We start from the raw sequence: 72,089 nt of genomic DNA on the forward strand, positions 1-72,089 counted from the left end.
TCTGTCATGGGACTAGAGGAGACTAAGAGGAATAAAGTGTTGCAACAAGATCAAGATCTATTAGGTAGGTTTAACCACATCAGGGATCTTTTTTGGTTATGTGATTCCTTAAGCACAAATCTCTCAAAGAGAAGGAAATAATTCATTGAGGTGTTGCAGAAGAAGTATTAGAGGAGTTGTTTAGACCGCTTTTGATGTTGCTGCTTTACACATAAATGGGTAGGTAATAGGCAGTAGGAATGTTTAGATATGTTTTTACTTATATCTAGGTAGAAATAATACAAGGTAATTGTAATATGTTTTGCAGCACTTTGTCTTTGCTTAAATGGTGTACTTTTGGTTTGTAAGACTTATAGCATATGATACTTTTGTAACAACGTAAATAAAATTAGAGAAGCCCCCCCACCCCTCACCCCCCACGATTTTTCTATCTTTCTTCCTTCTCTCTCCATCTCTCCAACCCTCTCCCTTCTCTCTTCATTTCTCACTCCATACATAATCTTTTTTAGAATTTGATCGAACCACGTTGTAGCTGAGGAGTTAAGGAATATTTCAACCTGATCAGATTTTCAAACAGAGTAAGTTCATTTTTTTTTCTAAAAATTCTTTATTCTCTGTTTTTCCTTAGAATTTAGTCATCAATTTTGGTGGGGTCAATTGAGAAGAGTAATCCTCTCAACTTATTGTACTATTTACTGAATTTTTGTTTTGCTTGGATAACTTACATTAGGCTCTTATATCTTGAAGTTTATCTAGAGTGAGGGGATAAAATTCTAGAGGTTGCTTGTAAAGCAAGCAATTAAGGTAAGGGAAGCTAACTTTAATTTCTATAGCACCCTAGGCTAGAAGATCTAGATGTGAAGGGAACGTGGTTGTTGTGTGCAAGGAGGGTGGGTAGGCTTTGTGGGATTCAAAGTTGTTGATCAAGAGTGATCAAGGGCTTTGAAGAATCCAAATCCAAGTGTTTGATGCAAGGCTGGAGTTACTGTTGTGTTTGGGGTGGGATCTGGGTAGTTTAAAAGTGTAATCCACTCTTTGTTGAATCTAAAGCTAATGTGTTTTAAAACCTTTTTGAATTTAAGTGTTTTTCAAACTAAGTGAAAAACAACCTGTTGTTTTGTCGAAACAACCGATTGTTTTACTCTTAGGTGTTTTTGAAAAGGTTGAAAATTGTTTTGGTTGGTTGACTTGCTGTCAAACCAAAACAATCGATTCTTTCGTGGTTTCAATCGATTTTTTCTTTGAAAATCCTAACAAAATTCTGTTTTGGTGATTGAATGTGCTTTAAATGATTTCCAACTGAATACGCTCCTTCATTAAATGCTTTGACCAATCTTTGAAAAGTATAAAAGGTTTGTTTATGTTTTAAAACAAATAAGTGAAATAGATTTGAGTTTTTTCAGTTGTGAGAAAGATTGCTTTCAAGTTTTGAACATTCACATCAAGCTTTGGGTTTTCTCAAGAAAGAGTGGAATAGGATTGCATCTGTATTGATTTCAGATTGTTCTGTAAACAAGTGTAATTCTTTCTGAATCTTCTGTAATTCTGGTGTTATTGCCAAGGAGTGTTGTGTGTTCTTGAGGTGATCAAGATTAATACTTTTGGTGTGTGTTGTGCCAAAGTGAGTGTGTTTCTTGAAGGGTTCAAGGTCACTACTTTGGTGGTTTGTGTGTAATCTGTTTTGATTGCTTAGTGGATTACCCAGTGGCTTCTGGGGACTGGATGTAGCTCTTGGTTTAAGAGTGAACCAGTATAAATTGTTGGTGTATCTCTTTCTTCCCTTAAACTCATTTAAATTCAGTTGTTATTGCTTTACTGGTATAAACAACCGATTGTTTTTTTGGTGCTTTGCTGTTTTGTGCTTAAATGCTTAAATTCTTGGCTAACTGAAATTCTGATCTGGATTCACACAAAGGATTTTGTTCAAGCTGAAAAAGTTTCCAAAAACCCCTCTTAAACAATTCACCCCCCCCCCCCCCCTCTCGTTTAAGGCCATATATTCTAACAGAAGTCACCACTTTGTGTGTGGTGTTTGTGTAATCTGTGATTGATTGCATAGTGAAAACTCAGTGGTTTGACTGAGGACTGGATGTAGCTCTATGATTGAGCGAACCAGTATAATCTCTGTGTGTAATTCTCTCTATCTCATCTCTTATTAAACTATTTGTAATTTCTGCTGTCATAAATAATCGGTTAAATCACAACTTTAACCGATTGAATTTCTGATTCCAGTTTCTGTTTGACTATTGAATTGGTTTTTTGAACTGCTTTTCTGTGTTGTTTGTTAAAGCTTCATTCTAAGCAAAGTATTTGTGAAAATAGTTCAAAAACAATTTCCCCCCCCCCCCCCTTGTTGTAGCCATCAAACCTAACAATTGGCATCAAGAGTAAGGTTCTTGAAAGTTATTCAAGTTTTTTATTTCTGGTTTTTTGAAAATATTTTGATGGCTGATAAAATGCCCTTTGGGGAAGGAGCCTCAATAAACAGGCCACCTTTGTTTTATGTAGTCAATTACCAATTTCAGAATGTTAGAATGAATATTTTTATACATTCAACCGACAAAGGCATTTGGGAATCAATTGAAAATGGTCCTTTTGTACCTCCAGTTAAGAAAGATGATGTTTTAGTTGATAAACCTTCATCTGAATGGATAGAGGCAGAATCTAAGAAAGCTAAATTTTATTGGATAGTTAAGAACATTATAACATATGCTTTAAGTAGTGATGAATTTTTCAGGGTTTCGCAATGTAGCTCGACCAAAGAAATGTGAGACATCTTGGAGGTCACACATGAAGGCACAAATGATGTAAAGAGAGCTAGGAAGCATGCTCTGATCCAGGAGTATGAACTCTTCAGAATGCAGAAGGGAGAATCAATATGTGATGTGCAAAAGAGGTTCTCTCACATTGTGAATCACCTTATAAGCCTTGGTAAGAAGTTTGATGAAGAGGAACTCAACATCAAGGTTAATACACTCCCCTGCAAGTTTTATATAATTAGTTAAATAATAAAAAATGTAATTCTCCAACTGTTGACTAGATTTAAGGATGTTCATAGGTTCACTTCAATTACAGAATGAATTCATACAGATTTATAGTATAATAACAATTCATTTTTTAATCAAACTAAAATCAATCTATTTTGATAATTATATAAATTTATTATTTAAAAAATTTAATAAACTTGAACTAATTAATTTATTATTTATTAAAGTAAATTATACTAATCAGTTGTGAAGTTTTGGAAATTATAATTTATTTCTATACATACTCTAATTTTTTTTTAAAATACTATACTAGTTCTACATTACATCAACTCCCCAAGTGTTTGTAAAACATTACACTATTTACACTTTTAAAAGAGGAAATGTTTTTGTAATTTTATTAAGGGTAAACTGTTACAAATTTTAGATAATTTTCTCAATGATTTGATGATATTTTTTTATTAGTAATACCTTCAATTAGTAATTTGAATTTGAAATCTAGTACAACAAAAAACAATTGAAACTAATCCCATAGAATGCTAGCCTTCGTCCGCGTTTCTATTATTTTTTGAAACCTAAATAAAGAAATACTGAGGAAATAAATGAATTAAAATAAATTTATTTTTTTGTGGGTTTGAGTCCGTAGGATATTTTTCAAATCTTAAAAAAGGATTTTACCAAATAGTTTATGAAAGATAAAATCAGTTATAAAAAATTTTATTCAATAAAAAAATTAAAAAATTATTTATCATTAAATTTAATATCACATTGTCTTTTAATTGAAGAAATATATTAAAACCATAAATGTTTTGAGGTTGATAAGGTTAAGTTTAAAACTTCTTCCTTAGTCAATGAAGGAAAAAACTCTTGTTATATTATTGCTGGCATATGGCAGTTGAGGTTGTGTTGCAGGATACCAGGATCATTGGAGGAGGTTTTAGAGGAAAGGGATGTTGTTTGAGCTCTGATTTCAGTAAACCAGGTTTGAATCACACTGAGCGGAAGATTTCTGTCATGGGACTACAGGAGACTAAGAGAAATAAAGTGTTACAGCAAGGTGAAGATCTATTAGGTAGGTTTAACAACATCAGAGATCTTTTTTGGTTATGTGGTTCCTTAAGCACAAATCTCTCAAAGAGAAGGAAATAATTCATTAAGGTGCAACAGAAGAAGTATTAAAAGAGTTGTTTAGACCGCTTTTGATGTTGCTACTTTACACATAAATGGCTAGGTAATAGGCAGTAGGAATGTTTAGATATGTTTTTACTTATATCTAGGTAGAGATAATACAAGATAATTGTAATATGTTTTGCAGCACTTTGTCTTTGCTTAAATGGTGTACTTTTGGTTTGTAAGAATTATAGCATATGATACATTTGTAACAACGTAAATAAAAATAGAGAAGCCCCCCCACCCCCCACGATTTTTCTTTCTTTCTTCCTTCTCTCTCAATCTCTCCAACCCTCTCCCTTCTCTCTTCATTTCTCACTCCATACATCATCTTTTTAGAATCTGATCGAACCACGTTGTAGTTGAGGAGTTAAGGAATGTTTCTACCTGATCAGATTTTCAAATAGAGTAAGTTCATTTTTTTTTTCGAAACATCCTTTATTCTTTGTTTTTCCTTAGAATTTAGTCATCAATTTTGGTGGGGTCAGTTGAGAAGAGTAATCCTCTCAACTTATTGTACTATTTACTAAATTTATGTTTTGCTTGGATAACTTGCATTAGGCTCTTATATCTTGAAGTGTATCTAGAGTGAGGGGATAAAATTCTAGAGGTTGCTTGTAAATCAAGCAATTAAGGTAAGGGAAGCTAACTTTAATTTCTATAGCACCCTAGGCTAGAAGATCTAGATGTGAAGGGGGCGTGGTCCCAATATTCAATTTCTTTTCCACGGATGTTGTGTGTTTATATCTTGTGTTGTTTGTTTATATATTATTTAAACTTGTAGAAATATTAGATTTTGATGGTTTAGTATTTAAGTGTTGTTTTTTTAATGTTAAATAGATTTCTGAATGTTGTCGATCTCATTTTAAATGATAGTGTATGATGAAAATGGTATGGAATTTAATTCATACATTTGGGATAATACATGGACTAATGTTTGTTTGTGTATTAAGTATTTATGCCTATGTGGTAACAGAGATCTCTGAGTTTCATTGATGATCTAAGTCACATAGACTAAGATATCAGGTGGTGAGAAGCTGATGGGGGAGTTCATGCACACCGTGACATATGAGATGCACGACTTGAGTTGTATTGAACTTACCCTGATCCTTTCTCTTGGATTCGATGATAATCTTTGGATCAGGTGTTAGACTCTGGTAGGACTTACTTAATACGGGTCTTCCAGAAGGCGTTAATTGTTATTATGTTTGTTGAATATCCTGGATGTGTAGATCCATGTGAGATCTATGTGATTTTTTTTTATGTTGAGATTTGAAGAAGATTCAATAATTGAGAAATTGATCCATGTAATTAGGTTTTCTCTTTTGATTTAATTGTGTATATTATAAAATTTTATTTTCACTAGCTTACCCTTGTTTTTCTTGCTATGTTGTGAACTGTGATAATTGTACTATGTACACGAGCATATGATCATATGATCATATAGGTGTCAAATGGTCTGTAAGGCTTTAGGATGTTGTTTTGAAACTTAGATTGTAAATATTTGTATTTCTATAAGATCTAATCATGTATTGGGAATGTTTTGAAAAACTTTAAGCTTGTATAGAAATATGTAGAACTTGTATTGTAATAGTTAGATGTATTTTTGTGGTATTACATTTAATGGTATCAGAGTTGTTCATCCTTAGGATAACCTAAGGGTAGTGGGTTTATTTTGTTTCTCCAATGTGGAGAATCCATAATCGCGCCAACATGTGCAGAGATTTGTAGTTGATAAAGTCCGTGAGACTCACATCTGGTGCCAATCATCCGTCCCGAACTTTGGTTTTGTAAAGAAACTGAATCTTTGGTAAAAGAAATAACACAACCAAGGGAACGAGTGAGGCGACTAATGGATAATAAGTTAAATGGAGACCTAGGGACATAAAGAACATTGTCAATAGATAAAGAGGGAAAAAGATTAATAGTACCAACACCATGTGATGGTACCCTATATCCATTGGCCATGGTAATTGAAGGTAAATAACTCGTAGTAGATAGGGAAGAGAAAAAAAATTGATTACCAGTAATGTGATCTGTGGCACCTGAATCTAGAACCCAAGGGCCAAGGGAAGTGGAGTGAGTGAGGCCAACAAAAGATGTACCTGAATGTGCAACAAAAGTTGTCGAACTAGGGTTCTGACGATCCTCATACCATTTAAGAAATTCATTGAAAATAACAAGCTGGCCTGAGGTATCAATTGAAGTATGGTCAGGAGCAGTTTGAGCAACCGCAACAGATTTAGGAGGACAACCATGTAAAGCATAACATCTGTCAATTTTGTGGCCAAGTTTGCCACAATGGTCACACTTGTGACACCCTTTGTCCGACTTGTGAGGGTGATTACGATCATTATGTTGAGAGACTAAAGCAGAAGAGTCATTAACATGAGACGTTATATCAGTGGTGTGATTACCTGGCACACGCACAAGGGTAGAACAAGTGGAAGTAAAATTGGGCACGATAGGAGATCCCAAAATTTGATCACGAACATGAGAATAATCATTAGGAAGGACATATAAACCCAATAACATGAAGAACTTGGATCTTTGTTCTAGTTCTTGAGAAGGAGTGGGGGCAGGAGGTAATAACTCATTAAAATCATGAAGAAGAGCATGAAGTTCACCCAGATATTCCGCCATTGTACCATCCAGATGCTTGGGAGCAACAACTGTGAGGAGATTTTGACACACACCATAAAGACGTTGAGTATCATTGTTGTATAATAATTTTTCTTGTTCCCAAACTTATGAACATGTCTCATAGGTACGAAAAAATTGTTTTAAAAATGAGAAAAATGATAGATTTGATAACAATGCATAATTGAGCATCAATTTTCAACCAACAGGAAACCTCATTTTCAACAACATTAGGACAGGTAAGATAATCAACATAACCTTGACCCTTAAGCCATAATTTAATATATGAGGCCCAAGTGTCATAATTGGTTCAATCCAATTTGTCAATGGAAAGATGAACATTGACATAATTAGTATAAATAGACGAATCTGGCATAATGGCAGCGAAAGAAGCCATAGTGGTAGTGGCAACGGAAGAAGCCAGAGTGACAGAGGAAGCGAAAGAGGCCATAGAGGATAAGGACAAATCCAGTCACTAGTTAATTGGCGGCAGCAGCAAAGTTGAAGTCTTCGGCATCGTCTCCAGCGATGATTTCGGCAACGTCTCAAGCGACGGTTTCAACAAGATTCCGGCGACGGTTTCGACAAGAGACTGGCGGCAGCTCCGACGAGGGTCCGACGAGGCGGTGGGGCAATGGCTAGAAAATTCCAGTGAATAGTGGGTTCGCCAATAAAAATTGAACCCTGACTCTATGCTCTAGATACCATATTAAAGGAAAAGAAAGAATATGGTAAATTTGTATATTGAACACATAAGGTTATGTTTATATAGGAAAAGAAACATATGGGCTAAGCCCATTACATAAATATGAAATATCTAACAATATCTATAATATCTCATAATATCTAATAATATCTAATCATATCTAACAGGATGCAAAGATTAGAAGAGACTTAAGAGAGACAAGATAAAGAAAGGAGATGGAAGCCTAGAAGAGCTACTGGACATCATATGCACTATGGGATTCAAGAAGAAGAAGAAGATTGGAGAGTGCACAATTTTGAAGAATGGCACCATCAACACCAACCACCAAAGACTTCTTTTCCTTTTGTTAAATTACCTAGTTTTAGTGGGGAAGTGAACCCAATTTGTATTTAGTATGGGAAGCTATGATAGAACAAATCTTTATTGTGTATGAGGTCGAAGAGGACCAAAATGTTAAGTTAGCTTCCCTAGAATTTTTAGACTATGCCATGCAATGGTGGCATCAAACTGTGATGGACATTGGGCTAAACAAGAGGTCAACCATGATCTATTGGAGTGATTTAAAGTTATGCATTCGCGCGCAGTTTGTTCCTCCTCATTATAGGAAGGAACTCTTGTTGAAGCTCCAACGGCTTCATCAAGGACCTAGGATGGTAGATGAATACTTTAAGCACTTAGAAACCACTTTGACTAAAATTAATATGCGTTATAGTGAAGCGTCAAAGATAGTTAGGTTTGTGAGTGGTTTAAGGAGAGAAATTCAAGATATTGTAGAGTTATATGAGTACTCTTCTTTAGAGCAATTGGTTCACCTAGCCATCAAGGTGGAATCACAACTTTTGAAGAAAAAAAATAAAAAATACTCATAATGATGCCTTTTACAAATCCCCATGGAAGGATAAAAATAAATTCTACAAAAACTTTTCCTTCCAATTTTTCAAAAGAAACCACTTCTCACCATATAGTTTCTAAAGACAAACCTTCCACCTCTACCCCCAAGTCACCCACCAAAACCTCAAGTATATAATGTTTTAAATGTTTAGGTTTTGGGCACATAACTGCCAATTGTCCAACCAAAAGAACAATGATGGTAAAAGGGGGAGTTGTAGTGAGTGAACATAGTTCCCAATCCTCAAGATCTGACTCCCCTACCTCTTCAAGAAGCCTAAATGAGGAAGATTATGAGTTACTATGTGAGTTGATTTTTGATTGGCACATTTTATAGGCTACTATTTTGTTTAGGCTTTTTGAATTTAACAAATATGGTGAGAAACCCAAAGAAGATTCCCACTGGACACAACCTTAACCAAGTGGTTAAGTAAGTGTGCAGGTTCACTTCTAGAGGGCAAAGAGAAAAAACACAAATATGGTGACAATGATAAAGATAACTTGCGGAATTAAATGAACACAAAGATGAAGATAACAAGATAATAACCGAAATTAAAAGGACATGAGATTATAATGGAGAAAAGAAAAGTGGCGCAAAAGAAGAACATAAAAGAGAAAAGATGAAAAGGATGAAGAAAGCTTATGGAGAATGGGTAATGAAGCATGCCACTTGGAGGATGGGTTACTCCAAGATAAGTGGTGAAGAACCGCCACTTGAAGTGTACACACACTCAAGATAAGACCCTTTAGGAGAGAACACTCAAGCCTCGCTAAACACTCATGCAAAGTTTCTTTAGTATTTCCAAATTCAATGTGTCAAATACATGAGGCAAGGCACTCTATTTATAGGAGAGAGTGTCTTGGAGAGCAATATAGAGGGGTAAGAGTGTCATTTGTGAGAAACCTTTTAGAAGGTAGGTCAAAGTGGAGTGCCTCCCAAGCTAGCCTACATCTTCGAAGGTTAAGGGGCAGTTTTGGAAAAGGGTTTCTAGAAGCTAGGTTTTTGGTGGGTTTGACACAAGCCCAATATTATACTAAGTACACCCTATTTTATATTTATTCTTCTAATTGCACCCCTAAAGTGAGCCTAATTTATTTACATACACTTGTCTTGTGAAAAGAATAGAAGGAAAAACATCTGATATTCTGGTTTGTGTCTGGTTGTTCTTTTGTTGAGGCTCTCTTGAGGTTTGGTGGGGCTTGGTCTTGTATGCTGAGATGATTGTCCTAATTGTGAAGTGTTTGTTGTGTCCTTGGTCATTTACTTGTCCATATGGTTTGTATCATACCTTGTGAAGGTGATTGGTTAGTAGTAAGGCTCATGCTTAGCCAAACTCAAAAACCTTTTGATGAAAGTCAAAGGCAAAATATTTTTCATACAAGATACCTTATTAATAACAAATTATGTTCATTAATTATAAATGGGGGTAGTTTCACAAATGTGACAAAAGGCAAAATATTTTTCATACAAGATGCCTTATTAATAACAAATTATGTTCATTAATTATAAATGGGGGTAGTTTCACAAATGTGGCAAGTACAAGAGTGGTGGATAAACTTGGATTAACCACCATCTCTCATACAAAGCCCTACAAATTACAATGGCTTAGTGAAGAGGGAGAAATAATTGTCAATAAACAAGTCCTCGGAGTTTTCTCCATTGGAAAATATAAAGATGAGGTATTGTTTGATGTTGTGTGAATGGAAGCAACTCACATTCTATTAGGAAGGCCATGGCAATTTGATAGAAAAAATTTACATGATGGTCTTACTAATAAAATATCTTTAAACTTCCAAGGGCATAAAGTCATATTAAAATCTCTCTCTCCAAAAGAGGTGAATGAAGACCAAGTTAAAATGAAAGAGAAGGGAGAAAATGAAAACAAAAAAAAAGTGTTAAGAAAAGCCTTCTCATCTCCTCCTAAGAGGTCAAAAAGGTAATGCTAGCTCGCAAGGCTATCTTCATAGCCTATCCTAAGAAAAACCTAAAGATAGAGTCGGCAGTAGATAGTTCTAAAGGCTTTGACCCTTTGCTAATGGAATTTCAGGATGTGTTCCAAGAGCCACCTAAAGGATTTTATTCCTCGAGCTTCTTTACCAAATAGACCTGCATATAGAATTGTTCTTGCTGGTTGACATGGTCATCGGTTAACTCTGGGAGTAGGTCATTACTCTGTCTGCCCCTGCTGGATTTTGCTATTTCCCTAGGATGTTGGAATGCGGCTCCGTTTGAAACAGAGGGGGTCTTACCTGTTGATTGCACTTTGACGATCAAGTCAATACTGGGCTAAGAAACAATGAGTAAGTAAATAGTTTCAGTCTTAGAAACGGTGTACCTTTACCAGGGATCACGAATCCCCTTTTATAGAATATTTCAGGCTACCTCATTGTAACAACCCCCCTCTCACGAGAACCTTATCTCGAGTGAAAGTAGGTCTGATGGGAAGACATTCTGTTACATTGCCATACAATCTTAGTGTAACAACCGCACAAAATCTTCCTCCTTGGAGTGCATAATCTTAACAGCATGGCCGGCAGGGTACCAACTCATGTACCAGCATTACGGGGCCCATCTGAGCTGACCTGCTCCACGCAGGTGCCGGTGTCCGATCACCTGAGCACCGAGCCCAGTACTCTGGTCCAGAACAAGAATCAATCCAACTGAGGCCAAAGAAATTCAGCAACAAGTTGAGGAGTTATTAGCCAAGGGGTGGGTCCAAGATAGCATGAGTCCTTGTGTTATGCCTGTCATTCTTGTCCCTAAAAAGGATGGGAGATGGAGGATGTGTACGAATTGTCGTGCCATAAATAACATAACCATCAAGTATAGGCATCCTATCCCTAGATTAGATGACTTGTTAGATGAGTTACATGGGTCTCAAGTCTTCACCAAAATTGATCTTAAAAGTGGATATAATCAAATCTGAATTAAACTAGGAGATGAATGGAAAACTGATTTTAAGACCGAGTTTGGGTTGTATGAGTGATTAGTCATGCCCTTTGGCTTAACCAATGCTTTGAGCACCTTCCTGCGACTAATGCATCATGTTTTAAGACCTTTTATAGGCAAGTTTGTAGTAGTCTACTTTGATGACATTCTTATCTACTGCTTGAACATAGAAGACCATAAAGTGCATGTTAGGCAAGTTCTAGAAACCCTTAGGAAAGATGAGTTGTATGTCAATCCGGAAAAATGTGTATTTGACATAGACCATATAGAATTTCTAGGGTTTGTAGTGAGTTCCAAAGAGGTGCATGTTGATGAGCAAAAGGTGGCAGCAGTTAGAAATTGGCCTACACCTACCAATATTTGTGAAGTACAAAGCTTTCATGGATTAGCTCGTTTCCATAGAAGATTTGTGAAAAACTTTAGTAGTTTTGTTGCACCTCTCAATGAGATAGTAAAGAAAGATGTAGTGCTCAAATGGGGCCAAGAACAAACAAATGCTTTGAAACCTTGAAAGACAAATTAACCATGGCACCCATTTTAACACTCCCCAACTTTGCTAAAACATTTGAGATTGAGTGTGATGCCTCTTACATAGGCATTGGAGCTATCCTCCTTCAAAAGGGCCACCCCATAGCTTATTTAAGTGAGAAACTTAAAAGTAGTCATCTCCATTACTCCACCTATGACAAAGAGCATGTTTTTGCTAGGGCTTTGCAAAATTGGCAACATTATCTTTTTTCGAAAGAGTTTGTGATACATAATGATCATGAATCTCTTAAATATTTGAAAATCCAAAGTAAGCTTAACAAGAGACATGCTAAATGGGTAGAGTTTATTGAGCAATTTATCTATGTGATCAAACATAAGCAAGGTAAGTCTAATATGGTGGCGAATGCTCTTTCTATAGGACATACCTTGCTTAATGTCTTGGACACTCAATACTTGGGGTTTGATCACATTAAGAAAATTTACAAAGATGACCTTGACTTTGCTTTCATCTTTCAAGAGTACTCAAAGGGAGGACACAAATACTTTTTAATACATGATGGCTTTCTCTTTAAAGGGAAAAGACATTGTGTGCCCCAAGGGTCTGTGAGACAATCTCTTGTCAATGAGGCACGTGAGGGTGGTTTAATGGGACACTTTGGGGTAGCAAAAACCTTAGATACATTGCATGAAACATTTCTTTTGGCCTCACATGCACAATTTTGTACACAGCTTCTATGATAAGTGCATAGCATGTAGGAAGGCTATGTCTAAGGTGCAACCCCATGGTTTATATACCCCTCTTCCCATACCGGACATGCCTTGCGTAGACATTTCTATGGACTTCATTTTAGGTCTTCCCAAGACATCTAAGGGTATGGATTCTATCTTTGTGGTAATGGATCATTTTTTCAAAATGGCCCACTTTATTCCATGCCACAAAGTAGATGATGTTTGTCATATTGCAAATCTCTTCTTTAAAGAAGTTATTCGATTGCATGGGCTTCCTAGAAGTATGGTATCTAACAGAGACTTTAAGTTCTTGAGTCACTTCTAGAAGACATTATGGGGAAAACTTAACACTAAACTTTTCTTTTCTACTACTTGTCATCCCCAAACTAGCGATCAAACAAAAGTGATAAATAGAACTTTGGCCCAAATGTTAAGATGCCTTATTTTCGGGAACCCTAGGGTGTGGGAAGAATTACTTCCTCATATTGAGTTTGCTTATAATCGAGTAGTTAACTCTACTACTTCTCAAACCTCTTTTAAGGTTGTGTATGGGTTTAATCCCCTCACACCCCTTGACCTACTTCCTATTCTTGTACTTGATGAGGTTTTGTGAAAGGATGGTTTTGAAAAAGCATCTATTATTAAAAACTTGCACTAACATATCAATAGCCAAATCAAAAGGAAGGTAGGCAAGTATGCGCAACATGCCAATAAGGGGGTGCAAAGCATTAATCTTTGAACCTGGGGACTGGGTTTGACTTCACTTGAGGAAGGATCACTTCCTTACTCAAAGGAAATCCAAACTCTTGCCTCGTGGTGATAGTCCCTTTTAGAGAGTAATTCTTTTAATGTTAGTAATCTAACTCCTTTCTCTACAGGTGTTGCAAATTCTTGGACGAATTCTCTCCCACCCGAAGAGCATGATAAAGACCTGACATATAGAGCATTCCCTGACCAATCCCAACCTTCCAGGAGGATGACCCAAAGTATGACACAGGATCTAGGGCTAGGTCAGGACCAACCACTAGTCAATGCCTCAGAGCATATCATTCCTCAGAGGATAACCAGGAGTAGAGCCCATGTGATGGGAGTTGAGCACCAACTAGTCTCTTTGTTTTTAATTTCAGTAGAATTGGTTTTATATAGCATAAATAGAAGTGTACTTAGCAACTTGGGCTCATGCCAAGCCCATAGGTTAGGAAGGTAACCTAAGCTTCTAGAAATTAGGTCTAGATGGAGGTATTAACCTTGGTCAAACCCTAAGGTCGCCTCTCTCCTCTCCCATTTCTACCCCTCTCTCATCTTGCTCTCCAAGTCACTCCTTCCTATATAAAGCGTGCCTCCCTCCATGTATTTTCACATTGAATTTGAATATAGTAAAGAAATTATGCAAGAGTGTTTTTGTGAAACTTGAGAGTTCTCATAGTGGGTCTTATCTTGAGTGTGTGAGCACTTCAAGTGGCGGCTCTTTCACCACTCATCTTGGAGTACCTCCTTCTCCAAGTGGCGTGACATCCCTTCTTCTTCTATAAGCTTTCTTCATCCCTTCCTCTTTTTATCTTCTTTTTGCACCATCCATTCCATTCCTCTTTATGATATCATGTTTGTCTTTTAGTTTTGGTTATCACTTGTCATTCTTCATCTTATATTCTTTCCATTTTCGCAAGTTACCTTCATCATCATAATCACCATATTGTGTTTTCCTCTTTGCCCTCTAAAAGTGAACTTTCACACTTACTTAACCATTTGGTTAAATTTGTGTCTAGTGGGAATCTTCTTTGGGTTCTCACCTTAAATTGTTAATCTCAAAATCATAATCAAAAGAGTAAACTCTAAAATGTGCCAATCTAAAATCAACTCACATCACTAGGCTAGAAGATTTGGATGTGGAGGGGACGTTGTCCCAATATTGAATTTCTCTTTCAGGGATGTTGTGTCTTTATATATTGTGTTGTTTGTTTGTATTTTATTTAAAATTGTAGAAATATTAGATTTTGATGGTTTAGTATTTAAGTGTTGTTTTTCATGTTAAATAGACTTTTGAATGTTGTGGATCACATTTTGAATGATATTTTATGATGAAAATGGTATGGAATTTAATTCATACATTTGGGATAATGTATGGACTAATGTTTGTTTGTGTATTAAGTATTGATGCATATGTGGTAACAGAGATCTCCAAGTTTCACTGATGATCTAAGTCACATAAACTAAAATATCAGGTGGTGAGAAGCTGATAGGGTAGTTCATGCACACAATGACATATGAGATGCATGAACTTACCTTCATCCTTTCTCTTGGATTCATTGGTAATCTTTGGATCAGGTGTTAGTCTCTGATAGGGCTTACTTAATAGGGTCTTCCGGAAGGCATTAGTTGTTATTATGTTTGTTGAATATCATGGATGTGTAGATCCATGTGATTGGTTTATGTTGAGATTTGAAGAAGATTGAATAATTGAGAAATTGATCCATGTAATCAAGTTTTCTCTTTTGATTTAATTGTGCATATTATAAAATTTTATTTTCACTAGCTTACCCTTACTTTTCTTTTTGTGTTGTGAACTGCAATGATTGTACTATGTACACGAGCAGATGATCATACAGGTGTCGGAGGATCTTGAAGACTTTAGGATGTTGTTTTGAAACTGATATTGTAAATATTTGTATTTTGATAAGCTTTAATGATGTATTAGAAATGTTTTGAAAAACTCTAAGCTGGTATAAAAATGATGTAGAACTTATATTGTAATACTTACCTATATTTTTTGGGTGTTACAATTTTTTTTATAAGGATTTGATTTGAGCATGCCTGAAATGCCCAATTTTAATTAATTTTATTCTTTATTAATAAAAAAAAATATAAATAGATCTAAATTTGATCGATCTAGATTCGTTAAATTTTAGGTAATGTACTAAAAAGATTTTGTACTATATAAAGAAAAGTTGTAAAAACAAATCATGAAAAAAAGAACATGTTAAAATTTCATATCACTTTAACTATTCACATGATGGTTATTGGTCCACCAATTGGAATCTATTAAAACTTATACCAAAATAAATTTATTATATGACAACTAATTAATATTTTGTTATTATATTAAAATATGAAAATATCATAACCTTTTTTTTTATATAAAAGAACGTATTTTACCCTTTCATTAAACCAAGTGAGCTTTTTTTATAGTAATTAGTCTAGTTTACTTATTTCCGTTTCTTCACGAAAGTAATTATGATTTTGGGTAAAAAAATTCTTTTATAAAAATAAGTAAGCTATTATGTGAACAACTTTAAAATAAAAGTGTATACACATATAACTTTAGTACAAAATAATATAATTAAAGTTATATAAAATTATATTATTTTACATTAAAGTCATCACATAATATATGACTTATCCATTTTTATAAAGAAATTATCTAAAATTATAATTTTAAAAAAATTACTTTACTTTCGTGAAAAAAAACTTATTTCACTATTATAAACAATTTTTTTTATTTGTTTATGCAAATATTTTTATAAAAAATCACACAATATATATATATATATATATATATATTAAAAGATAACAATAGTGTTGTCAATTTTTCAATAAAAAATGTTATTTGTGCCTTTTAATTGAAATTTTAAGATAAATTCATTTTTACTTTTCTAAAAAATAACGGTGTAGATTTGTATAGATTAATTTAAACCCAACCACTACCTTGTTATTGAGATTATTTTATTTCAATAGTAGTACTTTTTAAATCTTGGATTAATTTGAACCTAACTAATACGTTATTGTTGAGTTTATTTAACTCAAATTGCTTTTTTTAAAATCTAACTAATCCAACCTAGTTCCAAATTCATTTTCTGTGCGATAACACAAGCTACCTAAAATAACGGTCCAAGGCTTCCTAAAATTAATTTTTCTTATAAGAGGGCAATAAATAGAAATTTTTCACATTACATACACCTAAAATTGAATAAGAAATTAGGGTTCTTCTTTGCTTAATAACTTTTTACCCTTGAAAAAGAAAAGGAAAAGAAGTGTTTTGTGGTGATTTATCCAATCATATCAACGTCCATCTGTGAGTAAAAACGAAGATTACGTGTGTATTGTAAAGCTGACAACATAATAGTGCAATCCAGTTGTTACATAAATTGGCCTCAGATATGGTCTGTTTTCCTAAAAGACTAAAATAAAGTTGTATGATGACTAAGATTTGGCTTTAGTTCACTTGGATTTTAAAGTACCAAGATATTCCACATGCAAATGGATAAGATAAAGCCTGAGTTCTTTCTTCTTTCTTCTTGTTATGTTATTTTTTTTTCTCATTTCTTTTCCCAAAGTAGCTATATAGCTAGGCTTCAGACATAGATCAATATATGAAGCTTTTCATCATGTCACTTTCCACTGAATTATCTCATCTAAATATCTAATTTTTTCTCATCCTTTAGAAGATGTTAAAGGTTTATGCATTGTATGGAAGAAAAGTAACGTTTTTACATCCATACAGGATAAAATATTTGACATATATTATGTACTACAATTTCACTCAAATTTTCTTTTTCATATTAATTTCACCACCATGTGTATAAACTAATAGATTTTTTTTATTATTTATATAGGAATTTGCTGCTACATCTGGATATCTTAAAGGGATTTGTATCTGATTTGGATTTGTAATTACTGTATAATCTGTGCTCTATCTCTTAGAATACTAGTATTGCGCAAAAATTGTTTTTTCAGGAACTTGATCTGATAGGCGGAGAAAAATATTTATCTTGTTATATAATTTTCATATAATGTGTATCATAGTTATTTGGAAGTGATCTTTTGGTGAAAAGGGGTTTGGAGATGTTGCAGGTAAAAGCATATAACTTTGTTTTCTTATGCTAGTTTTACATTATTTTTTTAATATATTTTCTACATATTGTGTGAGGTTTTGTCATTTTGTGTTTTGTTATGGTGATCTATGTTTAAAATTTTTTTTATATGAATTGGATCATATTTTTATTTTTATTCATTCTTTGTCGACAAAAATAATATGAATGTGATGATCATTTAGGTTACTAATATACATGTTAATTCCACGACGAGTAGCACATATTGTCACATATATCAAAATATTGAAATTTTACTAAAATTGTGCTATTTTGCACTAAATTTATCAAAATGAACATTTGAATAGAAAAACATTTGAATAAAAAATTGTAGATAGATAAGTTGTGCTTGGGTAGCACAACTTCATTATTAAGAAGTCATCCTTTCCAAACACGACTTCAATTGAGTGCAAAATAATTTTTACAAAAGTTGTTAGGACACAATCCAACTATGGTTCAATGAAGAAGACTAAAGAAGTTGTTTGTTTAATCAGTATTGTTAAGTTTTTTTAAAAAGGTGAAATCATTAAGAACACAACTTCAGTTCAATTTGAATAATATCCAACCCCACCAACAAAATTGTCTTATCTATAATGTTGCACGAACAAAATAGATAGACTAGTATAAACAAAACAATATACATGGTTTGTCAATAGAATAGATATGGTCTACTAAGAACACAAATACTAGACAATATGATATTTAGACAATTTATAAGAGCAAAAACACTAGACGATCATTGTCTTCTCCTATCTTTATATAGCCTTGTATCTTTCTTCTATAGTTATGTTATCAAATTATATGATTTTTCGAAAGTAATCATAATATGGGTTAGTAAGAAAAAAGATAACTTAAACTATTAATCTTCTTGTCCTAGATTTTTCGCGACACTAAAACAAGACATCAAAGATTTTCAGTTGTTCAAAATATTTTCGTTTAGAAAATATACAAATATGTGTACGAACTTGATAAAAGATAATTGCAAATACTAATTTGATCAAATATGTTTAAAAAAAGATAAACCTTAGAGATATCCTAGAAAGAAAGATTAACAAAGTGATTTTTAATTTCAAACTTTAACTTTGTTTGTGCAAAATCTCTTTGATTGAAAACATAAATTGTATATGTGTATATTAAACAGAATTTGTTCAACTTTTTAATAAAAAAAATGATACACATTCAATTTGTTCATCCGATCGTCTAATGAATATATGCTACAAATTTACAAATTGTCTAATAGATTGTATAGCATACTATAGATTTTGTGTTTCTACATCTCAAGTGAGCATTTGTAGTAATCCAACGGAAAAGGAACCAAGAAAATCCAAGTTAGGGAGTCATCACTCAAAGATAATAACCAGATAGTGTTGTATACTTTTGTTGTGACTATTGTAAAATATACTCTCTTTGTTAGAATTCTTATTTTTTTTTGTATTATTTTACGTACTCAAGTTAGTGTTTGATTGTCTAATGAAGATTTCGGGGTGAGAAAGTTGCATGTTGGAAAAAATGGGAGATTTCCTTCATGTGAAAGTGTCTTATTTGAGCAATTTTTCTAAAGCAAAACATTTTTGCCAAACAAAATTTCTCATGGTGTCATTTTTGCTCAAGTAAAAGGTTCTAACTCAAGCAAAATATTGACGGTGTAATATGACTTATAACGACGAGCTTTTCGCTCAAATGAAGAGTTTTCACTTAAGCAAAAAGTTCTCACTCACGCAAAATTGCAAGTAGTGTTGATATGACCTAAGGTGGTGAATATTTCATCCAAACAACAAAGTTCTCACTCACGCAAAATTGCAAGCAGTGCTGATATGACCTAAGGTGGTGAATATTTCATCCAAACAACAAAGTTCTCACTCTAGCGAAAGTTCTAGCCATGGAAATTTTCGCCCTAACAAAAATAAACTAGAAAATCAACCTACTATTAGGTTTATTTTCGCTTAAGCACAAATTTCTTGAACAGGTGAAAATCAATTTGATTGATTGGGTGATAACTCTTTTACAACAAGTGTACCGAGTCAAAAATAATAGTTTGTCTCTAAGGACGGATATTGAATCCACAAGAAACAATTATTTAAAATCTAATAGTAGCATTCACTAAGTATAAGAATATTACAATATTTTGATTTGATTTGATATTGACAATAGTTTGCATGAAAATTAAATAAAAGCAAAGTAAGCGAGTAAAAGATTTTAATTTAGAAAATTGGGAATGACGTTAATCCTTCTCACTCGTATGTAGTTTTAAACATATAACATTCCATATCTTGATTGACATTGATGCACATATAAAAATCATTCATATTGATTCCTCACATACAAAATTATTAAGAGTCTCCTAAATATCGATTCCTCGCATATTTATAAAAAATCATTATCATTACGAACAAATGTTATAAAAAATTTAACATTCCAAATACATTTCTAGCATTCAAATATGTTAAACATTATCATTTAGGTCAAATGCTTAAATGTATGTTCCAGTCAAATCTAAGCATCAAAATCATGAATAGTTTCAAGCTTTGAGAATAAAATGATAATATCAGTCATCAATCAAGAACTGAATATTATAGATAAATATCACCTCAATACATAAGAGTTTTCCAAAGAAATGAATTAACCACTCATGGTGACTATAACAAACATGGACAACAAGCAAAGATGATCATGAGTGTTTCTCCTTGACAATTGCCTCCTTTAGGGATTCCTTCATTTGGTTACTCCCAATGATGTCTAAGGTTATTCCTTACACCTTTTATTTAACCTAATTGAGCTTAGACTAAGTGACATCTCGCTTAAGCGAGATATTACTTGCTTAAGCGAGTTTTACGACACTTTGTCTTTTCTTGACTTCAATTTGTCCATTCTTCTATAGTCCTTTGTCTCTATCTTTCCTTAAATTCCTGAAATTAGCTGAAAATAACACAAAAATGGAAATAAATCATTCTTATTCATCTCATGATCCAAAAAATTGTAAAAAGGTTCAAATTCCTAAATTAAAGATTGAATTATAACTCTATTAACAATTAAAGTCCATAAGTGTCTAACTTTTTGCATGAGATATTACTAAATTATGACACTTGTCAGTTACTATTAAAATCCATTTATATATCATAATAAGTGTGTTTAATGTCTTTTTAACGGTTTGAATCCAAGAAGACCTATAGATAACTGATAACTCTTAGGAAGTACACACTCAACTCAACTTTTTATGCTCTCTTTTCTCTTATAATCACAAATATCATATATTCTTACTGACTACTGACTTAAGCATCATATAGTCTTTTGCAGGTGGACCTCCCTTCTCTCATTGTGATCCATCAACACCATGAAGTTATGTCCACATAGAAGTCTTTTCTTCTCCACCTCAAAACTCTCCTAATTCATATCCGAAAAAAAATATTTGGCATCTACCGTGGGACTCAGGTAAAACTTTTCCTAGACCACAAGATTTATGATTTTTACGATAAGCCAATTCATCACATCATTCTCGGCAGCAAACCAAGAAATGAATCAATGAGAAATAATACTCTGATAGCACTAATGATTAATAAACCTAATTACAAACAATTACAAGAAAAATATTCAAAGAAAAAACTTTTATCATTTGGAAGGTTTTATACCAATAGTCACACATTAATAGATGTGTTAGATGATAACATATGTCAGACAATTTAGCTAGACTTAACACTACTAAATCTTTTCCTAAGTAGACTATATTTTGTGCTCTTCATCATACATATAATTCAAAAGTTAATCACCACAATACATTTTTACTTATATTTAATTAAATAGATATATGAAATCCTATTTATTTTATATAGATTTATTATGCCATATTACTTTTAAAGTATTTTTTTTCTTGATTTTATTTAAATACAAAAATATGATATAAACATATTTTTTTATATTTTTTATTTACATCTTCATTTAAAGATAATTTTAACAAAATAATAAAAAAATTTATTATTATTCAAGAGATTATTTAAAATTTAAAATTCTCTCATACTACATGATATTGGAAAAGTGCTTATAAAATATGAGTCTTAAGATTAATATAATAATTATAATAAATGAATTAGAAAAAGAGATTTTAAAATATATAATGAGAAATAATAAATAAATAAATAAATATAAACATATTCTTCTTATAATTGTTTCAAGCAAATTGTTGATATAACAATAAACATTGCTGTAAAAAATTGAGTTTTCTTTTAAACAAAACTTCTAAATATACAAAATATAACTTATTTATGTGTTTTATAAATAATAATAAATAAAAAAATAATTAAGAAGAAACAAGATCACAAATCATATATAAATGACAAATAAACAAAATCATGAAAAGAATAAAAAATAGAAGATCTTAAAATAAATAAAACCCATAATATATATAGAACGTCTTAATTAACATTTGAACTACTAAATTTAGATTAATAATTTTAATGAAATAATTGAATTATTTTTCTCAAAAAAATTAATTAATTTAAATTAATATATATATATATAATATATAATTCATTTTAAATAAAAATGGTTTAAAGTTCTTTAGAAACAAATTATTCAGGTAAAATTAGTATGAGTTTTTTTTTATACAAAATTTATCTTTATGAAAACATAAATGAAACTTCATCCATCTTCTGTTTCCAAGAGAATTAGATAAGAGTTACTTAGCATGACATGACATATATAAAAAAATCACATTTGACATTTTTGCATGGAAGAAGCAATTTATTATGTGAGTGGCGATCATTGGACTGCAGATAAATAAGCCTATCAAGTTTCTGCTACTATTCTGTGTTGTGTAGGGCTAACTCCAATTACGTGCTTGAAACATGCTGCTGCAATAAGAGAACCGTGTCCACCATAATTTAACAGTTCAAGGCAAAAGTGGTGATGATACAGAGAAAGAGTTAAATGGTGTCACTTCCCCCGATACTCTTAAGAAAACCATCACCACTGTCATCGCATCGCTGACACAACATTATGGTCTGCTTTCCGAGGAAGTAGGTTGTTACCTAAGATGACTAACTTAAATTCGAGGTATATGTTTTCAAGATGGGATCTCTCATTTCATACATATCTGCTTAATATTCAATGCTTCACTTTCAATTTATATGATCTACATTCAAACCAACAAAATATTTTCTTTCTGTTAATGATCATGCTTTAGTAGTATAAACTTGCACACCATGTTCATTCTAAACTTTCCTTGTTGAATAACAATCATAATACAGTGTTCAAACCAAAAGCTCACACACATAAATAATAAAAGTAAAAGTTGCTTGTCCCACACAAATTCTTAAGGTTATTATAATTATTGTCCCTTCTCCATCTCTAATTCTAACTCTAATTTTGACACAAATAATATACAGGATAAAAGGCATTTTTAAATAATGATTTTAGTAATTTATGATTTAATCTCAATTAATTCTTGATTCACAATTCTCATATCTTTAATTATTTTTCAGATTTTAAAATATCCAAATTTTGGTTCAACATTAGACATTTATTTCTATAATTTAATTAATTAAATTTGTTATGAAACCTTAGCATGAAGATATACATTTTAACAAAATAACATATTAGATATGAATTTTAAAATTTTGAAATTGTAAGACTAAATTTATAAAAATTAAAGATTATAAATTAAAGGTACACTAGTTAATTGTAATTTATCTTGATAGTTATATCTTTTAGTAATGGTATTTCTTTAACCTTTTTCAAAGTTTTTCTAATCCATTGAGTGTAATGGAAGAATTACAACAACAAAAGTATATTTTTTTATTGCCAGCAAAGAATCGTTCTATAGGTTTTTGATGTATCTAAACCAAACATTTAATGTTTATTTTCTTCAAAAGTATGTCATTATCATACTTTCTGCAATATAAGTATGTACATATATTATTTAAAAAAAAAAACTGGTGCAAACTTGTACATGTTATGCTCTATTATTACATTAATTAACATTATTAAATTATTTGTTTTCAGCTAATATTTAAAAACTGGTGCAAACTTGTACATGTTATGCTACATTAATTTTTTTTGTCTTTTTTTAATTTTTTAGTAAGAATCCTAGAATTGTATAACATTTTCAAAACAATAAAACAATCACTTAAAAATACTTAAGGTAGATATTTAAGATTTTGAAAAATTTGCTTTAGATGAAAATTTATGAATAATTTTAACAAATTAAATCATTAATTTCTCTTTACGGAATAACATTTTGTTACTAACAAAAGTTTGTATTGGGACTAAATACTTTCAATAATCATGCATCAACATCAAGTATATGTTGGGGGTGACGTAGTTTTATTGGTAAAAAAATTGTTAAAGGAAAACATCTACTAAAAAGATTCTATTATTTGATGACTTCTTATCAAACTCATTAAATATTTTTTTTAAAGAATGATCAAAGTTACAATACAAACAAAATATATCCTAGGTTGTTTGAAATATGTCATCTATCTATCTTACCTAATTGTGTTTTGCATAATCTTGTTTTAAATAATACATTATGGATTAACAAATGACTTTTCTAACTTATTAAGACCTATAAGATATTTATTATATTAAAATATGGAAGGAAAAACTAATATTTTACTTATACATCCTTCTTGATGCTAACAGTAGTTGACAAAATCTCATATGTTTTTCGAATAGACAGATTATATCTTTCTCGTCTTTTATTATTATTATTATTATTTAATAATTAATAATATAATAGATGGCTTTTGGACTTACCCAGTATTTAGTTTAAAAATATTTTTATTCTGTGGAATGTGGCTATCTTTCTTTGTCTTTTAATTTTTTTTTTATCTTTTTAATCCATTAATTTTTTGTGAAATATTTTTTTAAAATTTAGATTGAGGATCAATCACGTTATAAAAATTTGTAACTTACTCCATATTTATCACATAAATTTGATTAACTGGCATATTCTTTTTAAAAATTATTAAAAATTTAAATATATTTTTAATATTTTAAATTGTGAAAACATTTTTATTTTAATTATATAAATATTTTTTTTCAATTTTTTGGTATATTGTTTTTAATAATTGAATTTTAGAAGACACTAATGTATAATTTAAAATATAATATAATACATTTTTATTTTGAAACTTACTTATAAAAAGGTAAGAAAAACTGTAAAGATTCAATAATAAAATATGCTATTAAACCTTATTTTTAATTTTATTTTAAAAGGTTGATCATGTATTTGTTTATATATATTTCTAATATCTTACAAATTATTTTAGTTTGAATGTATATTTTACCACTTGAATATTAATTTTTTTTAAATGTTATCATCTATAATTTTTTACACAATTTATTATCATATTTTTTTATTTTTACTCATTTTATCAAAAAATTAATTGAATAAAAAAGTGCTAACACCTCCTTATAAAGACTAGTAGTTGTATCATTAAATATTGCAAAACTATGATATGCAAGCACTGAAAACTTTTTGGTAAGTTGTGGTGAAAATAAAGACAATTGAGTGATAAAATGTCCTGTTCAACCAACTATGTCACCATACATTTGACTCTCTTCTTTTACTATTTAAAGAAATTTGTTGTAAATCACTTTAATATATATATAGAGAGAGAGAGATAGAGAGATTTTAGATGAAGATATAGTTGAATAGTAATTCATATAGGTGGGGAGAATTAGAAGATGACATAGAGAAACATGACATGATTTAGTTAATGGGAGTTTAATGATGATGACCTTAATTTCTTGGTTGTTAATAAATGGTCAGAACAGAGACACAGTGGATACAAATGTCTTCCTTATCAACTAGGGTGTACTTTGGAGATATTTTTTTCATAAACAACTCTTCAGTACTGTCCAAACTTGTAAGGAAATAATATCCAAAGATCAAAATGTATGGTCTAAAAGCAACCAACACAATAACAAGACCCAGTTCTATTCATCACTAACACTTCATGAATCATGACACGTTTTTCTCTTTTTTTTCATTTCTTTCTCACCTGAAAATTAGTTAAACAAAATCCAAAAAATTCTTGCCTGCATATATGGCTACCATTTACATATGTTGTTGAGGTTGAAAAGTGACATGAAAGAAAATGTAAAAAAAGGAAAAAAAAAAAGAAGCTTTGAAGGTACTAGTTCTCCACCTTGAAATGGAGACCCTTTTGATTTTCTTTTGACATGGCCAATAATAGAGAGGGCCTAGCAATTAAAGGCTTTCAATGAATCTGCAAAAGTTAGCAGGTTTCAGGTACTCTGAATTCTTCTCCCAAAAGGAAAACCAGTGCATTCAATTTAGACTAATGTAAGGTTCAACCCTATCGCCATAGTATAGTCAAACTCTCTTTCACATCTATCCCTTATCCAGTTAAAATCATATAGGTAAAACCAACTCATTTTATAGTCATAAAAAATAATACTTAAATTTATTTTTATTCTTTATTTCCATATATAATTAGAAGATATTCACTTAAATTAAGAAATTAAATTTATTTACTTGTATCTAAGTACATTAAAATATTTTTTTCAAAACAAGTGCTTGTAGTGTAAGTCCAATGTGTCAACATAATTAAACCTTTCCGTCTGGAATTTGGATTCTATATTAAAATATAATTTCTCCATCACTTCAGGAGTTACAAATGTCATGCAGAAAGCTACTTCATGTACCATGCATTACATCAGAAAACATGTAATAAGAAGAGGATGCACATGCATGAAAAACCTTTGAATCTGTGTTTTCTGCATCTCATTGAAGAAACAACATAGGAGCTATAGCTAGCCACAAAATATATATATATATATATATAGATAGATATAGGTGGAAGGTTAATTATGTCACATAAGTAGATTTAGTGACTGCTATAATACAGTGAACTTGAAGCTTCATGCTTCTTCTATTCACAAGTTTATGGAAAGAGACACTTAAATAAGATTATAACAAAACAAGTAGAACACGCATTAAGCAAAGTTTTTATAAAAAGCTACTACTATTTATAAACTTACAAAACTAAATTAACCCTTTCGACAAGCCTAATAAACATTATTAGTATATCTACTCTCTTGCTCTTGCTGCTTAAGGATGCTTTTGTTTCTTGTTTCCTTTCTTTAACACATTACATCCTTCAGAAGCTTGTACCTTCGTGTGGAGGGTCTTGGTGAAGGGGTGGGACTCTTCCCCTTCTCCAAGTTCGAACCACTCTCTTCATGGTGCTTGATCTTCTCCCCAGAATATTCCGATCGAGTGATGGTTCCGGAGTGAGTTCCAGCCACTGATTTCTTTGAACTCGACCCGATAGTAACACTATGTCTTCTGTAGTTTCTTCCCTCACTTTGACACCAATCACACACTGCTATTTCAACCAGTTCCCCATAGTAGTTGCTACAATACCTAGACGATGATGAATCAAGTTAAAATAAACCTCGTTTAAAAAATCGGCAAAGAAAAAAAATATGCTGTGTGCATGTATATGTTTATATGTTTTGAAGTTGATGTAATATAAAGGTATAAGAAGTGATGGGCATGTGTATGTGCTGAAGACTATGCAGATGTGCATATGCATGATGGGGTATGATGAGAATCAAAGAAAGAAGAGATGTAGTTACATGTAACTATCAAATTAAAGGTATGCTGGTATCACATGATAAAGAAAGAAAGATGCATGTGTATGTATGGTATGAGATGATTGAGGAGGTGTGGTGAGGAGATGAGAACATACGAGTGTTGGAATCGGTGACGACATTTGTTGCAGCGGAAAAGCTTGTCAGGGAAACCAACGTCACCACACATGCAGCAAACGGTTTGAAGGTCCACCATGGTTGATGATAGATCACTGAGTGAGAGAAAGAGGCAAAATTTGGAAGAAGAGAGAGAGAGAGAGGGGAAAAGTGGAGCAGAAGACAGAGAGAAAGAAAGAGTGTTTATATAGAGAAAGAAGAGAAGTGAGATTGTTTGATGAAGGAGTCGGTGTATATATGTCATGTAATAATAATATTATTTATTAATAATAATAATATTGTGAGTTATATATAAAAATTAGAAAAAGGATATATACAGAAGGAGACCACAGGTTGCTTGCAGTCGTTTTCAGTTGAGGCAGGGAACCAAGAGAGAGAACCTTAAAAAAGAAAGAGAGAGGAAAAGACATAGTGTCCTGTCCTGTGGCTGAGGTTGCTTGATTATTGTTTCTTACCTATATATACATATTCTCTTCTTTTTTTATCTTTTAATTTTCTTTTCTGTGATGATTTTTTTTCCTTTTAAAAGGGATGGTAAAAAAATTAACAGTAGTCCTGATAACAAATGATATAACAGGTTTAATAAATTCTTGTTATAATATATATTTAAATAATTTTGATATTTTATTAATAACTCAACCTTATAAATTTACAATATACATGTATGATTAAATGATAGTGTAATTTTGTTTGATGTTGTTTATTTGGTGAGTAGGTGTCAGTGTCAGTGTGTTTGTTTTTGTGTTTCAAGAGTTGTTGTCCCTGTGGTGGGTTTTGGAATTTGCATATAAAATAGAGAAGTTGGGGGTAAGAAAGGTGGTAGCCACGAGAGCCACGCTCTTGACACTGAGAAACAAGCATCATCAGGAATCAAAGATTCGTGAAGTCTATGGTGACAAAACGTGTATAATAATAAGGCAAAACCCTCCAATCTATACAATATTCTGAGTCCAGTGTTTTGTACAAAAGGACATGCCTTAAAGAGTTTTGTTTTGCTAAATAAGCTTAATTATAGGCACGCGAAGCATAATAAAATCACTTTCAACACTTTAATAACAAATAATGAAATCATGCTCTTTTCAAACCCTTCTCATCAACCCTTTTCTTATCTTAAATTAATTCACATCATAAACTACGTTTTCGTGTCTAAGATATTCTGGATTTTAAACTTTGATTTTTTTTTTCTTTTTCCTTCTAAATCAAGTCTTGGTGTATTAAATGAAGAAAGTGTTTATATAATAAGGATTTGAGGTTGACACAAATTTGATTACAATAATTTGCTCTAGGGAGCTTTAAAGTTTTTTTTTTAATCATACAAAATTTATAAATAAAAGTTGACAAATTCTTAACATATATTGTTGTTGTGCTGTGTGTTTGACAAAGGTGATTGATGAGATAATAGTTTCATATCACTAGATGATCGATGACCCTTTGTTTAGACACTAAGTGGAAATTCAACTAATCACCTATTAAGTCATTTTAATTGCTACTATTTAATCAACTAAAATTTAACCAATAGAGTAACTCTATTGCAATAATCATTCTATAGTTGATATTATTTAATTATCATTTTTACCAATAAATACTTTGGTAATACAATTTATTTCATTAATTTTTTCTGATAAAAAAAACCAAGAAATACTTTGATTTGGATTAATACTATAGGAGATAAAAAATGAAAATATTTTCTTCCTTTTCTAAAGACATTTGGAGTGTTTAAATTTGATATTTATGACTCTAATTAAGGCAAGTATAATAAAGAAGAAATCGGTGAAACTTTGCAATTTCAGTAACATTTCAAACCAGAAATACTTCTAATTCAACTAAGGTTAATATATATATATATATATATATAATTAAATATTTCTTCTCTTCTTTACAAAGATAAATTTAGAAAAGATTCGTCATTTTATTATCGAATCTCATATTTGGAGGATTATTTTTTTTTTCTTTCTCTTAACTAGCCATACAAGGTTATTCTACAGTTAGGAGGAAAGTGGGAAAAAAAGGAATGAATATTTACTTATTAAAAAATCTTTCTATGGATTCTTGTATTTATGTTCCCACTTTTTTTCTATAACTTTATTTTGTTCATAATACTTTACAGATAATATTTCATATTTTTCATTTCTTACAAATTTAGTGTATATGTATATATAAGTTCCTTCTAATTATTACAAAATAATATAATTATAGTTTTTTTATTGGATTTAGGATTATATCATGGTAAATCTAAGATTCATTTAATAAATTATAAAATTCTACCTTATGTAAGTCTTACGAGAATATCAATATATGTCAGATCACCTATCATCGTTTGATATTTTTATAGAGAATATTAAATTTACGTCTTAATTTTAGATGTTCTGTATATGCATGGTAGTTATATATATAAAAAAATACAATAATTAAATGAGATTTGATCCTTTTTTTAATATTATCACGATGAATTCAGAATTATTTGATAAAAAATTTTATATATTTAAAAATATTAATTATTTAGTAAATTTTATTATTAATAATTAATTATCAGGTTGAATGCCATTATCATTTTATTTCCAAAAAAATGTAATTAACAAGTGTTCTTAAATGAATATCCCACGTCTATTTGTTTTGTTGTCGTTGTAAGTGATACTGAGTAAAAAAATTCTAGTTTTAATTATCAAAAGAATGTTAATATCTCGACATTTTAAAAATTAATTAAAATAATATGTTGAATATGATAAATAAATAAATAAAAGTTGATGTTAACTGGTTGATAGTATTAAATTTACATCACATATGCAATTTTGAAGATCAAGTTTATATAGTGTTAATTTAACTTATATTAATTTTAAATACTATCGTTGAGTAAGTCGACTTTAATTAGTATGACTAAACTGACTCTATATTTCATTATTAAATTTTAATTTGATTTGTAATTTATAAGACCATTAATATGTCCCTGTATAATCTCATCTAATAGATTAAATATATAATAAATTTCGATATCTAAAATAATTAATGGTAACAAATCTAAGTATAACCTACTTAAATTTGAAACTATAAGTTAAAATAAAATAATATATTGAATAATTGTTAAGTTTTCTTTAAGTGTTCTGAATATATTTTAAATTATCTTATATCTTATATTTCATACTAAATATAATATATGTACCGTGTACCGCCCAGGTGGTCGGAAGTGATGACGTGGCAGCAAAATATTATATAGGCGTGTTGAACGGGGCACCTGGCTGGCAGAAGGGAAGGAAGTCGGGGGGCTCGTGTAGTCGCAAGTTATTAAGTTGGCGTGCTCCGATCTCTAGCATACCTAAACCGGCGGTCACCAGGTTTGAGATGAAGTCGCCGGATGCGAACCCAGACGACCAAGTGATTGGAGATCGCCGAAAGAAGGACATCGCCGAAGGATCAGGGAAGCTTGTTCCAGGCTTTCGAAGCAGAGGATGAAGTCGTCAGATAGTCATTCCCTAGCTAGCCAGAGGTTGAGGTCGAGGAACAGCTTACCCGAGCATGCACGATGAAGCCAGTGAAGTAGATCATGATGGCGGCCGGCGAGACCACAGGGAAGGTGTGTATGAAGACACCCTTACTCGCCACGCAGAAGAGATCACGCTCCAAGGCAGTTATGCGCTGAGTTGCTTCCTGCATAAGTAACTTAGCCGAAAACCTGAAGAGTAAGAGGTGACGCCCAAGTCAAGGATGCTCCAGATGATGACACGTGTACAGCTGGATGCGAGCCACGTGTCCAGATGTGTAACTGTCAGGAGAGAGAAAGTGCACAGGTACATAAGAGATTCTAACGAACTTCTGAGGTATGCGCGTTTTTAGAATACTTCTTTACGCTTGCGAGAACTTGAGTACGCTGAGAGAGAATTTTGCACGGTTCCTGAAGTTCTTAGTTTTCTCTTAGTATTTTGGTGGTTCAGTCGCTGACTTGGACGTCGGAGCGTGATCGGCCGCAGCGGCGCCGTTCTGTCTTTTGCAGGTTCTTGAGGTGAATCAAGGCGAAGGACGGAAGCTAACACGGCGCAAAGTCGATCCAGATTTGACGAGGCAAGGCTCGTCCTAGTCAACAGGCAGGATCAATATATTTTATCTGTAATAAATAATTAAATAAATATGACTATAATATAGTGGAAGAAGAAGGTTGAAATGAATAGAGAATGATTCTTGGGGAGAGAAATGACTTATTTTTTAATAAAAGAAACTTCCATTTAGTGAAGAAAAGAAAAAAGTGTGATGAAAGACATTTGAGTGTAAAGCTCTTTAGAGGAAAAAAAAAGTGGGAGAAATAAATTCTGACTCATTGATACAAATTAGAATTGCATGAATCATAAGATTATCATGTTTAAAATATATAAATACTTGGATCAAGAATTTTTTTTATCTTTTTTTATGTTAAATTCACAATGAAATTTTTCAATGATATGGATTTACAAGGATAACATTATACACTACTATTGTATGCGTCCAACTAGTTTTAAACATTTTTAATTCTAATAAACTCTTAATTACATACTACATGTTTCATCATATAATATAATCAAACCTGTATAATTAATATATATATATATATATATATATTTGTTTACACAAAAATAGTAAAAGTCAAGTACAGAAAGGTAAAATTTTTGACGGATAATAAAATATAAAATAAGGAAAAATGAAAAATGAAAATAATGAAAAAAATAAGAAAAAAGAGAAATGAAAATACTCTATACATATATAATTAAATATTATTAATATTTGGGGACCTCTTTGAAGTAATATTTATCCCAGCAAATCAAAATCACTGAAGATACTGCAAAATACAAAAGACAAAATCAATAAATGATTGTCAGAATAATGACAATTTTCTTGAAGGATGGAGTTGATGTGCAGAGTAACACAACATGTAAATTAAATAATGCCATTTGGATTGAAACATATTTTTACTTCTTCTTAATCTGAAAAGAAATAAAAAAAAATCAAATTTCAAAATAATTGATAATATTTCCCTTTCTACTTGAGGGAAAAGAAGATTATGAATAAAAAAATATTTAATTTTAAATAATTACCATGTCAATTATTTGAATTCGTGAATAAAAAACTGTGGAAAAGCAAATTTCGGGTAGAATTTAACATCTTGAAGAATTAATTTGTGATGTTCAGGTGAGAGATAGTTCAAATTAAAAAAAAACATCCAGATTTTAATTAAAAAATATGTTTATGCATTTTTCCTATTATATGCCAATGGAAATTTAGTGTTTTCAAATCTATGTGAGACTCGATGAATTTTCTCTCAGTTATATGTTAATTCAATGTTGGTATTTCTTGTATCTTCAATATAGGTTAAATAAATTTCACATGGTATCGTCATGATGTATAGAATTTTCAAGTCTGAATATATAAAATTTCAACACCACTGCTCAACTTGCTTAAGAAGAAAAACAAACCATTTATAAAAATTAAAACTATAAGCTAGAAGATCCGTAATCACCGTATTGTCCAACTGAACTCGACCCATCATGCTAAGAGATTTACCTTTCCAAGAAACAAGCTTTAATTTGACTTTATCAGCCAAAGGTCGAAGAAAACGACCCCTTGGAGCACCAAAAAAGATAGACACTCCTAAATAAGTGAAAGGCAAACAACCATGACTACAAGAAAGAATACGCTGAATTTTGGTGACAAATCTTGCAGAATTATCCATGGTGAAAAAACTACTTTTAAGAAATTTAGTATTTTCAATCTCTTTGAGACTCTATGTATTTTCTCTCAATCATATGTTAATTCAATGTTTGGTATTTTTTTTGGAAATCATTGTATCTTTAATATAGGTTAAAAAAATAGTACTTAAGGGATGTCTCAACCTTATTATAAAAAGGAAAAGTTATAGTTCCTAAACGTCACAATCCGAAAAGCCTATAGACATCTTACAATTATTTTACATGGACACCAAAAAGTTGGTGGAATTAGAATGATTAAACAAGAATTGCATCTTAGCATGATCAACCAAACATTTAGTAGAGATCTTTTCTACCCTCCCAAGAGAGATGAACCAAACAAATTTACACCTTCCAAAAACTTACATGTAAAATAAAGCTAGCAAAAAGTAATTAGGACAGATGCATCTACAACCATGAGATAGGTTTGCCACCATTTTTAGCCAAGTTGCAAACCAGTGTGATGGTGATGCCAAAACCAAGGAAGATCAACCTGCAAAAATAGAAAAACTTTAAGGAGAGATAAGACTAGCATCATACTTGGCCACATTACCTCAAAGAAAATATGGTTAATTTTTTCACACTCCCTTGAATACATAGGACAAAGAAAATTTGTAATGCCTATACCTTTACGCCTAAGTTATCATAATGTTGGATGTAAAAACACTCTTCCATTCATTGGAAATAAAAAATGTTTCTGCAATAAAAGATAGAAACCAAAAACAAATAGAATAATCAACTCAACACTTCCTTTAATTTTGTTTTACAAAATTGGTCAAATTCAATTGATAATAAGAAATCTCAATTTCTTCCCCTTTATTGGTTTAGTTAAACCATTGATAATTTAATCATTAGTAAAAAACTAAATCAGCTTCAATCTTCAATTTGATCTCTCATATAGTAAAACATAGTCTTGATGTGCTTGTTTTTTCCATTTGTCATTGGATTCTTCAACAAGATAATAATAGATTTTCACTTCTTCAATCTTTTTACCCTCAACTCTTTCGTAAGTTTTTCCAACCATATTTTCTAGAAAGCACACATCACAACAATTATGTGCTCAACTTCATAAAATGATTATTTTTTTACTCCACGGTATTAAAGTTCCTTCAATGAACAACACAAACTTGTTGTTCTTTGTATATGAAATAAAATTCCCAACTCAATTGTCCTCTTAATCAAAATTTTGTTAGTGGTGAGAAGATGAGATGCCCTAGGTTTCAGCATGTATCTCAATATAAAACCAACAACAAACTTGATATTAGACCTTGTGTGATAAAAACATCATAATAAATTAGTAATGAGTTTATTTTATATTTTGCTGGCATGTTCATTACTTTCTTCTCGAGAACCAAACTCAAATTTAATGGAGTGACGGTTGAATTACAATTCACCATATTGAACCTCTTCAATATTTTTGTTACATATCAATTGATGCTTTATTAATCGTACAGTCACTAGTAAATTTGAAACCCAAGAAATAAGTAAAGACTCTCAAGCTGATCATCTCAAGTGCACACAAAAACTTAAAATAAATGCTAAAATTACTTGTTTATATTATTTTTTAGAACACTTATTTTATGTTAATATAGAAAAAATACATAAAACTATTAGTAAAAAGCTCATTACAAATATTTTGATTTTTGAATATTTGATAGATTAATTTATGAGAAATTTATGCAAATAAAGGAGGATTTAAGAAAGGAACAAACTTGATCCAAAGCCCTAAGCGAACTTTTAGTTCTCTTAGTAAGTAAAGAAGAATATGGAATGCGCTACTGCTAGAAATCCATTAAGCATTAGTGAGTTATGAACTATCTATGTAAGAGAGTATGATAACACATTCAAAAAAAAAATTTCAAAACTTAGTGTTTGTGAGACGTTTTCTTATATGTCACTTAACTTTCTTATTTTTACTTAATATGAGACTTTCAACTCATAGTTGAATTTGTAGGAACCAATTGAAGGAAATACGAGAATGCAAAAGGTTGTAGAAACTGATTGAAGGTAATTGCACGAAATTACAAAACTGCTGAACTGATATCATACATTTTGATTTACTCAATAATACATATAATAAAATTACAATTAATAACGGTAAAATAGTTTAAGGGTAATAAAATCAGAATTAATAATAATAAAATCAGAATTAATAATAATAAAACCAGAATTAATAACCAACAGAATTCTTAATTGTCTCTTCTTCAAGTGTGACTTTGGATTTAACCATAAATTTTACCACAACGGAACATGCTTGTCTTGGCCAACCATCTCAACCCGTTTCCCTTCACCCTAATTGTTGTTTGGTTTTTACCATAACAAAACATGTTTGCCTTTGTTTAAGTCAGCCACCAAGACAAACCATTGGTTCTTATACCTTCAAATCTACTCATTAGATACTCTAGTTATTTTAATAAAAAAATGTTATAATGTACATGTTTGAAGGTTTATTCACTTAAGATAACCTCAGTAATTTGTTGATAGTAGTTAGATTTGGTTTCTTAAAAGCTTTGATAATGAAAAACATGTCATTAAGCATAAAATTTCATTTTACTTGACAAAATTGAACCAACATCAAAACTAGAGGATAATCCAAAAAATGTGTCAAAACATCAAGATTTTATTTAATGTAAGACGGACGCCGACTGTGGGGATCGAACCCACGACCACGTGGTTAAAAGCCACGCGCTCTACCGCTGAGCTAAGTCGGCTCTATGGGTTGGAATGCCTCTTATGTGCTACTTTCTTTAATTTAATTCATCGAGTATGAGGAACATTATATAAAAAGAAGATTTACATATTCATTGTCTCAAAATTTTAAATTAGAAATGGTGTCTTGAATCTCTTATATGAAATGCTCATAAGAATATGGTTATCAAGAACCTAACAAAGAATATGGTTAACGTGGAATGAATTAAGAAGATATGATGGTTGATTTGTAATTTACTTTCATATATACATACATTTTCTGTAACCTATAGTGAACCATGGTTTGCATTGTTCTTATAATATTGAACTAAAAACCAAAAGCATATATTCTTCTACGTATATAATGTTCCATATTAGTCAAAAAGTTAATTTTTTTTTATCATGGATATATAGTAAGTTGCTAAGTATGCTCAAGTTGTAGCAAAACTACGTTCATATACCATATCCAAATTACATTTCTTAGTTTTTGAAAAAAAGATTTATAAAAAATATAATTTTTTATAATATATATATATAAAGAGATAAAATAGTAAATTAAAATAAATAAATATAATAGTATATAAATTCCTTTTTCTCTCTCTCTCTCTCTCTCTATATATATATATATATATATATATATATAATATTAATGAATATGTGTGGTTGATTTTACGTAAAATTTCTTCATTATTGAAATAGAATGACAATTTTCTCTCTCTACAAAGAATCTCTTAATCTCAACGTATTCCCACCAAGGAACAACGTTTTACAACATCACTCAATTCCCATTAATGATCTATTGAAAATAAAACTCATTAATATTGGTCTTATGAAAATATAAACTCTCTCACACACAAAATCTTTTACTATTCACTCTCGAATGAATAGTTTTATTTTTCACTAATTTCTTTTATAAGTAAAAATTTAATACAAGCGAAAGAGTTTACATATACTATTCATCCAACTTCTCAATAATTTAAATAAAAATAATTGTATTTTGACATAATGTTCTAATATAATGGTAGTGTCAATAAAAAAAACCTCGTAAAGATTTATAAAAGTAAATTATATTAATGTACTTTAAAATGAATATTAGGAACTAAAAACAATATTTTACACAAAATGAGAATCAAATATTAATATTTTACCCATACTAAAATCAAGAGAAAAAAATGGTATATTTAAAAAAGAGACTAAAAGAAATATTAAAAAACTAAAATTGAACTTCAAACATTTAAAGGAAGTAAATTTTACCCTAATTTTATGGACCACTTATTTTGAATGATAAATTCTACCATTGATAGGGAAACAAAGAAAAGTTTGGCAGCCACCATTTTAGCGAGATTCATGCATAAATGTCACAAACGAATCCTAAGGATGAGTTTCCACCATTCCCTCTTTTACTTCCATCTATTTGTTCTTCAATTTACTTTTAGAATTTTTAATCAAGAAAATGTTTTTAGGAATTGTTACTACCTTTACAGAATCATATATAGAATCTCATATGCCAAACTTTACTTTTATATTTTAGCTATATCTCTTAATTTAATTTTAGTTTGATTTCACAACTCACTCAAAAAATTATATTTATGGACTATTACAACCCATTATCTTTTTTTATCTTGATTTATATCTTTGGCTTTTTAACAAATATTCTTTCTATCTATTCTTTTAATATTTATTTTTCAATTTAATTTCAATATATTTTTTTTAAATATCATAGTTCAAATAACTTTGATCACAATATAAATTATTTATAATAAATCCATAATATTATTTACATGTTTTAAAATATAGTTTTTTTAAAAATTAATTACTATACAGTTTATATGTATTCAAAATTTTAATTATATGAAATAAAGAAAATCAAATATTGGACAAAAGAGATAATGATTTGGGTAGTGATATGTTCACACTATGCGTATACATACTCCCATTTAACATCAAATAATTTTTCAAAGTGTACATCACATTTACTAAATTATTCTTTGCAACGTCAACCTCACTTGTCATAAGGACAACATTAATTGATTGAGAGTTTTTAAAAAATGGATGTCTAATAATTTTTTTCCTAATTATTTATATTCATTAATAGTCAAAATAGATAATCAACTACCTCTAGTTAGGATCTGTTTTGCCCCAACCTCATCACTCGCTCGCCAAAAATGGGATGGAGCGAGGCGGATTAACCTACCAAAGTTATATGGACTAATATTGGTAACACGTTCCACCATATGGTAGGCTGGCGGGCTAGCTAGTCACTTTTTATTTTTTTTATCTATTTATTTGATTGTAATCATTGATATCACTTTTTAGATAAAAAAAATACAAGGATAAATAATAAAATTTAATCAAAACTTAATATTCTAATCAAATAAGGTTTAATGTCTAACAAAATAAAATAAATATCAACAATATTTCAATAAATTAAATTATGTATAAAAAATTAATGTAAATAATTTTTTATATGAAACATTGACACACACCAATTTTAATTCTAAAAAGTATAAAATTCATCTTAAAAAAGTCAAAAATAAAATCGGATTTAGGTTCATCAGTTTTTTTTATGGGTAAATATTTTTGATTAATTTATTATCAACTTTTAGGTATGAAGATAAAGAAGAAGAAAATGAAATTAGTTTCTCTATAACTTAAAATTAACTTACTCTCAAGATAAAAATATAAATAGAAAAGTCTTAATCCTATATCAATATGATTGAAATTCATTTATTTATTTTATTCTTTCATAATGTGATTGTTATTTATTTTATTTTTTTCTCAATAAACTGAAATTAATTTATAATTAAGAAAATACATTTAAAAAGTATATTCTCTTAAATTAATTTATTCATAAACTCGTATAAACAAATTTTATTTATAATCTCTCAAAAGCTTTTTCGAATAAACTTCTGGAAATATATCCTTAGTCTTAATTATTTTCGTTTTAAAAACAGGTGAACCATTTTTACTTTTGGTGAGTGAACCATTTTTACTTTTTGGTGAGTGAACCATTTAATCGAGAATAAGAATCATCTTCCTCTTTTATGTTCGATGCTTCATGATTTGTTAAACTCTACCTAATGTATAATTGTTAATGGTTAAATCTTTTGTTAGAGAAAACAAATGTTCTGTTGTTGCAGAGGCCCCCAAAAGAATCTCCATTCTGAATAAGAAAGCCTTCAATAGTGCCTTAAATAAAGGTTAATCCATATTAATAAATCAATTATTGCAATAAACTTACTCCATTATTACCTAATACATGAAGAATCTAATTATTTGTTATATTTACATCCCTTATAAAATATATTTGTAACTGTATAGACAAAGAGGACCTAGATTATATATGGAATTGGTTGTACAATTGTTGACGTGTCGGTGAACTCCTTGCTCCTTCATTCGGTTCTCCTTCCTCGAATGTTGAGTCTCGGTTTGGGTTGATCTGAAAAAGGTACTCTAACGATCAAGTAAGTACTATGTGTAAAGAATGTATATTCTTAAACTAATAAAAACATACCTTACACCTCTGCAAAGGGTTTATTTAGAGTGTTGGTCATGGGACCTTGTTATGATGGGTTGAATATCAGTTGTCCACTGATGTGTGTCGTGATCCCTGATTTGTAGGGAGATTTATTGGTACATAGATATGTTGGAATATCTGGAGAATATCTGTATCGTCTTTCAGTTAATCAGTATTTAGCTGATTTGTCGGAGATATTTCCCGCATAATCCGGGACATGAATATGACTCATAAAGGACTCTTTGTAATTATCGATGTTGTCATTTATAGTGCTTTAAATATGCATTGGCGTGGTCAGTTGGTCTGCGATACCGACTGACTAAATCGTCTAGTACTGACTGGTACACTTGCCCCCCAGGCTCGAAGAAGCATTAGTTTCTGAAGAGTCGAGATGTGACTGTTGGGTGCCCCAAGGTAAGATGTGACTGTTGGGCGCCCCGAGGTAAGATGTGACTGTTTAGGGCATTTAATGATGTTAGGGATGTGATATGCGCCTTTTCAAAACGTCGACGGACATTGTTCAATCCAAACGATATAACGACTACTGATTTGTGTCGATTCATATACCAAGCGTTGTGCGCCTTAGATGTGAAGTGATCTAACAGTCCGAGAGGTGAATTTTTGTATTCTCTCTCCTCTTTGACGATCTATAAATAGAAGTGTTTGGGAACCTTGACGAGTTTGTTGCTTTCATCTTCTGTGCTAGAGTGGATCAAGCGTGATCCGAGTGTCGATTCTCAAGCAATTCCTTGTCTATCCCGTGTTTTACTCAAAAAAGGTTAGTAATGTCTTCCTTTGCTGAGTCTTTTGGATCTATTGTGAATCTTGTGTCTTCTGATCCTACTCACCCCGTATCTGGTGGTGTGAGAAATAACTTGAACCAGTCGATCAGTGTTGCGTCTAATATACATGACTACGAGTGGTTTGACCCATGCGTATTAGATGTCGTTGTTATTTTTAGAGTTCTGACTATGTTAGATGGTTTTTTGTCTAAGGTGTCTATTTTGAAACCTGACGCTCCCTCAGATGTGGTTACAACTGATAGTTGCAGTCACTCCGACCGAGTCTGTCACAATCAGGAGAATGCTCCTTAAGATTATTTTTTATGTATATATTACTTTTTTCAATAATTTACATGTCTTTCTTCCATTTGACGAGTTTACAATGGGGGTCCTTCGGATCCTTAACATTGCCCCCACTTAGTTGCACCCTAATTCATGGGTAGGCCTTCAAGCCTTTAGGGTGATTTGTGATATTTCAAGTTGAGGTCGACTCCGCAATCTTTCCTTTTCTATTATAATTCTCGTCCGCTTATCCCTGTTAGTTGGTTATCCTTGACCAGTCATCCGGGCAGCATCCGTTTTGCTCCTTACACCTTGTCTTACGAACACTTTAAGTTGAGGTATTTCAAAGTTTTTATTGAACTGGACGACAAACTTTTCTTTTACAATGCGGAAGGGAGGGCAGTTTCCTTTTCATTGGACTCGAAATCCCAAATATTATATCCCCTGGTTGAGGTCCTCGATGACTCTTCAGGATAAAGAAATCTTTTTTGTTCTCGACCAACTTCCCAACAAGCTTCCAACTAGGAAGTTTGTTTCATTGTTTGAGTCGTCCAAGAAGTGGACGAATCTGACCAGTATGTTACATTTCGACATATGTAAAACTTTATTCGATTTTTTGACTAAACTGTTAATTCTTTTATCTTGTAGAATATTTGGCTCATGTCGACCCAGAATCAACAAAGTATTTGAAGTAATTGAAACGTCAAGCACTCAAGCGCCAAAAGGTATCACTGGAGGTACTTAGTGCGGGAACCTCGTCCCCGACCGTCGAAGTGGTGCCTCCTACTGAAACCGTGCCTCCTTCTAGCCTGAGAAAGAGGTTCGTCTGGGAAAAATGCCTAGCCTCAAGCATATACAGGGTCGTCTTCCACACCTTCAGTATTGGCCAGTTGTCTACCACTACCCCAAGGTGTTCAAATCGGGATGACATTTGAAAAGGAAAGCATTCTGGTCACTATTGCGACATATGACTTTGTAGAGGGGATGACCGAGATGTTAAGTCGCTCACTGGTGGTGACCCATACACTTGGTGGTGAACTGAAAAGCAACTCGACCACCGTGGTAGCCAAAATTAGCCGAGCCCTCTAACTCTCTGAAATCTACCTTGGAGGCCATGGGCACACTGGACGAAAAATTCCGCTAAGTTAGTGCTGAGGTTGACGAGGCTAAAGTAAAGTGCCACTCTAGAAACCGAGTTGCAACTAGAAAAAGTCATTTCAGCAAAGGTTTCAGAGGAAAAAGGAATGTTGGTCGCGAAGTTAGAGGAATCTGAGGCTTTCCTTCTATGTATTAGCAAAAAATGTTTTTTCCAAAGTGTGTGCCAAGATGCATTTTATCATGGCATGCCAATTAATGATGATCGCTACGATGTCGAAAGGGATTTAATGGAATGTGCCTTCATGACCGAATTGATTTGTTGAATTTTTGGAGGCTTCAATGGAGGAAATGTGCAAGGATGGCTCTCATGGAGCTATGGATTCCTTGATGGTGCATGATAGGTAGGGAGAGTGATTGGTTGAACCATATCACTTGAGCTAGGTGAAGAAGATTAAAGTCTCTATCCTAGAGAGGCAAGACAAGGGAGTGAGAAGGCTAGAAATCTTGGCAGCAATGCACTCGTTCATTAATCTTTCAAATTCATGAGCCAAGAACCCCTTTATATAGCTTTAGGATCCGACCATTGTAAACATAATTTGGTGGGAAATTAAAATGGAAAAATGTTTGAAAATAGGTGCCTATTTGAGCTCACAAGGGAGCGTGACATGGTATGCATCATGTGACACAAATTAGGTCTAAAGGACCGACCAAGGTTTAATTAGGAGTTTCTAGAAATCCTAATTTAACCTAGGTTGGTTTTTAGATTCCTAAATTCAACCTAATTACATTTAAGAAAAATTACAAGTAAAATTCCTATTCTACTTTTGACAAAAAATAAATTCTACTCTACACTAGGTTTATGGCATTTTTGAACATGTATAGGAAAGTTTCTCAGCCATCAGTAGCAGAGTCCCAATCATCTTGGATCTCCCTTGTCATTGACCTAGTTGTTGGGCCTGAGCTAGGCCGTCTTCCATCATCCCCTCCCTCTTGAAGAGGATTTGTCAGATCACATGTTTCTGTCTCTTCGTCTTCACCACCTGCAAAAGGTGTTAAATCCATAACATTGAAGGTAGTATGTAATCCATATTTCTCAGGCAGGTCAAGTTGATATTTAATTTGTTGATTCTTTTGAGGACTTGGAAAAGACCATCTCCCTGGGGACTAAGTTTCAACTTCCTCTTAATAGGGAATCTATCCTTCCTAGGTGAAGCCAAATCCAATCTCCTTCCTCAAAAATCATCTTTATCTCTTCCCCTTATTGCTATTTTTCATGTATTTCTCTGTTTGTTGTTGTATTTGTTTCTTAATGCTCTTATGCATTTTCTTTACAAATTCAACCTTTGTTACTCCTTCCTTATGCACAAATTCTTGTGGATTAGGTAGAGGTAACAAATCCAAAGGAGTAAGAGGATTAAATCCATACACAACCTCAAATGGAGAAATATTAGTAGTTTTATGAACTACCCTATTATATGCAAACTCAATATGAGGAAGGTACTCATCCCAAGATTTGTGGTTGCCTCTCATGATTGACCTAGGCATAATGGAAAGAGATATATTTACAACTTTAGTTTGCCCATTCGTTTGAGGATGATAAGAAGTTGAGAAAATCAACTTAGTTACTAGCCTTTCCCAGAGAGTTCTCCAGAAATGGTCCACAAATTTAGGATCTCTATTCAAAACTATGGTCTTAGGCAAACCAGGTAGTGTTACCACTTCTTTAAAGAAGAGCTTAGAGATGTTGTTAGCATCATCCACTTTATGGTAGGGTATAAAATGAGCCATCTTGCTAAACCTATCCATTACCACAAAAATGGAATCAAAGCCTCTTTGTGTCCTAAGGAGTTCTAATATGAAATTCATGCTTATATCTTCCCAAGGAGCACTTGCAAAAGGTAAAGGAGTGTAGAGTCCATGAGGCATTTTCTTAGACTTGGATTTTAAACATGAAATGCATCTATGACAATGTCTTTGAACATTTTTCCTCATGTGTGGCCAAAAGAATTTTCCTTTTAAAAGATCAAGAGTTTTATCAACTCCAAACTGGCCCATGAGTCCTCCTTCATGTGATTCTTTTACAAAGAGTTTTCTATGTGTTCCTTCGGGTATACAAAGTTTTCCTTCTTTAAATAAGTACCCCTCATAAACATAAAATCCTCCTTGTGTTCTATGTTGGCACTTAGAAATTGGGTGCAAAATCCTTATCTTCTTTATAAAGTTCAGGTATGTTTTCAAATCCAAGAATTTGGGCTCCAAGTTTAGAAAATAGGACATGTCTCCTTGATAGAGCATCCACCACGATATTTGTATTTCCCTTCTTGTATTTGATAACATATGGAAATTGCTCAAGAAATTCCATCCAATTTGCATGTCTTTTGTTTAACTTATGATGACCCTTCAAATATTTCAAAGACTCATGATCACTATGTATGACAAACTCTTTTGAAACTAGATAGTGTTCTCAAGTCTGCAGGGCCTTCACAAGTGCATATAACTCTTTGTCATAGGTGGGGTAGTTAAGGGCGGGACCATGAAGTTTTTACTAAAATATGCAATTTGGTGCCCACCTTGCAACAAGACAACACCTATTCCTACTCCCGATGCATCACATTCTAGCTCAAAAGTTTTTGAAAAGTTTGGTAAAGCTAGAATGAGTGCATTTGTGAGTTGATCTTTCAACCTTTGAAAGGCTTGCTCATGTTTCTTCGTCCAACAAAACGGAGTGTCTTTCTTCACTAACTCATTGAGTTGTGAAGCTAGACTTGAGAAATTAGGAACAAATCTCCTATAAAAGCTAGCTAAACCATAAAAGCCTCTAACATCTCCTACATTTTGTGGGGTTGGCCACTCTTGGATGGATTTCATTTTCTCTGAGTCAACATGTACCCCATTTTTGTTGACTATGAATCCTAAAAACACTACACTGTCCACACAAAAAGTGAATTTATCTATATTAGCAAACAAACTATTTCTCCTAAGCACTAAAAGAACCTCCTTAAGGTGACTTAGGTGGGACTCTAGGCTTTGACTATAAACTAGTATATCATCAAAATAAACTACTACATATTTACCTATGCAATCCCTAAAGACATGATTCATAAGCTTCATGAAAGGGCTAGGTGCATTAGTGAGTGCAAAAGGCGTCATTAATCACTCATATAGTCCAAATTTGGTCTTAAAAGCAGTTTTCCACTCATCACCTTCGTTGATTCTTATTTGGTGATATCCACTTTTAAGATCAATCTTAGAAAATATAGTGGACCCATGCAATTCATCAAGCATATCATCAAGTCTAGGAATTGGATGCCTATATTTGATGATGATGTTATTGATGGCTCTACAATCACAACACATTCTCCACTTGTCATCTTTCTTAGGCACCAACAAAACAGCTACAACACAAGGACTTAGACTCTTTTGAACCTAGCCCTTCTCCAATAATTCTTGAACTTGTGATTTTATCTCCTTAGTCTCCTCAGGATTAGTTCTATAAGCTGGTTTATTTGGTAAACTAACTCCCTGAACTAAATCTATTAGATGTTCTATACCCCTAAAAGGTGAAAGTCCAATGGGGCCTTCCTTAGGGAATACATCACCAAATTCCTTTAAAAGCTTTTTCACTTGAGGAGGTAGCTCACAAACTTCAGAAAGTGTGGCAATGCATGCAAGTGTTCATTTACAAAGAAGAAGGCCTGAAAGTTTTTCAGATAGAAGTATCTTTTCAATTTTATTTTCAAACTTTTCTTCTTTCTGAATGACCTTGTGGGAAGGAACACTCTTCTCCCACTCTTAGCTTTCTCCCTAAGGTGTTTTACTTGTTGTTATATTTTCTATTCTTTTTTTATTTTCTCCCTTTTGTTTCATTTGTACTTGGTCCTTCAACACTTGTGAGGGTGTTAAAGGATATAGTACAAACTTCTTTGCCCTATGAGTGAAAGTAATCTCGTTGGTAAGACCATTATGCATTATCAATTTTCCATGGTCTTCCCAATAAGATATGACAAGCTTCCATGGGAACTACATCACATAAAATTTCATCTTTATAATTTCCCATAGAAAGGTTGACTTTCACTTGCTTGTCTACAATTAACTCCCCATCTTCATTTATCCATTGAATTTTGTAAGGTTTTGGATGAGGTATTAATTGTAGATTAAGCTTTTCAACCATCCTAGTTCTACCACAATTGCAGCAAGAGCCACTATCCACAATGAGAGAACAAATGTTTTCTAAAACTTTGCATCTTGTATGAAAGATGTTCTCCCTTTGTGTTTCATGGTTCACACTGGGTTGATTGTTGAGGGTTCTTCTAATCATCATTAATTTCCCCTCACATGGATATGCTCCCTCACTATTCTCTTTTTCTTTCCCGCTAGACTCATCATCTTGGCTGCTATACTCATCCCTCCCTCTTAAGATCATGGTTCTCCTATTTTGGCATTGGGATGCTATATGACCTCTACCAAGACACTTAAAGCATTGGATGTCTTTAATGCGGGTTTGTGGGGTAGTCACATCTTTTCTTACACTTTTGGGAGTTTCCTTGGATTTATCTTTTGAAATACTATCCTCCTTTCTCTTCTATGCTTTCTCTTAGGATAAGAGTTAGAGTAAGAACTCTCCTTGCGACTTGATCCTTTTCTCAAATTTTGTTGCTCAACTTTTATAAAAAGTTGGATCAAGTCATTCAAGTCCCTATAGGGAAAGAGTTCCACTTTATCTCTAATCTCAACATTGAGACCACTTAGAAACCTAGCTATGGTGGTGGTTTCTTCCTCCCTAATAGAGGATCTCATCATGTATAGCTCCATTTTATGCTTATATTCCTCTACACTCATGCTCTTTTCTTGGAGTCTCTCGAGCTTGTCCATTAACTCCCTATTGTAATATGAGGGAATATGGTAGCATCTCAAGGATCCCCTAAGGTCATTCCAATATTCTATGGGAGGGTCCTTGTGGAGGCGTCTATCTCTCTCTAAGGTTGTCCACCAATACATAGCATTTCCTTGAAAACTTAAGGTGGCTATGGGTACTTTCCTCTCCTCACTAACATGGTGGCAAACAAAAAGTTGTTCTACCTTCATCTCCCAATCTAGATATGTTTCAACATTTTCCTTTCCATAAAAATGAGGTAAGTCTACCCTGGTCTCCTTTGGGCTTTGTCTTCTAGTTCTTCTAGGTGGAGGTTGATAATATTCATTCATTCTAAGACTCTTCTCAGCATGTGAGTCACTCAACCTAGAACTAGATGCATGTGAATATCTTTTTATTTTTTTGATGTATTCATCCCTTTCTTTAACAAGTTTCAACTCTTCTTCTAAGATTGCAAGATAGGCATCTTTTTCTTTCTTTTCTTCCAAAATTTTAGCATCATGTTGCAATTGTCTAAGTGATAGTGATTGAAAGTCTTTAGCCATTTGTTTTAAAAGAGATTTTATAGAATTTTTATCACTTTCACTAGGACTAGAAGAATGAGAAGACATGTTTAAAGTTATGTAATAAAAGTAATTTCCAAAAAGAAAGATAATTGGAGTGAAGTAGGTAACTTCCCAGGAAAGGGAGGTGGATCACTAGGATCTCTTAAGTACCAAGCCTTTCCTTGTCATATACTATCCCACAACACTTTCACAAACCTTTTTCTAAGCAATTTAATTAGAGTAAAATCAAAGACGAAAACAAAATTTTATGCAAGAAAACAATGCAAAACAATAAAACACTTGAAAGAAAATTGCTAACTAGAAAGCTTTAAAACTAGTTGAATTCCTAAGGTGAGGCTTCTTGGCACTTAGAACCTTGAAGACACACTCACCGTCTAAGACGAAATTAATCCACTAATTAATCAAGGTTTTACAAAATACAACACAAATAAATACAAAGAAAATTAGATCAACAAATTTTGAGGCACCAAAATTTTAAGACCTATTTTATGCACTCCTTCACTTGTAGCTCCTTTGTGTATATTTTTTTTATAAGTTTGGTGTTGTCCCTTGCTATACCTCTTTAGGATATTCAACCTTGAATATTCAATTCTGCAATTCTTTAGTGATATAGCTTTCACCAAGAAATTTCAGCTCCACTACTCACAAAAGCACTTTTTAGGTCACTTCCACCAAAAAGAGGTCAAACAAGTTTTAAAGCTACAAAAATCAATTTAAAAAATAGGACTACAACAAATGGAATTGATATTTGACATGACTTGAAAGAATATTCAATACAAATGACAAGAAAAAAATTAAGGTACACAAGAAAAGATAACACACAAATTGAAACCTAGAGAATGACATTAGAATAGATGAATAAAACCAAAATTGCACTAGAGGATTTTTGTGTAAATTTTTTCTCAACTTGCCGAATTTATGCTGGGCAGAATACTTCAAATTTGAATTTGAAATTTAAGCCACAGAAACATTAAAGTTTAAGCTCAATGTAGGCTTGGAATTTCACAAAAACAATGCGCCAAATAATTGCAATATTTTTTTTCAATTCACTATCGCTTCAAATTTTCTTTTCAGAGTCTGAATTTTGCACTGTGTTCGTTTTTTATTTATCATTTTCTTTTCTATTTTGAATTTTGCTACACTTATTTTTTTCACTTTTTTAAAACATCAAACTGCTCAAATCCAGAATCTCAGAATTTTTCACCAATGGAATTAATTTTTATAAATGTTTTTAGCCAGCACAAAAATTGTGAAATAGAGGAATTCTAATCTGAAAATAAAAACAAAATTCAAAAATTCAAAAACACAATGGAATTATGTGGAAAATGAACTTGTATGGAACTAACACACAAGCATGAACTCAAATCTGGAAAAATTAAAATGCACCAAAGCTCAAATTCAAAATAGAAATTGTACTCAAATTAAAATCAAGCAATCAAAATTAACAACAAAATTACTACATAGAATTGATGACAATTTTGGATGCACATGACATTGACATTACTTGAATGGATTCAAAAATTTAAATGACTCAAATCAAACAGATTTGCACCGATTAAAAACATCAATAAGACTTAAATAAATCAAAAACAAAACAGCACACACAATTACTCAATAGAATCCCATAAAATTTGCAACACGAATTGTTCAAGACTAATTGAACAAAATGAACCGAACAAAATTAAAAAACAACAACACAAACATAAAACCAAAACTGAAAGAACAAGACAATCAAGAACATGATGAACAACGAAATTAAGAACAACATAAAAAATAAAAGAAGAGAAGACACTTATCTATTGACGAGCCTTGGCTCTAGATACCAAATGATGGAATGTGCCATCATGACCGAATTAATTTATTGAATTTTTTAAGGATTTGCGGAAGCTTCAATGCAGGAAATGTGCAAGCATGGCTCTCATGGAGCTATGGATTCCTTGAAGGTGCATGATAGGTAGGGAAAGTGTTTGGTTGGGCCATATCACTTGAGGTAGGTGAAGAAGAAGATTAAAGTGTCTATCCTAGAGAGGTAAGACAAGAGAATAAGATGGCTAGCAATCTTGGCAGCAATTCACTCATTCATTAATCTTGCAAATTCATAAGCCAATCACCCCTTTATATAGCTTTAGGGTTTGGACATTGTACACATAATTTGGTGGGAAATTCAAATGGAAAAATGTTTGAAAATAGGTGCCTATTTGAGCTCACAAGGGAGGCGTGACATGGTATGCATCATGTGACTCAAATTAGGTCTAAAGGACTGGCCAAGGTTTAATTAGGAGTTTCTACAAATCCTAATTTAACCTAGGTTGATTTTTAGATGCCTCTCAAGTTCTTCCTTTTGGTCTTCTTATAAGATACAAATATGTTGTAAATAAATTGGGCTCACTTTAGGGGGCCAAATAGCAAAGATAGGCTAGAATAAGGTGTCTTTATCATAATAGGGGGTGTGGGTAGCATTTTAGCTTGTTCCTAGTCCTTTCGGAAGACATTTTGACCTAGTTTCTAGAAGGACAAGGCTAGGATGCGGGTTTGACTTAGACAAACCCTAAGGCTGCCCATTTTTTCCATTTTCCCATCCTACCCCTTTATCTTGTTCTCCAAGGCTCCTTCACCTATAAATAGGAGGCCTACCTAGTGTATTTTACAAGTTGAAATTAATAGAAGAACAGTTACTCTGCACAAATTCTGTGAGGTGTTACTAAGGTTTGAATTCATCTTAGCATTTAGGTCTTATCTTGTGAGTATTGAGACCTCTCAAGTGGCAGCTATCTTCATTTATCTTGGAGGCCAATCACACTCCAAATGGCGTGTTCCACTTCTCAAATCCATCACATAAGTTTTCTCCTTCCTTCATCTGTTTTTCCATTGTCATTCCATTTTTACTCTTTGTATCATGTTCTTGTTTGGTTTTCCTTGTTTCCATTCGACAATTCTATTTTGGTTTCTTTTCATTGTTCTTTAATTCCGCACCTTCTAGCATCATTTTCACCTTATAATTGTATTTTCCTTTTGCCTTTGTGAAATGAACCTTCACATCTACTTAACCACTTGGTTAAGTTAATGTCCATTGGGGATTTTCCTAAGGTTTTCACTCTTAAATTCCTAAAATCTCAATCTAAGTAAAGTGTCACACCATAAAATGAACAATCCTAAAATCAACTCACATCAGGAATTTTCTTGGGCTCGGATGTGGGTATTGAACAATTTTAACTTCTACACTTTAATCCATGCCTTTAACTTTTGTGATTATAACTTGATGTGGCTCATCAAGCCTTTAACTCCATTTTCCAATCTACGATTATTTTGCGAGCACTAATTAACGATATCTGACCAAGCCTTTGGGTATTCACCCTTGATTGTTTATGATTTGATAAAAGTTGACCAATGCCATAATTAATAATAGAACTTTATCCAATGACGAACTTTAATTATTTGGACCGAGTTGTACTGTACACTCGTGAGACAATAATTGGATTAAGACCAAAATGTTGTAATTTCAACTAACTGATGAGTTGAGCTTGACGAATTTGGTTGAAGTAAAGACTCCTTTTGAGTAAGATCGCTCGAATACAACTAATATTTTTTGTAGTTGTAATTGACAAGGTGTGGCCACCGAGGGCATGGCGAATTGATTAAACTTTGTATGCCTATGCGATTATCTGCAAAAGTTTTTTGTTTAATTGGTAGTAAGAATAAATACCTTTACTGAAGGCGCACATATGTGATAAGATTGCATTGGTTGAAGTTGTGTTAATGCCGACACATTTAAGGGTGTAGACGTTCGTCGAGGATTGCTAGTAATTAAGCGGGTGCCATTACCGGATAGTACGCGTTCGATCGGTAGGGGTCGCTAGTAGTTAAACGGCTCCCTTGACCGAGCGTTTGATCGATAAGGGTTGCTAGTGGTTAAGCGGATGTCGTTACTGAGTGATAGTTGTTCGGTTGATGAGGGTCGCTAGAAGTTAAGCGTCTCCCTCGACCTAGCGGTTGATCGATAAGGATCACTAGTAGTTAAGCGGTTTCCGCTATCTAGTGATAATTGTTCAGTCAGTGAGGGTCGCTAGTAGTTAAGTGTTGCCGTTATCGATTGATGGTTTGACGGTGTAGTATGTAGTAGTCTTTCGGTCGGTAAGGGTCGCTAGTAGTTGAGTGGATGCCATTACCGAGTGGTACCTGTGTCAAAAGTGTATAGAAGATGCATGATAAGGATATATAACTTTAAAGTGCCTTGTTAAAACCTTTTCGATCGAAAACCCTACTTAGGGATAAAACACTTGAGTGAGGAAAGAGTACATTGTCTTTATTAAAATAGTCAACTGTAAAAAAACTTGAGATGCGTGGCATTCCACATTATCGGTATAGATTTTCCTGAGAAAAATTCTAGGTAATAGGCTCCATCGGCCGCTGTTTCTGAAATGCAGAAAGGTCTTTCCCAATTACTTGAAAACTTGCCTTCATTTTTCTGGGCGTCGTTACGCATTCGCCAAATTAAGTCTCCCTTTTGAAAACTTCGTGGTATTACTTTTGAATTGTATCGCCTTCACGCCTAAATTTAGCATGCCTACTCCCTTATTATGCTTTTGTCTCTGAGCTTTTTTATTAAGTCGAGACTGACCAACAAACTTTCTTTGTTGAGGTTGAGCAGCATTTACTGTCAGAGAAAGGGTTCTTTGACTTCAACCAGGATCATAGCCTCTGTTCTGTTCGTCAAACTGTATGAGGTTTCCTGTGTGGTGGACAGTTGTGTACATCGATAAGCCCACAAGACTTTGAGAATCTCCTCGGTCCGCTTGTCATTAGTTGGGCTAAGTCTCTTCTTTAATTCCTAGAGAATTACTTTGTTGGCAGCTTTGGCTTGGCTGTTAGTTTGAGGGTGTTCTACCGAACTCATGATATGTTTGATATCTAGCTTCTCATAAAAATCATCAAGTCCCAGGTTGATGAACTTTCAGCCATTGTCAGTGATGATCACATGGGGTATTCCTAAACGACACAATATTTCTCCATACAAAGTATTGAACATTCTGAGTTATGATTGCTGCCAAAGATTTGGCCTCTATCCACTTGGTGAAGTAATCTATCCCAACTAAAAGAAATTTACACTGCTCCTTACCTGGATTAAAAGGTCTGATGATATCCATTTCCCATTTCACAAATGATCACGGGTAGAGAATGTAATGAAGATTTTTGAGCTTCTGGTGAGATAAATTGTCGTACTCCTGACATTTGACACATTTTCGAACAAAATAGGTTCAGTCTCCCTGCACGGTTGACCAATAGTAACTTGCTCTTAACACCTTAGCGGCCATTGTTCTCACCCTCGAATGAGTGCCACATACTCCCTCGTGTATCCCTCGCATGACATAGTCGGCTTGGTCAGGAGAGATCCATTTCAACAGCGGTCGAGTGTATACTCGGCGATAAAGATCTTTCTCAATAAGAAGAATTTGAGCAGCTTCTTGTCCCATTGTCTTCTCTAATTGAGTTTCGCAATCCCCATTGTCTAAAAACTGTTTGATGGGCGTCATCTAGTTTAGTTGTACATCAGTTGTCATACATTCATCCAAGCCAACGTTGGGATTCTTGAGGTTAATATAGATGAACGACTGGTGGAGGCCCTTTTTCTTGACAGTGGCTAACCATGAGAGCATATCGCCCAGGTATTGTGTTTCTAATAGATGTGCTCAATTCTTACGTCATTAAACTTGGCAATTAAATTCTGAAAAAAAATGGTAGTACCTCTGAAACAACGATTCTTTTACTTCAAATTCTCCCTTCAACTGTTTGACAACGAGCTGGGAGTCACTTTTGCATATAAGTTTTTTGGCCTCCATATCTAGTGCTAGATTGAGAACAGTTATAATGGCTTTATACTCCACTTGATTATTTGATGTTTTGAAGTCAAATTTTAAAGATTGCTCGAGGAGGATATCGCCCGATCCCTCGAGCACTACCCCTGCACCGCATGATCTGCTGTTAGAGGCCCATCGACATGCAAGATCCACTACGAATCCTCTTCCTCGGTCAAATGAGGACTAAGCTCGGCTGCAAAATCAGCCAAAGCCTAGGATTTAATTGCCCCCTAGGTTTATATTGGATTTGAAATTCGTATAGTTCAACGGCCCATCCAATCATATGGCCGGCCAAATTCGACTTTGTTAATATCTTCATTATTGGATAGTCGATCTTGACTATTATACGATGATTCTAAACATACATGTGCATCCTCCTTGTTGTTATCACCAAGGCCAAGGCTACCTTTTCGATGATTTGGTAACGTACCTCGGTGCCATGAAGTACCCAAATGATGAAGTAAATTGGTCGCTATTCCTTTTCAACTTCCTGTATCAATGCTGCAATAGCTACATCTTCTAACACAGCAAGGTAAATGATTATGGGCTTTGTAGCATTCGACTTTTGAATAACCGGCAGGGACGCCAAGAAAGCTTTTAATTGCAAAAAAATCCCTTCACACTCGTTCGTCCATTGGAAGTTAGCTGCCTTGCGTAGAAATTGTACTATAGGCCGTGTTTTCTCTACTAGCCTCAGTCCAAATCTAGAAAGGGTTGTTAGCCGCTCAATCAGTCTTTGAATTTCTCTGACATTCTCAGGGGTACAAATCTCGGTGATTGCCCTACGTTTCTCCGGGTTTGCCTCTATGCCACGATGAGTGAGGATAAAACCCAAAAAAATTCCTCCTTCTACCCCAAACGCAAATATGTCGGGGTTGAGTCTCATGTCATGGTCTCAAAGAGCTTGAAACACTTCCTATAGGTCTTGGATGTGTTGTTAGGATGAGTTAGATTTAACCACAATGTCGTCCACATAAACCACGACATTCTGACTAAACATTGTTAGAATATATGGCCTTTAACGAGAGGGGGGTGAATTGTTTAAGAAAGGTTTTTGAAATATTTTCAAAGTTTAAAAAAATTCTTTGTATGAATCCATAACAGAAATTAGGTTAGCCAAGAACAAGATCAATAAAACAGCAAAGCAGCAGAAAAACAATCGGTTGTTTATACCAGTAAAACTAAAACCAGAATGTAAATGAGTTTAAGGGTAAGAGAAAGATACACCAACAGTTTATACTGGTTCACTCTTAAACCAAGAGCTACATCCAGTCCCCAGAAAACCACTGGGTAATCCACTAAGTAATCAAACCAGATTACAACTCACAATCTACCAAAGCAGTGACCTTGAACCCTTCAAGAAACACACTCACTTTGACAAATCACACACCAAGAGTATTGATCTTGACCACTTCAAGAGCACACAACACTCATTGGCAACACAACACTAGAAATACATAAAGGTTGAGAAGATATTACACTTGTTTACAGAACAATCTGAAATCAATACAAATGCAATCTTATTCCACTCTCTTAGAAAACCCAAAGCTTTTATGTGAATGTTCCAATCTTGAATTAACTCTTTCACCACTGAAAAACTCAAATCTGTTTTTTTTTTTTTAAAACATAAACAAACTATTTATATTTTCCAAAGATTGGTCAAAGCATTTAATGAAGGAGCGTATTCAGATGGAAATCATTTAAAGCACATTCAACCATCAAACCAGAATTCTGTTAGGATTTTCGAAGAAACAATCGGTTGAAACCATGAAACAACCGATTGTTTGGTTTGGCAGTTGAGTCAACCAAACTCAAATAGTTTTCAACCTTTTCAAAAACTCCTAAGAGTAAAACAACCGGTTGATTCGACAAAACAACAGGTTGTTTTTCACTTAGTTTGAAAAACACTTTATTTCAAAAAGGATTTAAAACACATTAGCTATAGATTTAACAAAGGAGTGGATTACAAATAAAACTACCCAGATCCCTTTCAAAACACAGCAGCAACACAACCTTGCATCACACACATAGGATTTGGATTCTTCAAAGCACAATTTGAATTCTTCAAAGCACTTGATCACTCTTGATCAACAAACATCCCATTGAATATGTAATCCATCATGCTTTGATAGGTGGAACCTGCATTGTTTAGGCCAAACGACATGACTTCATAATAGAAATTGTCATAATCGATCATGAACGTCGTTTTTTTTTTATCTCTTGGGTGCATCTAGATTCGTTTATATCCAGAGTATGCATCCAAAAAACATAGAATGTTGTGATCGACCGCTCCATCGACAAGGCAGTCTATGCTCGATAGAGGATAATAATCTTTCGGACAAGCTTTGTTGAGGTCGGTATAGTCCGTGCACATTCTCCATTTTCCATTGGATTCTTTTACCATGACCACATTGGCCAAGCAAGTGGTATAATACACTTTTTTTATGAAACTAGCTTTTACTAACTTCTCGGTCTCTTATCGTGCGGCATTACGTTTCTTTATGCTCATCTCTCATTTCTTCTAACCGATTGGCTTAGCCTCTTTATGGATAGAGAAACGATGTGTAATGACATCCGGGCTCACTCCGGGCATATCTAAAGTTGTCCAAGCAAACAAGTCAGCATTATGAATTAATGTTTGGTTTACCAACTTGTTGTCGTCCAGTTTCAAGGAAATCTCCACATGTGTTGCATGTTCTTCATCCCGGAGGGGTAAGGGGAAAAGCTCCTAGCCTGGCTCAATGCAAGCTTCGTCGAGTCGAGGGTTAAAGTTGACAAGGGCGACCATGTGTTCTTTAGAAATTCTTTCTCGAGATCGATCTCTGGTTGACCTTCCAGATCTTTGCGAGTGTCCTCTTCTTCTAATAGATCATCCACGCGAGGAGGCCTTGTAGAGCCGATTGGTTGGTTCAACTTTCAAACTTGCGACATAACATTCACAAACCATCTTTTGATTGATGTGGACTGTAATTGTGTCACCGGTTGCCGATGGAAACTTCATTTCCAGGTGGGGAGTAGACATTATTGCCTTCAGGCGGTTAATGGACGACTGACCAAGCAATATTGTAAGAGGTATTTGCATTTATCAGGAGATATCAGCCTCTCTTCCCTGAACATGGTGTACAAGTCAATGAATCCTCGTGTGTCCACTCGTTCACCAGAAAATCCAACAATCTGGTTGTAGGGTTGGATTTCTGATTCTGGAATCCTCATTTTCTTGAAAGTCTTCTAGTACAGAATGTCAACCGAGCTGCCCTAATCCACCGACACCTTGGTGATAGAAAATTTGTCAATCTCCACAATGATGACCATGGGGTCGTCTTGGGCTGGGTCGATGGCGGTGAAGTCGTCATCTGTGAAATTTATTCGTGGAAACCTCGGTAAGTCCTTGATGGTTACTGAATGGACCGACTAAATTGTCTGAAGGTGCTTCTATCAGGGGGAACTAGAACATCCTCCTCTGGCGAATCCTCCAACGATAGTGTTTATTTGCCCCGCAATGTGTTTGGGACTTATGCTTTCCAGGGAAGGACTTCTACATGATTTCCCCTCCTTTCGACTGATGCTTTCGAGTGGGATCGTACCTGATATGGTATTGATGACCTTCCAGACGTTGTGTTGCGACTGATCATTCCTCCGAGGACTCTCGCTATGTGACTGATTCCAATGTACAAAACTTTCACTCCTTTTCCTCTGCTTGGCAGGGCATTGGTCATCATCAAAACGACGTGATCTTTCTTGTCCACGCCACATATACTGCTTCTTCCGTTCCCTGGGAGAATACCTATCCCTTTGTGGGGATCGGTATGAGTTGGTGTTTATTTGAACAAACCTGCACAGATGAACAACTTTGATAAACTCTTCTATCTTGTCCTTCAATGCTTAACAACCTCGGTCGTGTTGTTGTAGTTGCGATGGAACCGACAGTGTTTAGACATATCGATGTTTCTCAGACTTTGCAATTGTTTTAAGGCCAGAAGTAATTTGGCTTGTAGGGCCTCGTCCATAATTTTACCCCTTGCAACATTCAATGGTGTGTAGGTATGGAAATGAGATCCTCGGTTTTCTCTGAACCTGTCCAACCGACCAGATGTAGATCGGTTTCCTTTGTCTTTCTCTTTTCCTTTATCTTCTCCATTCTCGGTCCAAACACTTTTGTGGAAGTCGCGCAATTCCTCAATCTACACAAACTTAGTTGCTCGGTTCCGCAATTTGTCAAGATCTTTGGACGGTCTCTTGATTAGACTGTTGGTGAACTGGCCAGGTCGGAGTGTCGAGACCAAGTGATGCATGGCTATCTCAAGCATGAGGTTTTTTATGCTTAGAGAGACTTTACTGAATCTCTCCAAGAATGTACACAAAGATTCCCTTTTTTTCCTGCCTTATGTTGAGGAGGGCTAAAGATGACATATGATGCAGTCTACTCATAGCATATTAGGTGGTGAATTTCGTCGTCAGGGCTTTGAAACTGTCCATTGAGTTTGGTGGGAGCCGAGTGAACCAACTGAGTGCTCCTTCTTAGAGAGAAGTCGGGAAAACCTTACACCACACGACCTTGTTCGTCATGTAGAGATTCATTTGCATCTTATAAACGTTCAGGTGCTCGTCCAGATCTGTGGAGCCATCACAGAGTTTGATGCTCAGTCCCTTCCATTTGGAGGGGAGTTGTGTTTTTTCATAGCTTTGTACGCTTTGGAGGTCGGTGCTCCATCATGATTTTATCCTTAAAAGGCGCTTCAGCGGGTTGGAGGAGGAAGGAATATATAAATTTCCCTTTGTCTCGACTCCTGAGTGATGTGGGACCATATTGGCGATATCGGAAGAAGCCCCCTAGTCGAAGTCTAAGGGGAGTGGATTCCCCCTAGTTGAAGGCCTTGGGACACATTTTCGTTCCCACAGATGGCGCCATCATTTCGACCTCAAGTTCGAGAGATAGAATCACTAAGGTCAATCACCGCATCCAATGTATTATCCGCTTTGGAGGTCGGTGCTCCGTCACGATTTTATCCTTAAAAAGTGCCTCAATGGGTTGGAGGAGCAAGGAGTATATTGGTGGTACCCAAAACCTTATGGTCGTGGATTCGAGCCCCACGGTGGGCGCCGAATAGCTCATTCCTTCGATTCTCCTTCCTTGAATGTTGGGACTCGGTCGGGGTTGACCTAGAAAAGGTACTCCGACGATCAACTAAGTACTTTGTGTAAATAGTGTATATTCATAAACAAGGTTATCAAACTCTAGGGTTAACTCGTAAACCCTTACGAGTAAACCCTTACGAGTTTAAGAGTCAGGTGAAGGTTGGCGAGTCAACTCGGGAGTAAACTCGTTTTTTAGTAAACCTGAAGTTGACTCAGTCAAACTCGGCCAAACTCACTAGTTTAAGGCCGAGTCACCGAGTTGCGTAAAATGGACCCAAAACGATGTGTTTCCTTATGATTAGATTTAGGGTTTAGGGTGACGCTCACGATCTCATCTTCTTCACTGTCGTCATCGCCGCAGCATCTCGTCGCGCCGCTCGTCGTATCGCACCGCGCCATGCCGCTCCTCTCATTGCACTACTGATCGTCGCACCTCACCTCGTCGCGATTCTCGTCACACTACGCCATTCGCGAAGCACTTCGATAGGTAAGTCTTGTTGCTGCGGTGAGGACATATTGGATTAGGGTTTTTAAAATTAGGTTTGAGCTTTTAAAAATGGGTTAGGGTTTTTTTGTTCATTGGGTTTGGGGCAAATTTTTGGGCATCCTGAAGTATTTTTACTGCTTTGGACAAATTGGATTTTTGTTTAATTTTAGGGTAGATTGGCTAATTGATTGTTTTTAAAAAAAAATTGGCATATATAGTAAGATGTCTAGAACTAGTTCAAATTCAGCATTTTCACTGCCACTTAGAAGTAAGAATGCCACCTAGAAGTTATTTTATTGGTGTATGAACTTGATTATTTCATTATTATGGATTTGGTATATGAATTACTATTTTTTTGTTAAATTTTTTATGTGAGTAGACTCTTACGAGTCTGGTTTACTGGGCTCCCACAAGTCACAGTAGACTCTCGAGTCTGATAACCTTTTTCGTAAATTGATAAAAGCGTACCTTACACCTTTAGAAAAGGTTTATTTATAGTGTTGGTCATGGGCCCTTGTTATGATTAGCTAAATATCAGTTGTCCATTGATGTCTGTCGTGATCCCTGATTTGTAGGAAGATATATTGGTATATAGGTATGTTGGTATATCTGAAGAATATATGTATTGTCTTTCTGTTAATTAGTATTTAGCTGATTTGTCGGAGATATTTTCTGCATAATCCGGGACATGAATGTGACTCATAAAAGACTCTTTGTAATTGTCGTTGCTGTCATTTATTAAGTGCTTTAAATATGCTTTAGTGTGTTCAGTCTCTTAATGAGACCGAGTGATTGACTCCTTCGGTACCGATCAATACAATATTTATCATTAATTCTAATGACATTGTTATTGTTCGCAGTATTAATATTTAACTATATCTAGATTATCTATGATTAGAAATCTATAGATGATTAATTAATTAATTTCAAGTTACATCATTAAGATGTATCTAAATAAAAATTTATTAAAATAGTATAAATAGATAGTAATTTTAAGATGTATAGTACTTATATATTACATCCTTACTATCTTATTTATTTATTAAATATTTAACACGAAGGACAAAATATCTTAGGGATAAGAAAAAAAATTTCAAGTTGGGCATTTGGAAAGATATACCTAAACATGAAAAAGTTTTTGTTAAAAGATCTTGTAGGTTCAACTCAACAAGATCAGTATTAGTTAAATGCACACTTTATATTGATTATAAATCTAACCTATATAAAATTATCAGTGTTAGAAATCTTACTCATAATACTTGTACCGTCCCGTATCCGGAAGTTGACTAAGTCAAGGTCAAAGTCAACGGCTAGAGAGTCAAAGTCAACGCAAGGCGTCGCCTGGGTGGAGAGACGCCAAGAGGAAGCGTCGCCAAGGCAAGGCGTCGCTTAGGTGAAGGCGTCGCCCAACCAGGGCGTCGCCAGATCAAACAGTGCTAAAGTAAGGCAATCACGGTGTGGTTCCCCGATACCCATGGGTAGGAAAGACCATGGAGGGAGCGACGCCGTGGGAAGGCCTCAAGTCCCAATAGCACGGGGCAGCGATAAAGAGAAGGAAAAGGTGGCTTCAAGGCCATAGTAATAGTACCAGTGAAGGGCAGCCTGACTCGTGAAGTGCTCCTGCCGCCCCAGAGACGCCCGTGGGGCAGATACGACTCAAGAGGAAAGTCACGCCCAGGGCAACCGGGTGCAGAGTACAAAAGGAAGGCAGATACGCTCTCAAAGTAAGTGACTAGATACTTGGGGGCATGAGTTGGCACCCAAAAAGTCACCCCTAGCGCAGTAGCACTCTCAGCAGGAGGACTCACACGTAGAAACGTCCCCAGATGGGCAGAAGCGTCCCCGGATGGGGTCATGGCGTCGTGAGGCCCTCCACGTGTACGACAGCCATGCCAGAATAGAAACACCCTTTTAGTCAGGTGCCAGGTAATTAAAGGTTATTCAATACAGTTTCCCTTTCGAGCATTCAGGTACTATAATGGCTCCCGAGCGTTTCAACGTCTTAAATGCACTACGTTTTCTAATTAAGTGCTTTAATGAGTGCATTACGTTTGTGATTAAAAGCGCTTTAAGACGCTTTAAATGCTTGGGCAGTTTAAATAGCGCGTGGAATGTTGGGAAAAGGGTTGGAACTTTCGGCAAATTTACCAGAGAACTCTCTAGTTGCTTGCTCGTGCTTCAAGGTTACGTACAAGTGACTGGGGAATATTTTTTCCTAAAGGAGACAACACGCACATATACACAGTTCTTTTACCACCTTCAGAGTACCATACGCGGTGCTCAGACACATAGGTGGACAGTTTTTGGTGTTTCTTGCTGGCTGACTTGAGCGTCGGAGTGCACACGGCCGCTAGGGCGCCTATTTGTCCTCTTTTTTGCAGGAATCCACAGGCAACCAGTGGGAAGGAGTCCCTAGCTGACGGTTGAGGTCGCGCACGAAGACGTCCCGGTCAACCGGACGGAACATTTGGCGCTCACCGTGGGGCCGAAGAGGCTCCTTCGCCCCTCAACTAGGGGGATCCACTCCCCTTAGACCTCGACTGGGGGGCTTGTTCCCGTATGCCAATACAGTCCCACATCGCTCAGGAATCGAGGCCAAGGGCAGTTTATATACTCCCTCCTCCCTTCACCCTTCGAGGTGCCTTTTAAGGACAAAACCGTGACGGAGCACCGACCTCCAAAGCGGACAATACCTCGGATGCGGTGATTGACCCTAGCGATGCTGCCCAACGACTTGAGGTCGTCATGTTTCTGTCGACCTTTAATAAGTTACGGTTGTCCCCCGATCTGCTGAGTCCCTATACGGGATGTTTGTACGGGTTCGGGGATAACCAGGTAGAAGTCCGGCGGTACCTGGAATTGAGGACTACGTTCACAGACGGAGAGGCCTCCCGTACCGAGAGCATCCGGTACCTCGTCGTGAACGCTAATTCTGCCTACAATATTTTGCTGGGCAGACCGGCGTTAAACTGTCTGAGCGCGGTGTCCTCCACCCGTCACATGAAGATGAAGCTGCCGGACCTCAGTGGCCGGGTGATAGTCATCAGGTCAGACCAGGAGGAGGCGAGGAAATGCTATGAAAACAGCCTGAAAACGAAGAGAGGCGTATTCATGGTGTATGAACGTCCGCCGAGTGTGGACGCGACGATGGTTGAGGCGACGCCCGCTGGGCTGATGCCTGAAGAGGTCATAGCGGAGAGGGCGATGCCCGAAGCAGATGTGCAAACGGAGGGAGGCCCTGACAACACGGCGCCCGTGGAAGAGGCGACGCCCATGGAAGAGGCGGCGCCCGTGGAAGAGGCGGCGCCTGTCGAAGATAATAGCAGGGAGCAGCCTGCGGCTAGCGCCGTAGAAAGGGAGATTGGTGGTAAGACTTTCAAGTTAGGAAGTTCGCTAAGCACAGAGGAACAGGAGGGGGTGGCAGAAGTGATTTCGCGCCACCTGGACGCCTTCGCATGGTCCGCCTCGGACATGCCAGGCATCGATCTCGATTTCCTGTGTCACCACCTCAGCATGGATGCCACGGTCCGCCCCGTGCGTCAGAGAAGGAGAAAGTTCAATGAGGAACGACAACAGGTGGTGAAAGACGAAACGCAGAAGCTGCTGAGCGCTGGCCACATCAGGGAGATTCAGTACCCTGAGTGGCTCGCCAACGTCATCTTGGTGAAAAAGGCGAACGGAAAGTGGAGGATGTGTGTTGACTTCACGGACCTGAACAAGGCATGCCCGAAGGACTCGTATCCGCTGCCCAGCATTGACGCCTTATTAGACAGTGCGTCCGGCAGCAAGGTGCTAAGTTTCCTGGACGCCTTTTCAGGGTACAACCAAATCAAGATGCACCCAAGAGACGAGAGCAAGACTGCATTCATGACGGAGACATGCAGTTACTGCTATAAGGTGATGCCCTTCGGGCTGAAAAATGCGGGCGCCACGTACCAAAGGCTAATGGACAAGGTCCTGGCGCCAATGCTTGGGAGGAATGTGTACGCTTATGTAGACGACATGGTGGTGGCGTCGCAAAATAGGGTGCAGCACATGGCAGACCTGGAGGAGTTGTTCCACACAATATCCAAGTACCGCCTCAAGTTGAACCCCGAGAAGTGTGTTTTCGGGGTAGAGGCCGGTAAGTTCTTGGGTTTTTTGCTCACCAAGAGGGGGATAGAGGCGAACCCTGACAAATGTGCGGCTATTATCGCCATGCGGAGCCCGACATCGGTAAAGGAGGTGCAACAGTTGACAGGGCGGATGGCGGCGCTCTCGAGGTTTGTTTCCGCTGGAGGAGAAAAGGGGCACCCATACTTCCAGTGCCTCAAGAGAAACAGTCGCTTTGCATGGACTGGTGAATGCGAAGCGGCTTTCATTAAGCTGAAGGAGTACCTGGCGACGCCACCGGTCCTCTGCAAGCCGGTAACGGGCGTGCCCCTCCGGTTGTATTTTACTGTAACGGAGCGGGCCATCAGTTCTGTGTTGGTCCAAGAGCAGGATCAGAGTCAGAAGCCCATCTACTTCGTTAGCAAGGCCTTACAGGGGGCTGAGACGAGGTACCAAGCACTAGAGAAGGCGGCGCTGGCGGTAGTGTTCTCTGCTAGGAGGCTCCGTCATTACTTCCACAGTTTTACGGTGGTGGTGATGACCAATCTCCCTATACAGAAAGTGCTGCAGAAACCCGATGTGGCAGGAAGAATGGTACGCTGGGCAGTGGAACTGTCAGAATTCGACATCCAGTACGAACCTAGAGGATCCATCAAAGGGCAGGTGTACGCAGATTTTGTAGCAGAACTTTCGCCCAGAGGTGAGCAAGAGGTGGAAGCGAGTTCGCAGTGGCTGCTCTCGGTTGATGGCTCTTCAAACCAACAAGGGAGCGGTGCAGGAATAGTCTTGGAGGGACCCGACGGCATACTGATCGAGCAGGCCTTGCGTTTCGCCTTCAAGGCAAGTAACAATCAGGCAGAATATGAGGCCCTGATAGCAGGAATGCTCTTGGCCAAGGAGATGGGCGCACAGAACCTCCTGGTGAAGAGCGACTCTCAGTTGATTACGGGGCAGGTGTCGGGTGAGTTCCAGGCGAAGGACCCACAGATGGCGGCGTATCTAAAATACGTCCAGTTGTTGAGGGGGGCGTTCAACGCTCTTGAGTTGATACACGTCCCGAGGGAGCAGAATGCCAGAGCTGACCTGCTCGCAAAGCTGGCCAGCTCAGGCAAGGGGGGTAGACAGAGGACAGTGATCCAGGAGACTCTCAAAGCTCCGCGTCGTTTCGTGGAAGACAACAGGGTGGATGTCCTCCAGATTTATACATCAAGGGGAAGGCCGAGGAGTCATTCCTCTTTGACCCAAGATACGCAGAGGGCGCCCCGCATCAGCATATACGCGGGTGTGCCTGAAGAAGAGCAGATGCAGGTCTGTGTTTTGTCCAAGGGAGACACCTGGATGACGCCTATAAACGATACCTGGCGGATGGGGCTCTTCCAGTGGACCCTGAAGAGGGTAAAAAAGTCAAAAGAAATGCCGCAAGATATACTTTGGTGGATGGGGTGCTGTTCAGGCACGGCTTCACTCACCCTATCCTAACATGCGTCAGTGGCGATGAGTGCACCAGGATAATGGCGGAGCTACACGAAGGCATCTGCGGAAGCCATGTAGGAGGAAGGTCCTTAGCCTCCAAGGTAATACGCGCAGGTTTCTTTTGGCCAACAGTGAAAGAGGATTGCGCACGGCACGCCCAGCGGTGTAGGCAATGCCAAAAGCACCCCGACTGGCACAAGGCGCCGCCAGAAGAGTTGCGGTCCATATACAGCCCGTGGCCTTTCCATACATAGGGAATTGACATCCTGGGCCCTTTCCCACTGGCAATCAGGCAGATGAAGTATCTGATCGTCGCCATCGAATACTTCACTAAGTGGATAGAGGCAGAGCCCGTGGCACAGATCACGGCGCATAAGGTACAGCATTTCGTGTGGAGAAACATTGTGTGTCGCTTTGGCGTACCCAGGCGCCTGATATCTGACAACGGGACCCAGTTTGCCAGTCAGCAGTTGAGAAATCTGTGTGCTGAAGTAGGAATCAAGCAAGTGTTCGCGTCGGTCGAACACCCCCAGACCAATGGGCAAGTAGAGTCGGCGAACAGAGTTCTGCTGAGGGGGTTAAAAAGAAGGTTAGAGAAAGCCAAAGGGGCGTGGGCGGAAGAGGTGCCAAGGATTGTATGGGCATATCACACCACGCCCCAATCCTCTACTATGGAGACACCTTTCAGTTTGGTGTACGGGTCGGACGCAATGATTCCAGTAGAAATACATGAAAGCTCACCACGTTTTCAAAACTTTGTGGTGGAGGAGTCCAATGAAGAGAGGCAGGTAAACCTGGATCTGCTAGAAGAGGCCAGGGAAGAAGCTAGAATAAAAGCTGAAGCGATGAAGAGAAGAGTAGAGCGGCAATATAGCTCTAAGGTAAAGCCGCGACAGTTTCAGGTGGGCGACCTAGTGATGAGGAAAGCCCACCCATACGAGTTGGAGAATAAGCTGTCTCCCAAGTGGACCGGGCCCTTCAGGATTACTGAGGCTAAGGGCAATGGTTCATACAACCTGGAGACCTTAGATGGAGGCCCCATCCCGCGCAGTTGGAATGCAGCCAACTTAAAATTTTATTTCAGTTGACTTATGTAAGCAGTATGTAACAATTTAGTTGAAGGGGACGCTCTTTTTCCCTCTCGGGGGTTTTTTAATGAGGTCACCCTAATAAAAGGAAAAACCAGTTTGAGAAAAAGAAGTGCCTTGGTTTTCAGCCTTTATCTTTCCTTGTTTGAAGATTATGTGATGCGCTGCCTAGGCCATGGCGTCGCCAAGAAAGAAGGCGTCGCCTAGGTCATGGCGTCGCCCAGAAAGAAGGCGCCACCCAGATAAGGGCGTCGCCCTGAGCAGGCGTCGCCCAAGTGAAGACAGGCATCGTTGGAAGAACGAGACGAAAGGAAAGCGTGCAGTACATGAAGCATATGCAAAGTGAAGTAGCGTTACAAAAATCAAGTATGACATTGAAAAATTGTTGTTACAAGCAATGTTCAGTACAATGGGAGCAACACAAACGAAGCAAACGCTACAAATCATGCAAAAACACGAACAAGCCATTTCTCAACGCTCATCAGAGTCATCACTGGAGGAAGGCGAAGCCTCTTTTCCAGCCCGCAGCGCTCGAGTAAGTCGTGTCCTTTTTTCTTGGTTTAGTTTCGAACCTGCACCAGGGGAAAAGACGTGTTAGAGACACCATGAAGAAAGACAGGCACAGTTAGAAAGTAACGAAGGTCGAGTTTCCTAAGGCAGTGGTTACGTATGTACTTCTCAAGAGTCCCAGCGTTGAACTCCAGGCTGATCACCGTCGCAGAGTCAAAACCTCCCGCCTCAGCAAGAATCCGACAAGCTATTTGATCACTTGGAGCCAGATTCTTGAGGGGTTTGGCTTTGAGGACCTTTTCCTCTCTCACCCAGTACAGCGGAAACCCATCCAGAGCGTCGGGAACAAGATCAGTACGGCAGATCTTGAAGAACCGGCCTTTCCACCCCGTGAACGAGCTTTGAAAGGGTGTGAAGAGAACTCTTCCGGGTACATTGCTGAGAGTTACCCAGAGGTTGTGTCTCTGCCTCTTCACCTCAAAGAAGTGAAGAAAGAGGTCAACCGAGGGTGCACAACCCAAAAACCCGAAGAGAACATCGAAGGCTTTGACAAAGGCCCAGCTGTTGGGGTATAACTGGGTCGGAGCAACGTTGATCTCCGTTAGCAGTTCCTTCTCGAACCAGGAGAAGGGTAAGCGCACCCCGATGGTCTTGAACACCACCTGGTAAAAGTAAAAGAAAGGGACCCCGTCGTTGGCCCGTTCGTCTCCACACACTGGCTCCCCCAGAGTGCAAGGGAGCAGAGCGATGTCGTCATCATGCCTCCTCGCGAAGGCCCGGTGGTCATAAGAACATGACTCCCCTTTGTGCTCCCGTATGGCCCTGGTAGAGAGCAAGCATGAACACTCGTCAAGAAGTTCTTTCGAAGCCCAAGGGTACAAGTCTTTGGGGCGAACCCTGGAGGAAGCAGCGTGAGACGACATTCTTTAACAAGATCAGGACTGCCAGAAATGCAAGAGTTGAGTGAGGGGAGCGAAGGCTAGAACAACCCTTCAACAGAGAAGAAAGGGTGCAAGAAGGAAGGGTGCAAGAAGAAAGAATGCAAGTAGGTTATGAAGAGTGAGAAAATGATGAAGATAGTTCCAGAGTTTGAAGAGTTAAATAAAGCAGTTAGAGCGCCAAACGACGTGAATGGATGCACCGCACGATTGATACACGTGGCAGAAGATGAAAGGGTGACGCTGGCACCACTGGTTTAAATCAGAAAACGTCATATCAGCAGAATATCCAGTGGTACGATGCGCCGTCGAAAGTAAGTCAGGGGTACAGCAGGAGTCAGAAAATGGAATGACTGAATGCCCCATCAACCATACAAGCAGCGCCACGTGGATCAAGTCGAATGACGGAACGTCCCATCAGCTATACAAGGAGCGCCACGAGGATGGCACAGACAAAACTTTGAGCTCTTCGCTGTCGTCAGGCGTCGACCAAGGCCAGAATCAAAGTCAAAGTCGAAGTAAAGGTAACGCCCGAGGCGTCGCCCGGAAGGACGTGAAGGGCGACGCCAATGTGAGATGTCACGGGCGTCGCCAACCCAAATACCAACTGCCTTCGCCTCCCCGATACCCACAGGTAGGAAAGACTGTGGAGGGAGACGAAATCAAAGAGGGCAAAGTTAGTCACTGGCGTCGCCTCCCCGATATCCACAGGTAGGAAAGACTGTGGAGGGAGATAAGACCGCCAAACGCCAGCGAATCGCTGGCAGGGCGTTCCCCGATACCTATGGGAAGGAAAGACCATAGAGGGAACGAACCCCCCCCAAAGCACACGACGTTTTAGACACCCGGGGACGATACGGCGCTGCTGTAGCAGGCCTCTCCTTAGGCGTGGGCGCCGGGGGCTAAGAATCATGGAGAGAACCGTTTCGGTGTTAGAAACACCTCGTGGACGATACGGCGTCACTAGGTGAGCCTCTCCACGGGCGTGAGGGTTGGCACGCGGCCTTTCTCGGTCATACAAAGCCGCCCAACGAAGTGAAAGAAATGGGCAGAACACAGATAAAATAAGCGAAGCGCGCAAAGGTAAAAGATGGGAATGAGATCGCACAAGCAGAATCGTATATGGCAAAGACATAAAGGGAATCATGCGCACGCCCCAAATCAGTAACAAGAGTGCGGGTAGTTCAAAGGATTACAAATTTTAACAGATAAAATCAAAGACGAAGGAAAAGTATAAAGCAGTTAAGCATGAAGCTGAAGGTGGCGGTTGAGAGGCAGCGGTTCAGTCATCCACGTCCATGGGCACGACCTTCCCGTCGACGACATGGTGCATGGGGTCGCAGTTTGAAATATTGATGCCAGGGTTCTCACAGGACGCCTGGGTCAGAGCTTCTTGGAACCCCTCCTCGAAAGTACCCGCCATCTCCTGGATAAGGGACTTTTTCTCCTTCTCCAGCTCCTCAACGGCGGCATCCCTAGAGGCCACCTGCTTCTCTAGAGCCTCCTTCTCAACGCGAAGTCGACTGACCTCGACCAGTAATTTGTCGTAGTCAGCCCGGAGAAGGTCCATAGCTTTGGCCTGCGTGGCCATTTCCCCCTCCATCCGCTCCATCTTGGCAGCCTGTTCACAGCAACGGTCCTTCAGGTCCTTTCGAGTTTCTGCATCCGTTTTGACCAGTTCCTGAAGACCTGTTACCTGGACTTGAAGAGCAACTTCCCGAGTGTAGAAGCCAGCCTGGAGCTCCAATGCCTCTGCCAGTTGCCTCTCAGTTTCTGCTTTGGACTCTTGTATTTGTTTCAGAGAAGTTTGATAAGCTTCGTTCTGGCGTCCCAGGGTCCTCATTTCCTATTCCAGGGTAGTTGCCTTTGTTTCCAAGGCCTGGAGAGTTTGAGATTGCAAGACCGCGTTTCTGGCCTGGGCGCGCCATTCAAGGGCCACCGCCAGAAAGGCCCCCAGGTAGAAGGGCATGCCTTCCTTCCTGTCTGTACTCTCTGGCAGAGTCCCGCCGCTGAAGCCCCTCATTAGATGCATAATCGGAGGAGGGATGGCGATGAAGTCAGGGGCGGTAGCGACGGAAGCAGGGGAAGCAATGGTTTCTGCCGGCGGCGGAGGCGGGGCAGATTCGGCGCCTTCGCCCCTTTCCTCTTGGAGTGTCATTGGAGGGAGTGAGGTCGCGCTCGGGGGGTTATCCATGAAGGGATTCCCTCCCTGGGGCGACGCCTCTACCGAAAGAGGGACCCGCGCAGATTTTCTTCTTCTGAAGGGAGCCACGCCTTCTGAGTCCTCATCATCCGACAGAACCTCCAAAACCCGTTTCCCTTTGTCAAGGGGAGTTGGAGCCGGTGACGAGGCCGCGGCTAGGGGAACAGCGGCGATGGGTAGAGGAGAGCGAGGAATCTGAAGTGCTGCAAGGCTGCGAGGAGACGACGGAGGTGAGCTCGAGATAGCCTCAACAGTGATCGGAGGAGGTGGCGACAGAGTCGGTGGGGGAACCGGATCAGCAGCAAGGGTGGAGGAGGCGCCCGCCTTGGCGGCCCGTGCCTCCTTCATTGCCTTCGCCAGCATCATTCTCTTGGAAGCGCCCATCACCGATCCTACATCAAGATTGACCAAACAGCAAGAATTAAGACCAAAGTAACTATGCAAAATTACAACACACATGGAGGCGTGAAATGCAAGCAACATAGCACACTATAAAATGAGTATAAGAGTCCAGGGGAACCAATGTTCGATAGCAAGCTGTTCACAACAAAAGGATGAGGGGAGAGCTCCTTACCAAAGTAGGTGGTCAGGGCGTGAGCATTGTACTCGCTAGCGACCAGCTTCAAGGTATCGAAAACGATCCCCAACCCAGCCAAGGCTTTGCTTACCTCCCTATCGGCGGGAGATAGCTCTTCCAGGGTCTTGGCCCTGAGCAATTTAGGGCGCTCCGTCCAGTAAAGGGGGAAGCCATCCAAAGCTGTGGGATCATGCTTGGCGCTGCACACCCTGAAGAATTTCCCTTTCCAGTTCTTGTAAGAATTCTGGAAGAGGGATAGGAGGATCCTGCCTGCGATCCCGGAAAAGCTTACCCAGAAGCTTTTCCCCTGTTTCTTCACCTCAAAGAAATGCAGGAAGATATCTACAGAAGGGGGGATGCCCAGGTATCCACAAAGAATTTGGAAGCCCCGCACGAATGCCCAGCTGTTGGGATGAAGCTGGGCGGGGGTAGTGTTGATTTCAGTGAGAAGCTCCCGTTCGAAGGGAGTGAATGGGAGACGCACTCCTACACGCTTGAACACGGTCTGGTACATGAAGAAGAAGGGTTTCCCCTTTCTAGGTCTGTCGTCCAAACAAACAGGTTCCCCAAGCCTGCCGGGACGGACGGATATGTGGGCGTCGTGGGTGCGGCAGAAGGCGTTAAAGTTGTACAAATGGGGATCCCCCCGGTGAGCTTCCAGGTCCTGGAAGGAAGTCAGGCTGGTGCATTCACTCAGGAGCTCGTCGGGGGCCCAGGGGTAGAAGGCTTTGTAGTTGGACTTGGGGGTCGTGGGAGAAGAATCAGGCTCCGCGTTCGCGCGCATCATGGTGAAAATAGATAGCTGGAGAAAGAAGAGAGGAAAAAGGGTTTAGCAAGTTTAGCCATGGCAAGAAGGGGAAAGAGCCCAAGGAAACGTCACCCACGCGAGAAAAATCAGAGGAAGAAGAAGAAGCGGAGAAATGCAGTAATACGAGAATAACAACAGTCCCAGGCAGTTCAATGAATCCTATAATGCGACGAAAGGGAAGAGTCGTGAATACCCGAGATCGTACCTTTGTTATTGGAATGGAGGCAGTAGACGAGCGCAGCAAGGAGAGAATCGCGATTGCAGAGAAAAGGGGTTTCGAAGGCGATGAACAGTGCGGAGTTGCAGAGTGAATGAATGTAACAGTAGGGTGAGCGCGGGGTTTGGAGTAACTTAAACGTTACATTTCGCAACTCGAGAGGCGCTAACCTAGGGCCGTGGGATCGTGCCACGCGTCAGGGGATCAATTACCCAAGGGAAACGCAAAGGTCCCTGGAGGATGGCCGCGCGATGGGCCACGTGGCGCGCGATCAAGGGTAGCCCAAAAGGTATTATCATCCTCATTTCAGGGGATGTCCAATCAGTCATTAAGAATACCCCTGTGGTTCAGAAAGTGTCACGTCAGTAATTCGAAGAATTGCTGAGTCAGCAGAGAATGCCACGTCATCCGGATGGCACGTGGACGTCGTGGGCGAGGCTTTAGTCTTGACGCTGAAGACAAGTCTTCGGCTTAAGACTGGGGGGCTTGTGTACCGTCCCGTATCCGGGCGTTGACTAAGTCAAGGTCAAAGTCAACGGCTGGAGAGTCAAAGTCAACACAAGGCGTCGCCTGGGTGGAGAGACGCCAAGAGGAAGCGTCGCCAAGGCAAGGCGTCGCCTAGGTGAAGGCGTCGCCCAACCAGGGCGTCGCCAGATCAAACAGTGCTAAAGTAAGGCAATCACGGTGTGGTTCCCCGATACCCATGGGTAGGAAAGACCATGGAGGGAGCGACGCCGTGGGAAGGCCTCAGGTCCCAATAGCACGGGGCAGCGATAAAGAGAAGGAAAAGGTGGCTTCAAGGCCATAGTAATAGTACCAGTGAAGGGCAGCCTGACTCGTGAAGTGCTCCTGCCGCCCCAGAGACGCCCGTGGGGCAGATACGACTCAAGAGGAAAGTCACGCCCAGGGCAACCGGGTGCAGAGTACAATAGGAAGGCAGATACGCTCTCAAAGTAAGTGACTAGATACTTGGGGGCATAAGTTGGCACCCAAAAAGTCACCCCTAGCGCAGTAGCACTCTCAGCAGGAGGACTCACACGTAGAAACGTCCCCAGATGGGTAGAAGCGTCCCCGGATGGGGTCATGGCGTCGTGAGGCCCTCCACGTGTACGACAGCCATGCCAGAATAGAAACACCCTTTTAGTCAGGTGCCAGGTAATTAAAGGTTATTCAATACAGTTTCCCTTTCGAGCATTCAGGTACTATAATGGCTCCTGAGCGTTTCAACGTCTTAAATGCACTACGTTTTCTAATTAAGCGCTTTAATGAGTGCATTACGTTTGTGATTAAAAGCGCTTTAAGACGCTTTAAATGCTTGGGCAGTTTAAAAAGCGCGTGGAATGTTGGGAAAAGGGTTGGAACTTTCGGCAAATTTACCAGAGAACTCTCTAGTTGCTTGCTCGTGCTTCAAGGTTACGTACAAGTGACTGGGGAATATTTTTTCCTAAAAGAGACAACACGCACATATACACAGTTCTTTTACCACCTTCAGAGTACCATACGCGGTGCTCAGACACATAGGTGGACAATTTTTGGTGTTTCTTGCTGGCTGACTTGAGCGTCGGAGTGCACACGGCCGCTAGGGCGCCTATTTGTCCTCTTTTTTGCAGGAATCCACAGGCAACCAGTGGGAAGGAGTCCCTAGCTGACGGTTGAGGTCGCGCACGAAGACGTCCCGGTCAACCGGACGGAACAATACTCTAAGTATAACTCGTTTTTTTAATAACTATCAAACATGAGTTATATATATATATATATATATAATAAATAGAGGATGCTATATATGTTAACCCATTGAGTTAAACTCTTTGATAGAAGTGTTACACATGTATATGAATTAGGAAAATAGAGAAATTCTTGTGTTGTGATGATTTAGGTGACATTACATGAGGTCCATTTTAATGATCATTATTGTTTGTCGTTTTCTGCAAAATGTCCCACCATAAGAGAAATTAATGCTTTTTCATTAACACGTCACATTATTGAAATGAAGGAAGGGATGATCCATGCATGTCCAAACTGATATGAACGTAGAAAAGGA

General features: G+C 36.7%; 1 protein-coding gene, 1 non-coding gene and 2 pseudogenes across 2 annotated transcripts; all 4 read right to left on the reverse strand.

The window, feature by feature from the left end:
- Window positions 1-6,134: 6,134 nt before the first annotated feature.
- LOC150024221 (uncharacterized) lies at window positions 6,135-6,797 on the reverse strand (annotated as a pseudogene).
- A 19,397-nt stretch (window positions 6,798-26,194) lies between these two features.
- LOC137818793 (uncharacterized) lies at window positions 26,195-27,386 on the reverse strand. The gene is made up of 2 exons (XM_068622402.2): window positions 27,135-27,386; window positions 26,195-26,806 (listed from the first exon to the last, which is right to left on the reverse strand). The coding sequence occupies exons 1-2, from the start codon at window positions 27,230-27,232 to the stop codon at window positions 26,524-26,526; spliced, it is 381 nt and encodes a 126-aa protein (XP_068478503.1). The 5' UTR covers window positions 27,233-27,386; the 3' UTR covers window positions 26,195-26,523.
- An 8,111-nt stretch (window positions 27,387-35,497) lies between these two features.
- On the reverse strand, window positions 35,498-35,569 carry TRNAK-UUU (transfer RNA lysine (anticodon UUU)). Its single transcript has one exon. It is a non-coding gene; the product is annotated as a tRNA-Lys (tRNA).
- Window positions 35,570-42,116: 6,547 nt separating this feature from the next.
- Window positions 42,117-46,709, reverse strand: LOC150024222 (uncharacterized; annotated as a pseudogene).
- Window positions 46,710-72,089: the final 25,380 nt, after the last annotated feature.

The sequence above is a fragment of the Phaseolus vulgaris genome, chromosome 10 (genome assembly GCF_051622355.1).
Source record: "Phaseolus vulgaris cultivar YP4 chromosome 10, ASM5162235v1, whole genome shotgun sequence".
Lineage (NCBI taxonomy): Eukaryota > Viridiplantae > Streptophyta > Magnoliopsida > Fabales > Fabaceae > Phaseolus > Phaseolus vulgaris.

Coding starts and splice junctions, on each gene's coding strand:
- LOC137818793 (XM_068622402.2), bottom strand. CDS start 27,232: ATGGTGGACCTTCAAACCGTTTGCTGCATGTGTGGTGACGTTGGTTTC. Junction 26,807..27,134: donor CGTCACCGATTCCAACACTC/GTATGTTCTCAT, acceptor ATCATCGTCTAG/GTATTGTAGCAACTACTATG.